Source organism: Miscanthus floridulus, chromosome 17 (genome assembly GCF_019320115.1).
Source record: "Miscanthus floridulus cultivar M001 chromosome 17, ASM1932011v1, whole genome shotgun sequence".
Classification (NCBI taxonomy): Eukaryota; Viridiplantae; Streptophyta; class Magnoliopsida; order Poales; family Poaceae; genus Miscanthus; species Miscanthus floridulus.
The window spans coordinates 25844948-25917036 of NC_089596.1; the positions used below are offsets into that span (position 1 = coordinate 25844948).

The 72089-nt window shown below is 44.0% G+C and overlaps 2 protein-coding genes and 2 pseudogenes across 11 annotated transcripts; 2 read left to right on the forward strand and 2 right to left on the reverse strand.

The window, feature by feature from the left end:
• Window positions 1-12191: 12191 nt before the first annotated feature.
• LOC136515438 (cytochrome P450 78A6-like) lies at window positions 12192-12805 on the reverse strand (annotated as a pseudogene).
• A 233-nt stretch (window positions 12806-13038) lies between these two features.
• Window positions 13039-31668, forward strand: LOC136516528 (uncharacterized). Of its 6 annotated transcripts, XM_066509941.1 has the most exons (11): window positions 13039-13208; window positions 14753-16147; window positions 16244-16298; window positions 16407-17671; window positions 17759-17839; window positions 28775-28927; window positions 29208-29371; window positions 29447-29594; window positions 29699-29821; window positions 30155-30242; window positions 31146-31668. In XM_066509941.1, the coding sequence occupies exons 2-11, from the start codon at window positions 14903-14905 to the stop codon at window positions 31322-31324; spliced, it is 3501 nt and encodes a 1166-aa protein (XP_066366038.1). In that variant the 5' UTR covers window positions 13039-13208; window positions 14753-14902; the 3' UTR covers window positions 31325-31668. The 6 variants fall into 6 exon arrangements, 4 of the variants coding, with proteins under 4 accessions (XP_066366038.1, XP_066366037.1, XP_066366036.1 ...); XR_010774082.1 differs by adding an exon at window positions 30402-30554 and having other exon boundaries at window positions 14753-17671; window positions 31146-31283; XM_066509940.1 differs by having other exon boundaries at window positions 14753-16298.
• A 1649-nt stretch (window positions 31669-33317) lies between these two features.
• On the reverse strand, window positions 33318-37322 carry LOC136516529 (putative E3 ubiquitin-protein ligase SINA-like 6). Of its 5 annotated transcripts, none has more exons than XM_066509944.1 (4): window positions 37151-37322; window positions 36107-36258; window positions 34306-34622; window positions 33318-34191 (listed from the first exon to the last, which is right to left on the reverse strand). In XM_066509944.1, exons 3-4 carry the CDS (start codon window positions 34393-34395, stop codon window positions 33898-33900), a joined length of 384 nt encoding a protein of 127 aa, XP_066366041.1. In that variant the 5' UTR covers window positions 34396-34622; window positions 36107-36258; window positions 37151-37322; the 3' UTR covers window positions 33318-33897. The 5 variants fall into 5 exon arrangements, with proteins under 5 accessions (XP_066366041.1, XP_066366040.1, XP_066366039.1 ...); XM_066509943.1 differs by having other exon boundaries at window positions 36107-36296; XM_066509942.1 differs by having other exon boundaries at window positions 36107-36407.
• Window positions 37323-67815: 30493 nt separating this feature from the next.
• LOC136518926 (E3 ubiquitin-protein ligase SINA-like 10) lies at window positions 67816-71136 on the forward strand (annotated as a pseudogene).
• Window positions 71137-72089: the final 953 nt, after the last annotated feature.

Below are 72089 nucleotides of genomic sequence, written 5' to 3' on the forward strand. Positions count from 1 at the left end.
ATAAGGATTCCTATTCTAACCGACCAAGATCTTGCTTGATCATCCAAATCTATCTTGACTCCTTGCGTGGGACTCCGAACAGGTTGGTCGGGCCGCGCGTCAGTCTTTTGGCAGACCAGACCCACTGATCTAGGCCTGGCCCAATCTTAGCCGTAAGGGTATAGGGGTTAATACCCCCACAGCCTCCTACCTCTCTTTTAAAGTACCCTTGAGTTTATATATTGTATTGTGCATTAAGTATAGGAGTTGAATTGAAACCCATTGTTGCATGTCTTACCTTGTCTACAATATATATACCTATATCCTTACTAGTATGTATAGGTCGCTCTAGGCTTAGCTATGCTTAGACCGGTAGAAGTCGGGTGGTTCCTATCATCCGCGAGATTTAGGTGGCTACTCGGAAACGATTGGCTATATTTGCTATCGTGGAAAAGAACCATGTGATAATGGATAACTGGAGACCGGACGAGATCTAGGTGCTATTATGGTTGTTGTTGATGCCGGCTAGGCATATATTCTTTGATCCCGTCTGTGTCATTTAAGGGCTTGCTTTGTTGTCGGACCTTGGTTGAGATTGAAGGTACCAAACACATAACAGGGCCTGAGTTATAGTTGACCGTGAAGCTGATTAGCTCATTCGGGCTGAGTATATTGGACCGTTAGCATTGCTAGGAGGAGAGCCTAAAGAAAGGGGGCTGGTCCAAGACCATGTTTGCTACGAGCTTCGGGCTTTGGACAATTCATGTGAGGATGCAGGATCATGAGTTTTGCGAAACTGGTCTAGACTCACCGCTGAATGGAGTGAACGGTGACCCACATGAGCTAATTAGACTCGTACGGGTGTGTTTGGGATTGGCCAGCTAGGATGTAATCGATTCGAATCGTCCGTCTCTCTCGGATAGTAAGAAACTCATACCTTGCTCCGGCAGTCGTAGTAACTGATGAAACATGATGGTTCTATTGATCATGATAATTGAATATGGTTACTACTGTGATACTTATTAATCAAATGATTATTACCGGATAGATGCAAACTTAGCTATAATTGGCTTCACTAGGATTTGATGCTAAAATATTAAAAGTAAGAACTTACATAGTAAACTCTTTGGCAAAAGATTAGACTATCCAACTAACTCCACCAAATAAACCATGCATATCCTTAGAATCTTCATTTTTCCTCTGTCGGATAAGTCTTGCTGAGTACAATTGAGTACTCAAGGTTTTATCTCACCCTGTTACAGGTGAAGTGCTATGTCTACTAAAGATGGTGACTAAGTGCCAGTGGGCTCGGCTATTCTGTATTTGCCTTTCCTCTATGCTTTTGTTGGAGGGTGTCATCAAAGCTAGCAATATGATTCAAAATTATGATTTTGTAATCATTACAAAGTTATGTTGTTTTAACCTAATGGATTTGAAACTAAACTTGTATTAATTACTTGTGACCCTATTGTAATATTATTTCCTACTGCAAACTGTGTGTATGTGATATGTATTTACTTAATCAAGTACGATCTTGGTTGTGAAGTTGATTTATCGAGGCCTTCATGGTACTCGACAGACTACCGGGTTTATATAAGTGGCAGTATGCGCGTGTTAACGTCTTTAACGGAGACAGTCATACTTAATCTTGTATAAATTGAGCGGTTCTGTCATAGTAGGGTCGTATATATATATATATATGATTTTTATTTATACAACAATCCATGGAATTTATTTATTTTCCCAAATATACGTGGCCTAATCATATTGCGAGTCAACTTATATCTGTAAGGCCAACTTAATTTTTTTATTTTGCATGATTAACCATAGTCACCACTATGCTAAAAATTCATCATGCACTATCTTTAATGGTAATGCTATGAAGCGGGCGTCCGTCCGTCCCGACAGACCGCTCCTCGCACCCCGCCCGCCCACGTCGTTGCTCGCTCTGGCCTGCACGGATTCACCATGGTCGTTGCGTACCTCGCCTACTGTGGCCGTCTCGCAGAGCCGCATGCACCGCGCCAGTTTGTCGCTCGTGCCCGCCCATGTTGCACTAAAATCGTATGTTGTAAACAAATGTGTCAAGTGTTTCAGATGTTCAAGATGTATATTACAAGTGTTCCATATGGATGTTGTAAAAGAGTAGATGTGGATGTTGCTTATGTTATAATGGCTATACATATATGTTGCAAGTCTCTATTCAAAATGTTTTATATACTTCAGACATATATAGCAAGTGTTTTATCTGAATATTGCATATGTTGTCGTGGCTATACACGTGTGCTGCAAGCGTATGTTATAAATGTTTCATCTAATTTAGATGTATGTTGCAAAAAGTGCTTTCATGTTGCAAGTGTTTCATGAGTAGGCCAAGGCGGTCCTTGTGTGCGCAATACGGATGTTGCAAAGGCATATCTGGATGTCCCATATGTTGCGATGGCTATACACATAAGTATCTATTCAGAATGTTTCATCTACTTCAGACATATGTTGTAAGTGTTTTTATCTAAATGTTGCATACGTTGTAGTGACTATACACGTACGTTGCCAACGCATGTTCTAAATGTTTCATCTGCTTCAGATGTATGTTACAGAAAGTGGTTTCAAGCTGCAAGTATTTCGTGAGCAGGCGCAGGCAACATCCGTATTGCGCACACAAGTTAAAAGTGTTTTGTTTCGATTAAAAAAGATAATTACTTCGTCACAAAATAAGTGTGGTTATGATATTCGTATCAGTTAAACTTTCTTAAGTTCAAATAGGTTTATAGAAAAAACATTAGCAACATCTGTATCTCCAAATAAATTTATTATGAAAATAAATTTAACAATCTATTTAATTTTTTCTTATATATATTTGGTCAAGTTAAAAGCATTTGATTTTTTTATGTATTTGGTTAAAGTTAAAAGCGTTTGATTTCTCGATCGGGAATCACAATTATTTTGGAACAAAGGGAGTACAGTACAAAACTGCATCGATGGCGGCGTTGGCCAAGCCACCTGTCTTCCGAGTACCTTACATTCCCTGAGTGTGTCACTATCGATTGACCCGCTTGCGCATGGCCAGGTTTGCTTGCTGAGAACCCTTTAAACCCTAAACCACATTTTAGATTTTTTGGAGAAGATATTTTTGTAGATCGATCACCAATAATCTCCCTCGACACATAAACCCCGCCTATCATATATCATTTTTATTTTCTCTTTATTTTCTTTGTTTCCCTTTCTCCCCAGCCCTTCTTCTCACGCGCTCCTGTGACACCCTTCTTCGTCATCGCCTCCAAGCATGCTCGGGCCTCGGGCGCCTCCATGCATGGGGAGGGGCGGCGGCCTTGTTCCCCGGTCGCAGCACGTGAGGTGGCCACGAGGACTCGCTCGCGTGAGCGCAGCTCGGCGACATCAATGAGGCGAGGCAAGGCGTGCTAGGAGCCGGGGAAGGATGTGGCCTCGTCCCCATTCAAGCGTCGCCCAACAAAGAGATACACGCAGAACCAAAAACGAGCAGCTATCATAGTCTACATGGCATGAAATTTATGGAAGGAAAGACGTAGGCGCATTGTTGACTACAAAAGCACAAAACGAACAGCAACTGCTAGCAGGGATACAGAAATAACATATGGTCGCTTCGGTTAGCTAGAGGGCCCCATATGAGTGCCCAATTGGTGGGTGTGTGTGTGTGAGATATATATATATATATATATATATATATATATATATATATATATATATATATATATATATATATATAGAACTACTAATCTATAGCTGGCTACAAAATAACTTATTTTGTAGCCACTTTGAGTTACGATAATTACTATGTTAATTTACGAGATTATAGTAACTCCTTACTAAGTGGTTTACTATAACGTTATGGTAAATATCCCCATATGTTATAGTAACCCAACTATCGTAAATATGTATTGACATTATCATAAATTAGTATATAAAATTATCGTAAATGAAGGTGGCTACAGAATAACTTATTTCGTAGCGCAGTAAGCACCCATGTTTTCTTTGGTGCAATCTCAATCTTTATTGACTTGGTTGATGACTACTGCCAAATCGCCGTATACGAGTAATCGCTTGATTCCGAGGGTAATTGCCACTCGTAACCCGTGGATGAGAGCTTCGTACTCTGCTTCATTGTTGGTAGCTTGCCATAATATCTGAAGGACATACTTAAGTTGTTTTCTGTCTGGAGAAATTAGGAGAACGCCCGCACCGGCTCCGCCTAGCTTGAGTGATCCATCAAAGTACATCTTCCAGTGGTCAAGGATTGTATTTGACATAGGTTGTTGAATCTCTGTCCACTCGGCAACAAAATCGGCAAGGGCTTGAGATTTAATTGCTTTCTGTGGGGTAAAATCGATGTTGAGAGCACCGAGTTCAACCGCCCACTTAGATATGCGCCCTGTTGCGTCTTTGTTGTGTAAGATGTCTTCGAGTGGGAAATCTATCACCACGGTAATCTTGTGGCTTTCAAAATAGTGGCGAAGCTTGCGTGAAGTGATCAGTAGGGCGTAGAGTAGTTTTTGCACATGCGGGTACCGGATTTTTGATTCTGACAGTACTTCACTGATGTAGTATACTGGGCGTTGTACTTTATATACGCGTCCTTCTTCTTCTCTTTCTACTACTATCGCCGTGCTGACCACAGTAGAAGTTGCCGCAATGTATAGCATCATGTCTTCATCTTTCTTTGGAGGTATAAGAACTGGTAAGGAGGTGAGGTATGCCTTAAATTTCTTGAAAGCTTCATTGGCTTCTTCCGTCCACTTGAACTTGTCTGTCTTCTTTAGTAGTTTAAAGAAAGGTGACCCATTTTCGCCGAGTCTTGAAATGAAACAATTGAGTGCCGCCATGTAGCCTGTTAGTTTTTGCACATCTTTGATGCTTCGAGGAGGGCCCATCTCTGTTATGGCTCGAATTTGCTTGGCGCTTGCTTCGATTCCGCGATGACTGACCAAGAATCCGAGTAGTTGTCCTGAAGGAACTCCAAATACACATTTGTTTGGATTCAATTTCCACCTCTATCTTTTCAGGTTTTCAAAGGTTTGCTTTAGGTCTTCGATTAGTGTATCCAGGTTCTTTGTCTTTACCACTACGTCATCTACGTATGCTTCTACATTTTTGCCGATCTGATCACCAAGGCATGTTTGAATAGCTCTTTGATAGGTGGCTCCAGCATTCTTGAGTCCAAACGACATGGTTTTGTAGCAGTAGGCACCGAACAGAGTGATGAAAGATGTCTTGCTCTGGTCTTGTTCTTTTAATGCAATCTGGTGATATCCTAAATAGCAATCAAGAAAGGATAATAGGGCAGATCCTGCTATTGAATCAACTATCTGATCAATGCGTGATAGCCCGAACGGATCTTTCGGGTAGTGTTTGTTGAGATCTGTGTAGTCGACACATATGCGCCACTCGTCCATATTCTTTTTCTATACTAGAACTGGGTTTGCTAGCCAATCTGGATAAAGGATCTCTCTGATGAATCCGGCTGCCATTAGCTTTGTGATTTCTTTTTTAATCGCTGCCTTCATGTTAGGTGAGAATCATCGTAGCCGTTGCTTTACAGGCATGGAGCCTTCATTGATATCAATTCTGTGCTCAGCCAACTCTCTTGGGACACCTGGCATGTCGGCCGGCTTCCAAGCGAAGATATCTCTATTGTCCCGAAGAAAGTTGGTGAGCGCGAGCTCCTATTTTGCCGAGAGGTGGGCGCTGATGGTTGCTATTTTGGAGGGATCGCCAGTGCCCAGGTCGATTTGCTTGATGTCAGCTTCTTTTGGTGGTGCGAGGATGCTGGGCTTTTTTGCCGGTATCTCTAGTTCTTCTTGGCTTATTTCTGCGGCAATAGTGGCTATTTCTTTTCTTCCATTGTCGGCTTGTGCTTTGGCTGCAATTTGGATTGCCTGAATGTCACAGTCAAAAGCGCATTTCAAATCACTTCGAAGAGAAAGGACACCGTTAGGTCCTGGCATCTTAAGCAGTAGGTACGGATAATACGGTATTGCCATAAATTTTGCTAGCGCTGGGCGCCCAAGGATTGCATGGTATGATGAATTGAAGTCCGCAACCTCAAACTTGATGAACTCTGTACGGTAGTTCAAGGAAGTTCCAAAAGTAACTGGTAGAGTAATTTGTCCAAGTGGCATGACTGCCTTACCGGATACTATGCCATAAAAAGGTGTACTTATTGGTGTAATCATCCCGGCGAGTTGTAGTCCCATCTTCCTTAGCGTTTCTGAAAAAATGATGTTGAGTCCAGCTCCCTCGTCGATGAGTACCTTGGTGATCGTCATACCAGTAATAGTTGGATCTAGAACCAGTGAGTAATGGCCTGTGTTTCCTACACTAGTCCATTGGTCTTCTCTTAAAAATTGGATCGGATACTGTGACCAATTGAGATATCTTGGAGTAGCCGGTTCTGCTGCCATGATAGTTCGTAGTGCTAATTTTTCTTGATGTTTGCTTCTAGAATCAGGGGCCCTGGTGAAGATCACTGCTATCGTCCCCCTAGATTTTTAGAATCCCTTGTCTTCGTGGTTGTTCTCATCTTTTTTCTGATTGTCTTCTTTAGTGTTCTCCTTACTATCTTTTCTTGTGTATTGATCATTGAAGGTGTAGCAATTTCCGATGGTGTGCTTCCCATTAGGGTGCAATAGGCAACGTATGTTTTTGATGTCGTCATATCTTCTGGGTTTGGAAAACTTCTTTGATTTGTCAGCCATTGCCACGGTGTTGTCTGGTCCATGTTTTCTTTCCTGATGTATGCTATTTCGATGATTTTGCTTTTTCGGGTTGTCTCGGTTGCTTCTATCCAGGAACCTTTCTCGTGTCTTCTCTTCTGCAGTAATCATTTTTTCTACTGTTCGTCTGAATTCTTCATTGTTTCTCAGATTTTCTTTGCAGAAGTCTTGAAATTGCTACCTAGCCATGATTCCGTGAGAGAAAGCTTCAATTACTTCTCGTTCGGTGATGTCATGTACTTGAGCTCGTAGTTTGCCGAATCATCGATAGTAATCCCTGAGACTTTCACCTCCCTTCTGCTTAAGTCCTTTTAACTCTGCGTGGGTGATTAGGTGTGTAATGATACCTGCGAAATTTTCACATAAAGCTCTTTGCAAGTCCTCCCAATTTATGATTGATCCTGGATTCAATTTGTCGAACCATTGGAGAGGCATGGTTTCCAGGGCCATGGGAAAGAACATGGTCTTAATATCATCGTCTCCTCCGGCTAGTTCAATTGATTGCGAGTATATCCTGAGCCACTGCTTTGGTTTAGTTTTGCCATCATATTTAGAGTGGTTGGATGGTTTGAACTTGTGAGGTAGTCATATTGACGCGAGTCTGCTTGCAAAACAGGGGAATCTATCATGCGTTCCAGCTTCTTTGAATTCCGATTCGGCACCTCCTTCTGGCCAACTGTTGTTTTGATGCGAGTAATCCTGCGAGGCTGTCCGGGCAGGCGCCCTGCTTCTGGTCTTTCTTGGTTGTTCAACTCGGTGGCTCTGACTATGGTCCCTTCTACTTTCTCTGTTACGACTCCCACTTGGTTCAAGTCTCTTGAAAGCGGACTTTCTTTGATTTTGATCTTCTTGCCTATGGGTCGTTGATCTAGCGGGTAGTCTTGAGTGGGTCCTTTCTTTGTGCGTCCTTAGGGCTGCTGGCCGGAGAAAATCCCGGAGCTGTTCTTGTTTTTCACTAGGATGTGAGGTCGCTCTGAGTTCTTCTAATGCTTCTCGGATCTTATCATAGGGTGTATTTGCCGTGCGTCTTTCCTCGACTTCTTGTTGTGATTTTCTTCTATCGTACTCGGCCAATTCTGACTCATATCTGATCCAAGCTTCCTTGCGCTGCCTAGCACGGTGTTGGCGTCCTTGTTTCAACTTGTTTTTTCTTTCTTTGGCTTGTTTCTGATTCTCGGTCTCACCATCGTAGCCCTGAGCAAAGGGTGATATGTTGGATTCTGATTCATCTGATGACCTGACAACGGGCGCTTCTGGTGGGACCAATGGTGATCGAGGATGGTGAACAATGAGTACTTCCCGTGCGTGAACTGTTCTATTATTGGCATTAGTTTCCACACTGTCGGAGTTGCTGATAACTTTAGTAGAGGCCTCAAGGTCGCAGATCGAGTCTCCTTCTTGGTAGGGTAGAATTGTCGTTGTCATCGTGTCGACCAGTCGGGTACTGCTATCCTCAGGAACAGAGCCTGCCCAGTGGACGATGCAATCTTGAGATGTTATAGTTAGTACGAGACCTTCCTGAGCTCCCTTCAGTGGCATTCTAAGCATCGGATCGAGGAATCCTTCGGGCCGTGTCTGATAAGGTGTTGCCATGTTGTGGAGTCCGAACAGAAAAGGATCCGGCTTCTTGAAAAGATTCTGCGTGTACTCCGAGTTGTATTCTTGATAGGCCAGGGCCACGTTCTTAAGCCCCATCGGAAAAGAACTTGGTTTCTTGAAAGAACTCGGATAAGACTCTATCTCGGATGCGGAGCCTGAGTTCGAGTCGGATGCGCAAAGCCGCAAAACCTGAGTTGAATCGGACATTATGAGCTACGTGAATCTTTCGGTGATTTGATCTGTCGTAGTCGCCGAAATAGAATAGTCTTCATGGTGATTCGAATCTTCAAGGAGACGGCCTTGGAGCTTGCCATCGTCGCCTGCCTCGTAGATCCATGAACCGAATATGAAGATTGATCCCTTTTGAGAAGATCATGTTGTTGAGGTCCATCGAGCTCTCGGATGCAAATTTGTCGAGAGCCCCTACCTAGCGCGCCAGCTGTCGATGTTTGACCACCGATAGCCTGCCACGGGGTTACCCAAGATAGTATGTTTGGGCTTCAGCGTATGCGGAACTTGACGATGAACGCAAGAGACAGTCGATTTATCCTGGTTCAGGCCCTCGATTGTAGTCGAGTAATAGCCCTACGTCTAGCCGGCGTTAGCCTTTACGTTGGATTGATTGTGTGTTGCTGTGTGTGTTGTGTTGTTACCAAAAATCCCCTCCTCTAGGAACCCTGCCCTTCTTTTATATAGTCAGGAGGTCAGAATCCTAGTCGGTTTACAATGAGAGTTCCTAGTAGAATTACAGAATACTACTACTACTAAGATTACATGGGGAGAAACCTAGTTAGATTAGATCTTCTCTCTTCCTTGCGGGGTATCCTGTGGGTCCCGCATCGACAAGCCCCCGAGCACTTCATGGTTGAGCTCTGGAAGCCTCGTCTTGTTCTTTCAGGTCTTGTCGAGCAGGAACAAGCGTCATCCAAGTGCTTTCTGGAGCGAAACCGTGTAGCGCTCTGTGAGATCTTCGCGTGGTGTGTACCTTTTGAAGAAAAAAGTACTCCTTTGACCACCGATAGCCTGCCACGGGGTTACCCGGGACAGTATGTTCGGGCTTTAGCGTATGCGGAACTCGACGGTGAATGCAAGAGACAGTCGATTTATCCTAGTTCAGGCCCTCGACTGTAGTCGAGTAATAGCCCTACGTCCAACCGGCGTTAGCCTTTGCGTTGGATTGATTGTGTGTTGCTGTGTTGTTGTGTTGTTACAAAAAATCCCCTCCTCTAGGAACCCTGCCCTCCTTTATATAGTCAGGAGGTCAGAATCCTAGTCGGTTTACAATGAGAGTTTCTAGTAGGATTACAGAATAATACTACTACTAAGATTACATGGGGAGAAACCTAGTTAGATTAGATCTTCTCTCTTCCTTGCGGGGTATCCTGTGGGTCCCGCATCGACACACATATAGAGATAAACATTTAAATAGATACATTTTCTACTTACTTCGTACTTGTTCGGACACACAAACTCCAACGTATTCTTAGGGTTTATCACAGCTCGATCTCTGCATTCGCACAGAGAAGGTTCTCGAGTCGTCTAACTACGGCTAGGTGCTTCTCCTTAGCCATTATTGGCGGGGGTTAGGGGGGTGGAACCCACCGCTGGAAGTGCTCATGTGGATGTTTCCCTCTACACCAATCTTCAAAAAGGAGGTACCTAGGGTCAAATTTGTCTACATCGTCGATCCACTGAAAGAAAATGCACCTCTTAAGGGCCTACACAACAAAATTCCAACAAAATATTAGTAGCCTACTTATACAAATGAAGAAAAAAAGAAAGTGAAAACAATTATTTACATTAAAACAACTACATGTGTAGAAGCAACGCGCCGCTGTGTCCGGATATCTCGATTGAAACACGTCGGCTGGGAAACCACAATCACAGTTAAGGACAGGGAGATCAGGAGGGACGGGGGCATCTTTGTTAGACGTGTCAGGGTATAATTCTCGAGGACGACCCTGTTTTCGCCAAAACTCCTCCCGATACATTTCTTGCATCTAACAAAATGGTTGTAATTTAACAAACAAAAATCAAAACATCACAAATTAATGTCAATGAGAACTATTTGCATTACAACAAATAAAATATAACCTACACTTTGGTGTAAACTTTATCTTAGAAGCAAACATAAAAACTATATAAAAACTATACTTTGGTCAGTAAAAAATAAAATTTGGTACATCAACAGTGTGTCCATGTATTTATTCACATATAAAAGTTGAGATGCAAACTCAAACAAGCAAAATTCTTATAAAAATTGACCTTAGAATACATGGTAATCATAATTCTAACTAACCAATTAACTTTAACATTAGCAATCCTAATCCTTCGATCCAACGTTCTAACGAACTCAAATTTTCCTCCATACCCTAACTACTCATTCAAATCCTTTGATCCACCGTTGAGGCTGAGGAGGAGCTTCATTATCTTGACAAGGCCGAGGAGGAGCTTCGGGGAAGGTAGGGAGAGGGCCGGCAAGGGAGGGTGCGACCAGCGGCTGCCGGCGGTGGGCGCGGGCGAAGGGCGTGGGCGTCTGGCGACGGCGGGCGCGTGAAAGGTAAAGAAAGGAATGGAGAGAGAGAGAGAGTCGCGTCGCGGGTCTTTACTGGGGCCTGCTGCGCCGTGCGCGATGGCGTGTCTGTGCCGCGCTGTGATCTGTGGCGCGGCAGGCCCATCGCGCCATGATCTGTGGCGCGACAGAGCTGGCCACGTCACCGGTCGCTGCCACGGTGACAGCCTAGCCGCGCCACCATGCATGACGCGATAGAGTGGTTTGACCACGCCATGTCAGTTGGCACATCCAAAAGTGTTAGTTTTGAAAAAAATAGTGTTAATTTTAAAAATAATTTTAAAAAAATTAAAAATAAAAAAATCACCCTTGCCTGGCTCGCTGGTTGCTGCTGCTCTCTACCGACCCTTGCTTATATGACTGTTCGCTTGGCTAATAAGTCATGGCTGAAAGTATTGTTGACTGATTGGTTGTGAAAGAAAAATACCGTTCGTTGGCCTGAAAAGCATAGGTTATAAGCGCGATGACGGTGACTGGCTGCTGGCTCGCGGCACACCGCTGCCCACTCGCTCGCCCGCCCGCGTCAACACATCACGCTCCTCATTTTCTCCCTGCCCTTCCTGCTTTCCCTTCCCCTCTCCTATTGTCTCCTACGAGAAAATTGCAATTATAGGCCGCAAAACAATACGCTTCGTTATTATAGGACTCCAAACATCAATTTCGCTAAAACGACCTTTGAAACGTTGGCATTTTGTTATACATGACATTTGGTCTTTTTAATCATTTTTCTCAACTAAAATACATATATTTTACCATGATGTGACCGTATTGCCCTCAGGGCTTCAATTGATGTGGGATGGGGCTGCTGGCCGCTCGCCTGGCCTGCCTGATCGACACGGTGGCGATCCTACTGGAGTGGGTGATGGCGCGGATGGTGCTGCACCCGGGGATCCGGTCCAAGACGCTGGCCTCGCTAACTTTCTCCTTATCCATGAATATGCTCTCCTTTCAGAAAAAAATCAAATTCTTTTCTACGTTGACAAAATCGATTTCAAACAAATGGAAAAAGATACATATCAAGTATGCAGTAAGAAACACATTGTAATATTACTGAAACATTCTCTCCACATAGTTCTCATCACATATCCGGTACTCCTAACAGTGGAGCACTGTGAACACTCCTTACCAAACGCAAACAACAAAAACAGTAACATAGACAAAACCACAAATGCAGATTGAACACCATCTCTCCACCAGAAAAACAAATTATGCGGCATAATAAAATGCTAATAATATAATTATGCATGGAACTCGATCGCGCGCCAGCCATGCGTAGTTTGTGCTTTCAGCGATCACCACCTGGGCGTGGGCTTGCACACGAGGGGCTTCTCCATCTCCAGCGACATCTCGAGGCGCTCTGCCAGGTCGACGCCGCCGTCCGCCGGCGCCCACTGGAAGCGGTGCAGCAGCTGCGCGAGCCAGAGGTGGACGGTGGCGAGCGCCAGCGTCTTGCCGGGGCACACGCGCCGTCCGGCCCCGAACGGCGCGGGCCAGAGGTCCCCGCCCAGCACGCTCACGTCCTCCTCCTCAAACCGCTCGGGTCGGAACGCGGAGGGGTCCGCCCACACCGCGGGGCCGTGCGCGATGGCCCACATGTTGACCATGGCCGTGGTGCTCGCGGGGACGAGGTGGCCTCCAACCACCGCGTCGTGCACGGCGAGGCGTGCCCACGAGAGCAGCGGGCCGAGCGGGTGCACGCGGAGCGTCTCCTTCACGACGCGCTGCAGGTAGGGCAGCCGGGCCATGTCGGCGTCGAAGATGGCGTGGCCACGGCCCACGACGGCATCCAGCTCCGCCTGCGTCTTGGACTGGATCCCCGGGTGCAGCACCATCCGCGCATCACCCACTCCAGCAGGATGGCCACCGTGTCGGTCAGGCAGGCCAGGCGAGCGGCCAGCAGCCCCATCCCACGTCAATTGAAACCCCAAGGGCAATACGGTTATATCATAACAAAATACATGTATTTTAGTTGAGAAAAGTAATTAAAAAGATCAAATGTTATGTATAACAAAGTATCAACATTTGAAGAATCGTTTTAGCGAAGTCGATATTCGAAGTCCTATAATAACAAAGCGAGTTATTTCGTGTCCTTTAAATACAATTTTCTCGTCTCCTGCTCCCAATCTAGAACCCCCTCGCCTCTGCTTTCCCCCGCCCCCCGCATTCCCCTTCCGTTCACGGTTGACCCAGCGTGCGTTTCCGTGCCTCTCTCGCTCTCCGACGGCTGGTGAGCCGCCGGCGCCGGCGCCGCCCTACGCCAGGTGCTGAGGCGTTCGTCGGTTTCTTCGCCGGCAACGAGCACCCGCCAGGTATTCCCATCCCTCCTCTCCCCTTCCTGCTGTGGGATTGGGAAGCCGAGCACCCAAACCCTAACCTAAAGCTATTCGGCTGTTTGATTGATGCCTCCTTAAGCTTTCTGGGGAAAAAAAAATATCGGGGACCTTTGCTGGGTCGGCCAAGAGGTAGTAGTGACTAGTGAAGTACTGAGATGGTGCAAAGACAAGTTTTTTTTTTTTGTACCCTGAGCAAAGACGAGTTGCTACTGGACTACTAGAGTACTAGAAATAGAGTATCGACTCCATGATTCGGGAACAGGCACTCAAGAAGATGAAGGAGGAATTGAGGATGTACACTAATCGTTGGAGGAGGACCTCATCTTCGTCAGACGAGGTGGCGCCAGCTGGCGTGGTGGGAAGAGAAGAGGTGGCCCGCGGGGCTGGCGGCGAGAGCTTCAGTGTCCTGCCTGCACGAGCTCCCTGCTCCAGTCGTTCTGGTGGCGCAGTCGGGATGGTGGTGGGGAGGAGGCGATGGCAGGAAGGGAAGGTAAGGGTGCGGAGCGGCGCTGCTTCTCCCCTGCCTGCACGACGAGGATCCTGTCGGTAGCGGCGTGGCTGGTTGGTGGAGAGTGGGGAGTGAGATGCTGGTGGATGGAGAGTAGGGAGTTACTCCCTCCGTCCCAAAATATCTGTCGCTTTCGCTTCCCGAGAAACAACTTTGATAAAATATATATTAAAAAATATTAATATTTATGGTACATAATTAATATCATTGGAAAGATCTTTGAATCTAGTTTTTTAATAAATTTATTTGGAGATACAAATGTTGTACGTATTTTCTACAAATCGAGTCAAACTTGTGGCACGGAAACCAGAAACGACAGATAATATGGGACAGAGGGAGTAAGAGGCTTTCAACTGTAGAGTAGGTTTGCAGTCTCTAAACTGGGTGGAAAAAGAAATGCCCAGGTGGAGTCCCCGGATGCAGCCCACAACCCCAGCTGCTCAGCAGTTGTAAACTTGTAACTTGTTTCAATTTAACCACACCTTAGTCATCCAACTAACCGTGATTAGTTGATGACTAATAGGACAACCACAATTATAGTCGTCCAGGTCAAGTCGTAGCACCTAGTTGAGTCTGGGGAGCCGACTAGTCGCGATTAATTAGACGACTTGATAACACCGCTTAGTAACACAAGTACCTCATGACAAGTATTGTAATTTCTCTGTAGTACTGTTCAACTTAAAATAGTTTTGTCATAGACCCTCAAGCAACCCGAGTAGAAAGCTCCTAGCGATCGGGAATATTTTCACCTGAAGACGTTTGTTCATGCTTTAGTCATTGACTTGGGGAGCTTTATAGCTTGTAAGTTTGTTCTGTTGGTGTAGTTTCTTGCTAGTTCTTCCTCTTATCATCATTAATTTTACTGCAGTTCACTATCTGCGAAGGTTTGTAGCGTCACTCAATCTGCTGTCGCACACAACAAAATGCATGTTTCCTAAATTACGACCTAATTGACCTCTTTTTTTTTTCTCATGCTCCTTGCTAAGCATTATCCTTGTGTCCTTTGCTGTAGGTTGAACTACCTTTTACTCGGTGTTCTGTGCTCTCCAACTGCTTCGCTTGTCACATAAAAATTGTAGAGGAAAATGGACTACTATCAGCTGAATGGATAGCATGATGATGAATTGTATATCCTGCTTTATACTTTAGATAAGACAGCTTGATGGAACCTAGAAAAGATGACGTTCGCTCTGCTGCTCAAAGTTCCATTCGTGGGTCCTCAAGCTCAGCATGTACCAGTTATCCCATTCCAGAGTACCCTGTTGCAGGCACCGTTAAGCCTGTCCTTAATTATTCAATTCAAACTGGGGAGGAGTTCTCTCTTGAATTCATGAGAGCTATACCCAAGAAACATCCTGTTCCTGGTATGCCTCATAATCAGAATGTCACTTCCAGTGCTGGTCACAAAGATTCTAGAGTAAGCCTTGGTGCTCATCGCACAGGAGGTGAAACTAGATTTGATGCATCGATATTTCTGACCTCAGATAACCATCTACCAGATGAGGTTGAAAGAAAACCTTTTTCTGAAAATGAAAACACAAGAAGGCACATGTCAAGTACGTCAGTTCCACGAGTTCCATCTGGTGGTGGAAGTAGTCAGGGACTGTCCCGTGGCTATGCTTCTTCTGAGGCTTCCGAAACTTCCAGAATGATTAAAATTCTCTGTAGCTTTGGGGGGAAAATATTACCCCGACCGAGTGATGGAAAGCTTAGGTATGTTGGTGGTGAGACCCGTATAATTCGGATTAGTAGGAATGTTTCCTGGCAGGAGCTTAAACAGAAGACAACTGCCATATATAATCAACCTCATGCTATCAAGTATCAGTTACCCGGTGAGGATCTTGATGCCTTGATCTCAGTTTCAAATGACGAAGATTTGAGAAATATGATGGAAGAATGTGGTTTGCTTGATGGAGATGGGTCCCAGAAGCTTAGGATATTTCTTGTTTCTTCTATTGAATTTGATGACATGAGTTTCAGCCTGGGTAGTATGGATAGTGATTCTGGGATCCAATATGTTGCTGCCATCAACGGGATGGATGGAATAGCTGTGAATTCATCTAGTGGCCAGGGTTTAGTAAATACATCCATGAATGAACCCGATCAGTTCATTAATCTCAATTTTGATAGCAGAGATGGTTCAAATTTGCATGCAGTGAATGCGTCTACTTTCATGCCTCCAGAGATGCTCTCAAGACCAATGCCATCAGCTCTATACAGTGATAATACTGCAAATTTGCGCTCTTACTATAGCCATGGGGTGCAGAATTTGCAGGGTTCTGATTACTCTAACCCAGCTACCAGTGAAAGATTTCATGATAGTGAGGGCCAGAGGATGCAGAATTTGCAGGGTTCTGATTACTCTAACCCAGCTACCATTGAAAGATTTCATGACATTGAGGGCCAGGTATCTATTCCTCTATCTACACCTTCTGATTATAGATATACGTCCCAGTATGCACCTTTCTCAGGAACTGCTTCACAGCGATCTTTTGATCAACAGTTTTATCAGGATGCTCAGACAGAAGCATCAGTGAAGGAGGAAAAGAGGTTTTCTGGTAACATGCCTAATCAAAATAATGAACTAGATTACTTTCAGTCGCTTGAAAATCTCAGTGGCCATACGAAGCATCATGATTCATCTGCTTCAAACTATATGCATTCAGGAGCCCCCCCTGCTGCTGGTATTCAAGAAGGTGTGACATCTTCTCTTCAACCAAGTGGCAGTGGCAAGAGCCTAGAGACTTGTTCCATGCCAAGAGCTAGGTCGACAACACAGGGTTCAGATATCAGCGAAGATGATCGCCACTTTGGTGGAGCTTTTGCATCTGGCTGTTCTGACATTCAGGCTGACATGATAGATCACAGCTATAAGAATCCGTCCCCTCACCCTGGGCGAGTTTTTCATTCTGAGTGGATTCCTAGGGAGCAAACAGGCTTTCTGAACCGGCTATCTAAATCTGAAGATTCGCTTAATCCTGAACTTTTGATTCGTCAATCGCAGTCTGGAGTTGCAAGTGAACACATTGCAGAAAATATTGACTCTGCAGAGGGGACTGAAAAACCAAATTTAGCTGCCCAGGCTATAAATCTGAATGATCCAGCTGTCGATGATAGTCTCATACAGTTTGAGAAAGGGTTTACCAACACTGTACATCAAGCTTCTCCATTTAGTGAACATCTGCTTGGTGAAAAGAGGTCCTCAGATGACACGAGCAATAGAAATGTGGAGAAAGTTAGCCATGCAGCTGAACAGGTTGCAGCTAAAGGCAAACTTGATGAGGAATCTTCTCAAGATGTAGAAACAACTAATCAGCTGGGTTCTCATGCTGCTGTGCCACATCATATTAGTTGGGATGCTCCTAAGCCAACACTGCCAACTGATTGTGAATACGATCCTGTTGTACCGTGTTCCACCAGCTCTGTGGATGTTTCTCACAAGGAAACTATTATCCCAAGCACACAGAATAGAGACATTGCTGGTAGTACAGAGAGGACCTCCCCTGACATTCTTTCTGATTTCTTTGCAAATGCTAATTCTTCAGCACAGTCATCCAGTCCTTTTATTGATCCTATCCATAGCCTGAATATGCCTAATTATGAACCCCAGCGGTGGTCATTTTTCAGAAATCTTGCACAAAATGAGTTTCCAAAAAAGGATGAGGCCCAAGATCTGGCAAAGATCGAGGAGGGAGTTTATCCCTTAGAGCATGATACAACTAATGTGAAGAATTTGGCTCCTCAGAGTGATGCTCCTGTGGAAGTGCCTCCAGTAGCTTCCCGCACCAATGTTGATCCTAGCATTTCACTTCCTGGTTTTGTCTCATCACAGATTGACAATCCAACGACAACGAAGAATGTTGAAGGGTTCCAAGTTGATAATCCTTTTACAAATATGCATGAAATGATGCCATCCCATCTAGATTTTGAGGTATGCATGTCTGGAAAGGAGGCTGAAGTGTTCTTTATTCTTTGATGTTGAGAGTCCTTCACTTTGAAATTGTTTACTTGGTCCCAGGAGCAGAAGACTGAAGAGGGTAGGGCTGTTGGACCAGTCATGGATGCTTCCTTTAAAGACAATGATTTTGAATACTTGCAGGTATAAGTGGCTTTTGCTTGCAGAGAAGTTTATGCTCTTTCCTGGTTGTGATGTCCTTTTACATATTATGGGCGCTTGGCTGTATTCTAGAAGTACAACCTCCCAGTGCTGATTCATGCTAATGCCTGTACCCTACTATGTATCTGAATGTAGGCAAACCGATATGTTCTTTGGCTTGAATGAATTTTGAAACAAGTTGTAAAATAGCAAGTTAGGCAGCAGAGGTGTAGCCAAAGCAATGGATTTGGTGACCTGCCGCTTTATAATACACAATTTGCTAAATCCAACTATATAAATAGAAAAAATGGATTGTCATGAACTGTTACTGGCTAGGTTCCAACTTGTTTGGCCAATCATCTTTTGTACAATTTATTTTCATGTTTGGTTTTTTACTTATGTGGTTATTTTGGTTATACAAGTGACTCCATAAAACCAAAATGATTATTCACAGATGTTATTGCCTTTTGCAATTCGTGTCCAAAACCAATGTGGTTGGAGCATTCATCCCAGTTATATGATTCTAGTCCCCTGAAGCAGCATGCATTTTAACTATTATACATTTTCCACAAAGAAAAGAAATCATCAAAACACGTAAAGCCTAAGGAGTCTTGGTATGCTTATTATAGGGTTAATATATGTTTTTTTGAACTAATTTGCGGGGTCCAACATATTTGTTTGGTTTAGATTCCCTGTCATTTCATTAGATTAGGAAGCAGTGGAGTAAAGTCTCTTCTTTTGAAGTCTTTGGATGGTTCATCACATTTGTTATGAGATCCAACACCATACTCTGTTACCTAAGTAACCACAGATTTCTTGCTTGATAAGATGAATTTCATCATGAAAAATGTGATGCTTTATTGGAATATAATTGTAGTAGGCGTGAAGTATTTCTGCGTTATCCATGCCACTAATCATGGCAGTGCCGACGAAAGGGCAATGTGAGCCACAGCTTTGACATCCATATTGTGGAGCATGAAGGGTACCATGCCTCAAATCATGACATTTTTGTGCCTAGCACAATGTGCAACATGCCATGTTGGAAGATCTCATCTGCTCCCTTAGGGCAGTTTCTTGCTCTAGCGAGTCAGTGACATCTTCGTCATCTGAAAATACCAAGTAGGCATCTTTCCTTGGCCAAGCACCAAACCCCTGCTAATATCAGCATGTAGGGTATGATATCCCTAATGCATTGTATTTTGTTGCAATCATGCTACCTAGTCTTACCTCCAAGGACTTATCCTGGCTGCATCATGTTCATAGAATGAGCTTTCAATCAATGATAGAGAAGCGACCATGTATAGATATCAACACAAGTGTGGGCCCAAGCTCGTTTCCACATTAGCCATGGCCCATGGCAACACCAGCCATTCCAATTGCTTCGCCTTGAAAGCGATAGATTAAGGGGAGATAAAATTTACTAAGTTAGATATGAGGTGGTTAGGTTTAAATTGATTGGCATTCTTTTGCAAGATTATTTTGTTAAACTTGGTAGGTCAATTAATGGTGTCTAAACCTACAAAAATATCATATTGTGGTCTTAAATGGGGTATAAATAAGAAAGGAACTTCCCATGCCACCATGTTTGTGAAGACCAAACCCCTTTGGCATAGCAGGAGGCCAAGGCAAGCAACGATCGACCTTTTGCTATCATTTTCTTTTGTGATGTAGAACCAAAATTACTCCCAACTTTGCCATTTCTTATGCTCTTATGCCGAATGGGGAATGTCTACATACCTTGAAATCATCACTGTGTGTGCCAAGATGGCAATGAGAGAGGCTAACAAGGCCTCGGTCAATGCGAACAACATGATGTTATGTTGCATGTGCCACATTTATCACTTTCTTTGTGCTATAAGCCGAAGCTCCTCCCAACTTTGCTATCTTTGATGTTCTTATGACAAAATGCTTTGGACCTTGGAATAATCATTGTGCATGCCAACATGGGGATTGGGGCATGAGAGGCCAACAACGCTTGGGCCGAGGTGGATGATGTCATGTTGCACATTAATGAAATATTTATGTCACACAGTCACACAGACCAGACTAGCCGTAAACTCATTGAACCACATGGCACATGGTGTGAAGGCATTGAAAAGAACCTCCAGTCATAGGTGACAGGGGGTTAGGCCTGGCGCAATCCTCGTCCTTGTGACGCCGTCCTGAATTGCCGATTTGCGGACGAGATGTGTCGATGTCCCGATTTTGAATTAATCATGCCTTGCCGTAGGGGTTTTAAGATGGGTGCGTCCTAACTCTGGACTGGCCATTGCCCCATTGCTGCTGGGTTTCCAGACGGGACAAGGTGTAGATGAAGATTATCGTCATACACTTGGGGTTCTTGGTTGCCTAGTGAGGCCTGGTTGTGGCATCGCCGTCTCCTCATTGTCTGTGATGATGCTCCATGACAGTACCCATGGCCGATTGTTCGCGCATTGGACAGCTGCTAGCACCTCATCATAGCAAAGCGTGAAACCATGGACAAAACTTAGAGCGCATCAGGGAAGAGGGATCCATGAGCAATATGTTTTGCTAGTCATGGTGTGTGGCAATGGGTGATTGATTTGTGGCTTTCACAGGAGAACAAAGAGAAAAAAAAAAGAAAGCAAGGCAGCAAACATGGACGAGAGGCGGCGGCTACTTGTTTGTTAGTCATGATTCATGAGAGGGCTCGAGATGATAGGAGGCTTAGGGTTACAATTGTGGGTCGTATGGCCAGCACACACCCAGTCAACCACGCATTTAACCTTTCTTTTATCTTTTTCCCTCTTCTTTTTTTTGTCTTTGTGATCAATCTTACCTTCTAGGAGCAAGTTATACATTGTCCATTGACCTGGTTCATTCGACCCTAACTGCCCCATTCGACCCTCATTTTTAGCTACCTTTGACCCTGACTTGCACCCAGTAGACCTAGATTTTTTGTGACGATGCCTCTATTATCTCTAGAGGCACCTCCACAACCTTCTGCCAACGCAACTAGATCAAAATGGCCTTCTGCAGCCTTGAAATCAAGTTGGTTGTCTGGGAGGGCACCTTCCTTTGTTTTGTAGTGAATATTCAAAATGATGTTTGTTGACATACCCCAAGTAGGCTCACTTCATCGCTTTGGTATACCAGAGGGTCAAGAACTCATGATTCACATGAGCTGCACTAGGCAATTTCTATGTCATTATGTGTACATTACTGTGTGCCTTTGCCGATTGTGCAGAGATCTTCCAAAGCATTGATGTGGTGGCTCCCAAGGGTCAAGGGGTAGAATTGTGGTAGAACTATTCATTCCAAACTATTCTCTTCGCATGATGTCATTCCAGGTTGCATTTACATGATCACTAAAATATACTGTCCTACCAACCCAAGAAAATGAAAGCTGTCATATCAAGGGGACAACTCAGATTTAGGGATGAAATCGGATAGGATACAAAAGGATATGTACAGATACGAATATGGTAGTTGTTTTTTTTTCTTAGATTCGGAGCTGGATACGAATAGTGTCAGATGCATTGAATATTGGTATCCATCCCATATCCATACTAGATATCGGGCGATACGGTACAGATATTGAATGTCCTGATTCAGATACGGATTATCCATTTAGTAACTGAACCCCTTTGGATGGATGGATAGTCGGGAAATATCCATCCTGTTTTCACCCCTACTCAGTTTGATTGGAAAGTATATGTGCAAAAAGTGTCACATTAACCATGGCAGCACCATCTACACCAGTTTGCTTCAGTTTGAAGCAAGCACATCAAGGGGAGTAAGTTTAGTTGATTATCGTCGTTTCCACTTTCCAAATATGTTTTTTAAAGTTTTATTAGTAGGTCAATTAGTTGCACTTAAACCTGTAATGGCTGCCTATTATGCACTTAGAAGTAGCAAATCCGGATTCCGGACAACACCCCCCCCCCCCCCCACCCCCCCCACCCCAATTAATAAATTGGTAAAAGACAAGGGTGTTCTGTCACACATCCAGGAGCAACTAGATGTGGCCAAGGCGGGTGATCAATCACTTCACCCTACAACAGATGTTCCATGTCCAGAACTGATGGACTGCTCCATAGGCATTTACCCTTTAACTCATGCCACATCAGTAGTGCTACTTTGCTTTAACAGTATCACACTGTTAGACACGTTATGCAGGGAGGTAGCCAGCTATGATTTAGTTTCTTAAGCCTTTGTTGTTTAGATCTAACTTAATGTTTAGTGATCCCTTAGTAACTATAGATAGTGTTTCACTGTTTTGTTAGCTTTCTTTTTTATATTTATGTTGGATTTTTTTGGTACACTCTTGCTTAGAGGAGGCTCTGTAAGTCAGATCAAGCAATAGTTGAACTAAAGTCTCCTCTTCTTTCTAAGGTTCATATCAACAGATTCAAAAGTATTTAGACTGGACCTTTGCTGTCGTAGAACTGTTACCTCTTTTATCAACATGGCATTTCCTTTAAAATTGGAAAAAATAGACACCAATCTAAGAGAAGTCAGCATATTGAAAAGAAAATGCTTTTGTTGTGGTTATCATGTTGTCATGACAATCAGCAGTAATATGGAAAATGAGCTTTTGCAGAATCCATGAGAGAAACATGCAATGTACTTGAGATAGTAGGATTGAAGGAGTTGCCTCGTAGCTGTTGAATTTATGGGGTTTAAACCCTAGTTGACATTATCTGCTGCATTTTATACCCTAGCCGATAATAGAAGATTGATACCGAATACTATTAATCGTCCAATTTCTACCTATACGGGAAAAAAAGGAGACACTGGATGCTATTTCAATTAAATGGCATCCAATACCAAGCAACCATTCCGTTAGGGTGTTCAAAATGTTGTAGTTTGTGTTACTAGGGGCATAATAGTTGTAGTTCTGTGAAACTGGTAAGTAAAGCCACTATAAAGTACAGTATCTAGTGATCTCGTCAACGTCGAGTTGAACGGTATTCCAGAGCACGCCTGGGAGCTCGAGACGGCGGAGCACTTGCTGGCTGAATGGTGTTGGGTGCGAGAGCTCCACCCTGATACTATTGACCGGCGGGATTACTCGTCCTTCCGGCTCAAAGCATGGTGTTCCCAGCCTGAGCTTATCCCGGCGGACATGGAGTTGGTCATCGTCGAGCCCCCTGTGCTTGCTGAAGAGGTTCCTCCATTGAAGCGTGCATTGAAGTATGATATCAAGATCACCTCTACGTTGGCTCCGTCATCTGGGGCGGATGACGTCCCGCCTCCACCTCTGCCGCGTGAAGACCCCGACCATGGGCGACGTCGACGACGGCGGCAGGCCCCTGCTACACCGGAGTCCGCTACCCGTGGCTCCGGTGTTCGAGATGGCGCTCCTCGGGTCTTTGTGCACCGTCGACTCGGCTCTGGTCCGGTATCAGGCAGCCACGTGGCGGATGGTGTGGAGCCGTTTGATGGCTCGCAGGCTCCTGTGCCCGATGCGACGCAGCTGCCCTCAATTCCTTCAACCGCCTCGATTCAGTCGGACCCTATTGATGATATGGCGGCTGTGGTTATTGTGCCAAGGCATGGGGAAGAGAATGCGATCCCGGAGATGCCGGGGCTTTCGTTTTGGCTGTCAACGGATGGCCCTGTTTTCACGAAGCTGCTGGCCATCGCTTCTGATAAAACTGGATCTGTGGGCTCATTCTTGGCCCAAATACCGGGCTCTTCTTCTGCTTTTAGCCCAGCTCGTAGAACTGAAGATATTCCCAGCAGACCTAAAGCTGCAGCACCTGATCGGCTGGGCCTGATCTCAAACCCACCAAGGGATGCGGATGGAGGTCTCTAACCTTCTCCGTCGCCGGATGACATCCCAATCCTTGATCCTGTTCTGACGGCGCTCTGCGCTTCTCCGATGGGGACTGCTATTCGGAACGGCGTGGACACGGCTCCGCTCCCAGAACCTCATCTGGCTTGCGTGGTAGCCATGGCCAAGCCGGTTGACGTGGCAGTAGCGGCAGTGACTCTGCACCGGACCCCCATTCGTGGTCCTAGGGGCGTTGATGTCATGGCCGTGACTCCGTCCACTGGTGCACGCTCGTTCCCTGCCGGCAAGGATCTCACTCAGGTCTCCCTTGATGACGGCAACGAGTCGAGCAAGCTCATTATGGGGGGACCGGTGCCGAACCTGCTGCAGTCGGTGCCGCAGCACACATCACCGGAACCGCAAGCGATGACTCAGCCGCTACCGCCTGTGCTGCTGGCGCCGCCACTTCGGGGGAGAACCCCGCCTCCCTTGCAAGTCTATTCACGTCGCCGGTCCAGCAGGAGGGCTGCGACTATGGAGGGGGAGGCTGTTGCTTCTACTTCCCCTTCGCAACCCCTCAGTCCAGCCACAGCTTTCATTCTGAAGATGGCAAAGACTCCTAATGGTCTTTTGCCGATTCCTCACATCAGCAAGAGAAGAAAGAAGCCACCCCCCAGTGAAGCTCCGCGCCGCAGCCGGCGGATTGCTGGGTTGGGTGTGGATCAGCATAAGGCTTGTCCCACACATCTGATGAAGCGTGTGATGCGGGCTCTGGATTTGGATGTAGATGATGAGAAGGAGCAATTGGACCAACAGCTTCTTGAAGACTACGCCCAGCGTTTTCGTTAGCATGTTACACCCTCCCATACAAGGGCGCTGGCTGCTCTCTTTGGATGGGCACCTACAGAGGAGGACTTTGTTGTTGGGCCGGTGGAGTGTGTAGTTTGATTTTACTCTTAGAGTTCCTGGTCGTTCTCTGTTTGTCTCCAAATGAATCCATCACACATCTTATTTTGGAATGTAAGGGGGCTAAATTCTGTAGCAAGAAGAGATGCAGTGCGCGTGCTTGTTGATGCAGCCAGAATTGACATCCTTTGTCTTCAGGAGACAAAGATGAGTGCAATTTCTCGTCAACTTATCTTGTCTATGCTTGGAAGCGATTTTGACAACAATTTCATTTGCCGCCCTTCTATTGGTGCCAGTGGAGGAATTCTGATTGCCTGGAGACGCCGCTTGGGTACTGTTTAGGATAGCCGAGTGGATAATCACAGTGTGTCAGTCCAATTCTGTCCAGCCACTGAATCCCCTTGGTGGCTTACTTGTGTGTATGGCCCCCAAGATAATCAGGAGAAAATTCAGTTCTTGCAAGAGCTCAGGGATATTAGGAGTCAGTGCACTGGGCCCTGGGTGGTAGCAGGAGACTTCAACCTCATATACAAAGATGAAGACAAAAATAACAGCAATCTGAACAGAGCGATGATGGGAAGATTCAGAAGGTGGATTAATGATATGGCAGTAACTGAATTACCTCTCCATGGGCGCAAGTTCACATGGTCCAGCTCCCCCTCTAGTGCCTCTCCCACGTTGGTGAAATTGGATCGGGTGTTCTGCTCCCTTGATTGGGAAGAGATGTTTCCTGATTGCCTTCTCCAGAGCTCGGCTTCAGATGATTCAGACCATTGCCCACTTATTCTTGGGCTGCGGAACAGTATTGCAAGTAAGAGACGGTTTCATTTTGAATCTTTTTGGCCCAGCCTGGCTGGGTTCCTGGAGACGGTTGCGACAGCGTGGAGTTCAGTGCAACCCCTTCCCTGCCCTGTGCAAACGCTGTCCCAGAAATTCAAAGCAACAGCTAGAGCCCTCCAAAGTTGGAGCCAAAAGAAGATTGGCCATATTACATCTCAGCTAGCCCTCGCAAAAGAAATCATCCATCAGTTTGATATTGCACAGGATAGCAGAACCCTCCAGTCTAATGAATTATGGTTGCGTAACAACCTCAAGAAACATGCCTTGGCCTTGACCTCGTTGTTGAGGACAGTGGCAAGGTTGAGATCTCGAATTGGATGGCTGAAAGAAGGGGACGCCAACACAAGGCTTTTTCACAGGCAGGCAAGACATAGAAAGAAGAAGAACTTTATTGCCAAGCTGAAGGATGGGGACAATATCCTCACCAATCATGAAGAGAAGGCTGCTGCAATCTTTGATTTTTACTCAAATTTGATTGGGGAGGACAGTGACAGGGGCAGAACAATTAATCTGGACAGTCTTTACATACCCAGGTATGATCTGGAGGCTCTGGATACCCCTTTTTCTGAAGAGGAGGTTTGGAACACTATTAAAAGTATGCCATCAGATAAAGCTCCGGGTCCTGATGGATTTACTGGAAAGTTTTATAAAACTTGTTGGGTGGTGATCAAGGGCGATCTCATGGCTGCCCTGCAGGCTGTCTGGGGAAAAAATTTCAGGAACCTCTGGATGCTAAATTCAGCATATATTACTTTAATCCCAAAGAAGACAGAGGTTGATCAAGTGAAGGATTTTAGGCCCATCAGTCTGGTTCACAGCTTCGCTAAGTTGGTGACTAAAATGCTTGCGAACAGATTGGCAAGTCACCTCGATCAGATGGTCTCCCCCAATCAAAGTGCTTTTATTAAAAAACGGTTCATACAAGATAACTTTATGTTGGTCCAGCAGACTGCGAGATTCTTGCACTCCCAAAAGCAGCCCAGAATACTACTTAAACTGGACATTACTAAGGCTTTTGATTCTGTATCTTGGTCATTCCTCCTGGAGGTTCTTGATAAAATGGGTTTTGGCTCGAGATGGCGTGATATTCTGTGTGGTCTATTGGTATCTTCTTCCACTCGGGTGCTCCTTAATGGTATCCCTGGAGATTTTATCCAACATAGAAGAGGACTTCGTCAAGGGGATCCCCTCTCTCCGATGCTTTTTATTCTGGTCATGGATGTTTTAAATTGGATGGTTACAAGGGCTTCTGAGGCAGGGCTGCTACAACCCCTATCTAGAAGACCAATTCAGCATAGAATTTCCCTCTATGCGGATGATGTGGCCCTTTTTCTCAGACCGGCTGCAGAGGACATCTCTCTGACTCTAAGCATGCTCCAACTATTTGGGGATGCGTCAGGGCTCAAGACTAACGTTCAGAAGAGTAGTGTGATGCCAATTCAGTGCTCGGAGGATGATATGGCTGTAATACAAAGCTTACTGCCTTGTGAAATTATGAATTTTCCATGCAAGTATTTGGGTTTGCCCTTGTCTCTCAAGAAACTAACAAAGGAGCAATTCCAGCCAATAATTGACAGAATCGCGGATCAATTACCGGGTTGGAAGGCAGATTTGATGACACGGGCTGGTAGGGTAGTGCAAGTGCAATTTGTCTTGACAGCCATGCTGATCTATCTAGCCATGGCTATAGATCTACCTCCCTGGGCAATTAAGGCCATTGATAAAATCAGAAGAGGGTTCGTGTGGAGAGGACGCAAGGAAGCAAAAGGTGGACATTGTCTCATCGCGTGGCCCAAGGTTTGTCGAGCAAAGGAGCTAGGTGGGCTTGGGATTTCTGATCTGAAATCTCTATGTATTGCACTAAGAGTAAGATGGCCATGGCTCAAAAAGTCTGAACCTAATAAACCCTGGGCAAGTTTGCCACTGCAAGTCAGCAAGGATGCTGAATGCCTCCTCTCCCTGGCCATTATTACTGAAATTGGTGATGGTGCCAATACCCTTTTTTGGAAGGATAAATGGTTGGCTGGTAAGAGCATTCAGGATCTTGCACCCAATTTGTATGTTCTAGTACCAAAAGGAAGGGCACGCAAACACACTGTGAAGACTGCTCTTGATGAGATGAAATGGACAGAAGATATCCAAGGGGAAATACCTGTGCAAGCTTTAATGGAATATCTTGAGCTATGGGATATGCTAGAGGATATAAGTGTACAGGAGGGGATCCCTGATAGGCATATTTGGAGGCTGTCCGCCTCAGGTAAATATACAGCTAAATCAGCCTATGGTGCACTTTTTGAGGGAGCCCTCAGTTTCGCCCCATTTGAGCGCATCTGGAAATCTTGGGCGCCCCCTAAGTGTCGTTTCTTCATGTGGCTGGTAGCTCACAATCGCTGCTGGACAGCTGATAGGTTGGCTCGAAGAGGTCTTCCTCATCCGGACCATTGTCTGCTATGTGATCAAGAAGAAGAGAACATCCAGCACCTTCTCATTGGGTGTGTGTTTGCAAGACAATTCTGGTATGACATCCTACATAGCATCGGACTGGCAGCACTAGCCCCGCAGTCAGATGTTTCCTCCTTTGATGATTGGTGGGACAAGGCGGTCTTGACAGTAAGCGAAGATGCGCGAAAGGGACTGAATTCCCTCATTATCCTAGGAGCCTGGACCATCTGGAAACATCGAAACGATTGTGTCTTCAACGGAGCTACCCCTAGATTATCTACAGCTTTGAACCTTGCTAGGGAGGAAGCCCTCCTTTGGTCTTTGGCTGGTGCTAGGGGACTGTCCCCGATACACAGCTCTTGATGTTTAGAGGGTCTCTGGTCATGGTTTTCTTCTCAAGCATAGGTGATTAGTTCCAGTCAGTAAGTGGAGGTGTGTTGGTGTTGTGTTTGTGGGTGTGGGTGTGTTTGGGTCTCTGTATGACTCCTTTCTCTTCTATTAATACAATGATACGCAGCTCTCCTGCGTATTCGAGAAAAAAAAAATAGTTTAACTGTACACATAGATAACCTGGTACAGTGAGGTTATACATGTGGGTGTGGGTACCTTGATTTGATTCTGCTGAGGCGAGTTGTAAACTAACATTTTCCTTAATTTGATTTTATTTTTATAATCTGCTTCAGAGAACATTCTCCTTTTATTTGCATCAAATTGGTAATGTCAATGGACTAGAATGGACATTAGAGCATTTATTAATCTTAATGAGATACTATCCCCTTTTGCTACTGTATTCTAGGATTTAGTTGTGCATGTGTGATACCGCACCTTTATTTGCATCATTTTTTGAATTTTTATTTGTTAAATTAGTCATGATGAATGGTACATCCTGTCCAGAATGTCCAATAGTTGTGCCTGGTAGGCTGGTACACCATTGAGCTGTATACTCATTTGATTAATTTCTTTTTTAAGCTATCATATTGGAGTGCTGAACATAGGAACATTCTCCACAGATTATCAAGAATGAAGACCTTGAAGAGCTTAGGGAACTTGGTTCAGGCACATTTGGAACTGTATACCATGGAAAATGGAGGGGCAGTGATGTAGCCATTAAGAGAATAAAGAAAAGCTGCTTCACAGGACGGTCTTCAGAGCTAGAAAGACTAGTAAGCTCTGAACCACCACTTTTGTTCATCTACGATTCAGATGTTATATCCATTTTTGGAGTAATGTGGCAGTAGGCCATTGGATGAAAGGTTGTAGCACTATTGCAGTATAACAACTCTTGACCTATGTCATGTATTAACAATTGCTACATTCACCAAACCAGACATGGCACCACTTTGGCCTGATGCTGATCAATATGGTTTAAAGTATCTCAATAAGCAAATAACCTTTGGCTGACAGCTGGTTCGTCAAAATTTACTTCCTTGCTTGGTTGTTTAGGCGCACGAATTCTGGCGAGAAGCTGAAATTCTTTCAAAGCTTCATCATCCAAATGTTGTGGCATTTTATGGCGTTGTGAAAGATGGGCCAGGTGGTACTTTGGCAACCGTGACTGAGTTCATGGTTAATGGTTCTCTTCGACATGTTTTGCAGCGCAAGGACAAGTAATTGCTTCCTGTGATTACTTTGGTTTCACTTATTATTTACTGTGAGTAACAAAATGCTTTCTTCCTGGACAGATATCTCGATCGTCGTAAGCGGCTTATCATAGCAATGGATGCTGCATTTGGCCTGGAATATTTGCACTCGAAAAATATTGTGCACTTTGACTTGAAGTGTGATAACTTGCTCGTAAATCTTAAAGATCAATCACGTCCCATATGTAAAGTGAGCATCACTTCCTTCTATAGTGTTATTGTATAACTGTATTGTGCATGATTTTCAATTACTTTGCATTATACTCATGTGGTGAATTTATGATTTATATACAGGTTGGTGACTTTGGCTTGTCCAAAATAAAAAGAAATACCTTGGTTTCAGGAGGTGTGAGAGGGACTCTCCCATGGATGGCTCCAGAATTACTCAATGGAAGCAGCAATAAGGTGTCAGAGAAGGTATAATCATAGTTCTTGGGTCTTTTCAGCTGTGGTTTTAGGGGGTGTTTGGTTTGTGTGTGGGATGAGGTGATCTATTTTGTTCCACTCAGATTTTTGTTTGGTTTGAGGAATGGAATGGGTTGATCCATCACCACCTCATTCCTCACACGCACATGATGCCTCAAACCAAACACGTTTTGTTCCAAACTTGTTCATAAAATTTGCCATCATGTGGTGATCCTTTATCTTACTATATTCATTTACTCCAGAACCAATAATATCCATATCTGCTTCAGTTATGTGTATAAAGAAGTTACATTTAAGGTGCTGAGTTTGCTTCCACTGGTACAGGTTGATGTATTTTCTTTCGGTATTGTTATGTGGGAAATCCTCACTGGCGAAGAACCATATGCCAATATGCACTATGGCGCAATTATAGGTATACAATTCATCACCTACAATTAGTCCATGAATTGTTTGTTTAGACTTGAGAATGTTACTGGTGGTTTCCTATGTTTTTCTATTCAGTTTCAGAGAATGATCTTCCCTCAATACTCAGCCCTGCCTTTGTTTTGTTTTGTTTTGTCTGTTGATGAAGGGCGGGCCTGGTGCAAGCGGTAGAGTCTTACCGCCTGTGACCGGAAGGTCCCGGGTTCGAGTCGCGGTCTCCTCGCATTGCACAGGCGAGGGTAAGGCTTGCCACTAACACCCTTCCCCAGACCCCGCACAGAGCGGGGGCTCTCTGCACTGGGTACGCCCTTTTTTTGTTGTCTGTTGACGTTCAGTTTCTAGGGTTGATGATTATATGATCAAATAAAGGGCGAAAAGGCCAATAGAAGTTATTACTTCAGCCAATAAAATTGGAGGTTTGGGCCTGGGACTGGTGGTTTGGGTAGCTCAAATCCTATGCTGTGTTAAACATTATTACCAAAGTTATTGTCATGGCACTAACCCAGTTTTGGTAATTCACTTTTTTGGAGGGTGGCTACTGAATTGTTGTTAGAAGCTTCTACATTACTGTTACTGATATAAGCAGAAAGAATACAGTTAAGGGTATTCAACCATTAGAATCTTCATCATTTTGCTGTCAATAATGTCTACATTGCCCTTTAGTCGAATTGTTGAAGATGGGACTGTAAAAACGGATTATCGTGCACCTCTTATTCTCACCACTTCCACTCTTTTACCTTTGGTTGCCCTGGTATTCTGATTTATTTTTCAACGCCATCTCTGTCTTCTGATGAAGATTTTGCCCCTCCTGTGAATTTATTCATTTTTCCAAGATCCTATTTTTTTCCCTTTGATCAGTTAGCACATGCGTGACTTAGAACCTCCTTTGCAGGGGGCATTGTAAACAACACACTGAGGCCACCTGTGCCAGCTTCATGTGATCCGGAGTGGAGAAGGCTCATGGAGCAGTGCTGGGCTCCAGATCCGGCACAGCGCCCAGCTTTCACAGAGATTGCTGGACGGCTTCGCTCCATGTCAGTTGCAGCAAATCAGGCGAAGGCAACCAAATAAGATACAGGTGGAGTACTTCCTTTGAACCCCCAATTTGTTGGGGGTTCACTTCACTTCTCTCTTTTCTTTTTCCTTCTCTTTTTGACTGGAGAGTAATACATATACATGTATGTTATGTTATAGAGTGCTGTAAAAATTAGTGCGTCAATTTATTTATACCATGTCATGGGCTGGACGTATCCGGTAATATACTGGACTCGGTTTGATGGTTGTGATGTGTATAAAGTTTTAGTTGGAATTTGTTGAATGGTCGCCGGTGTGCTCCCTGAAACAGAAATGAATGTTGTAATATATTCAAAACTGTGAACAAGAAGCTCCATACCACACCTTTGGACTTCACATCATACGTTTTTCTTTACAAAAGAGTGTATAAAAAGTTTCTTGATTACACTTCTGGTCCTGCTGTGCAGTCTTCCCAAAAGATACATGCTGGATGCTGTTCATGGAAATCAAGACGACCCATAGATGATGAATCTTATCTTGTTCTCTAGTCTCTACCCATTCGGTTGAGTGCAAGTCCCATGTGGTGCATTTTACACCTTCATAGAAAATTGGTACGTTGTGACCGTGCCAAATCATGATATTTCATTTTCATTGAAATACATGGGCCTCAGCATTACTGAATTCTAAGGTGCAGATCTTATGAACAGGTAGTATTGTGCAATGTACATTAGGTACGGAAGAAAATGCGAATGCAACAGGCAACATTTTCAGAGGACTGAATGTACTATCTCAAGTGATCTCAAACATGAAATGTAGCTTGGGAACACTTAGAAAAATAATAGTGTCATTACAAAAACTAGTATATTGCACAAACGATATGTTGGATACAGTAAATCTTCAGACTAAAATGCTAGATCCAAGGACACTAGGCTGTTTGGTTGCTCTTTAAGGTGGTAGATGTCGAAACTCTTTGGGTGTGTTTGGTTTGTGGGTTCAACTGGATATCCCGAGTTCGTCCTAGATGATCTGCTGTTTGGTTCCAGAATTAATGGGTTGGGTTCATCCCGCACAAGGTATATTCTCTCTGGATGCGGGTTCGACCGGTACCACCAAATCGGAGGAATCATCTCGACCCAGATGGACGTTGTTGCATCTCCGTTGGCGAGCGCAGACGTGGGTTGCTCGGATGCTTCTCCATCGCCGGCATGGGCGACCTCCGGCGCCCAGCGATGTCTGGATGCTTCGGCCATGGCGCAGCTCCGTGTGACCTCCAGCCCCTGGCCCCCGACCTCCGACGCGGGACGAGCCCCTGGCCCTTGGCCCTCGGTAGGCACGGCGGCGCAACGCGGGGCGAGCTTCGACCCCGGCCATGGCGGCACGGCGAGCTCCGCCCATGGTGGCGCGGCGCGGGGCAGCTCCTCTGGCCTCCGGATCTGGACAAGCAGCGGGTGACGGGGGCGGCTAGGGCAGGTGAGCGCGGGCTCGGGGAGGTGGCAGCAGGGCGGGCGAGCTCGGAGCTCGAGGAGGTGGCGGCCATGGCGGGGCAGGGCTGTGCGGTGCAGGGCACGCTGGGGCAGAGCGACGCGGTGCAGGCCGCTGGGGCAGGGTGGTGCGACGGGAGGTGGAAGAAAAGGGATGAGTCACTGACAGCTAGGTCCCACGCAGACAGCTACTAACGGAGTTAACAGTACCATCCATCCCAACCCGTTCCATCCCTCGTTCCAAACAGAAAACTGGAACGGCTCGAACCCTCAAACCAAACATGAGATGGGTTCATCCCATCCCAGAAAACTGGGTTCATCCCAACCCAACCCACCTGGTCTACAAACCAAACACACGGTTTAAGTCAAATTTAGAATGACTTACTTTACCTGAAAATACATCACCATCCGTTCCAAATTATAAGACGTTTTGACTTTTCTAGATATATTGTATTTGTCATGCACATAGATATACATTGTGTCTAGATACATAATAAAATCAATGTACCTAGAAAAGTCAAAACGTCTTATAATTTAATTTAGGACAGATTTAGTATTACAGAATCAGGAGTACTTAGAACTAATAAGAATGCATGTAAACAGCAGTAAAAATTAAAAGATGGGAGGTTGCGCAAGTGACAACTAGTAGCATTCTAAAGTTAAGATGTCTAAATTAAACAGAGCCCAGCCTTAGTCCACGATCCATCTGCTTGGTCAGATGAAAATCATAGCAGTGACATGAACAGGAGCCTCATTTACATCAGCATACTTTGGGACGAAGAACTGGAAAGAGGCGTTGGGATCTGGCAGCCCATTCGAGGGACACATGCATTCAACTTGGAGCCGAGATTTCTGGTAATGCCCACTCTGGAGGAGGTGGACATGCTTGAACTGCATGAAGTAGAGCTCGAGCTCACATGTGGTGTTCTTGCTTGTCGCCGGTGACGAGGAGCTGATGGCCATGGCGGCGAGAGAGCCTACCAAGACCGCAGAGATAGCGTGGCCGAACGGTGTACTCGCCATGTTCAGCAGGAGCAGATACTGGGTGCTGCCACGGACGGCTGTGAGGAAGTTGAAGCCATCGCGGAGGTAGACGCCAAAGGACTCGACGGCACGGACGTCAGCAGTGCATGGCCAGACGTGCACCGCCTAGAGGTGCATAACGAGCATCGCTACGGAGCCGATGAAGCAACAGGCGTCGCCTGGACAGCAGCACGGCGCGTGCGGGCACTCCAGGAGGTGCTCCTCCTGGAGGTGGTATGTAGTCCTCGTGTCGCATCCGTACGGCGCGTGCGGACACGGCATGCGGACGGAGTCCACCACGCGCTCCATGGCGTGGCACTGCTGGTAGCCGCCAGGCATCGCGACGCGGCATACGTGGCATTTGACGGCATCCTTGAGCCTGTCGGAGCACAGCGAGCACACCACATGCCCCTTGGCACACTGCAAATACATGGCGACTCTAACAGTAATAAGCAAATAAAGGACAGGAAAACGGATCGACGACGCCGGAACGAACGCATGTATGTCCAGATTAGCAGGACCGGTTGTATGTACCTGGAAGATGGGTGGCTTCAGCGGGCGGTAGCAGATGCCGCACTCTAGGACATCGACGTTCTCGTCGGCCACCGTCACATCATGCACCATTGCCGATCCTGGCAAAGAGGCATTCTTGGTGCCTCCTCCTGCGGTGCCCCAAGGCTCCCATATATCCTCATGCTGGGTGGTAGGATGGCGCCCACCCTCCTGCGTCGACGAGAGCGGATCGCATCCAGTTTGGCTCTCGCCCTCCAGCCAGCATGGTGCTCGAGGACCACCGATCAGACATCTGTGATCGGGTGGACCTGTCAACTCGCTCTCCTCCGCTGGTGCTCCTGGCACACAACGCAAGTTAAAATCCACAAACAGCGTTGAACAGTTAAGAGTGTTGGGACTATCGTTTATTTGCAATCAAGGAAAGCCCCCATCCCAGAAACCCTGTACCGGGACAACATATGCCATGGCCAAAGAGAAAAAAAATGAATTTTTGTTCCACACAACAGAAGCCTATGCACCTTACAATTCACTCCTAGTACTTCTCACTCTCATTGAGCTGACCAGTGAGTCATCAAGTGGGATGCAGGCATGCAGCTGAATGGGAGGATGGCTAATAATTAGGTTGGTTGTATTAAATATGTAAGTATTTAAAGTTGGCATATGCATATGATCTACATCTCTATGGTCATTTCAAGAACAATCATATTAAAAACCATATGGGACATACTAAATAGATTAATACCGTAATATATACTCCATCACGATATACCAAAACGGATTAGCAACATACAGCCTGTTCGTTTGGCTGTGGCTTGTCGTAAACGATCGTAAATTTCCAGCCGGAACAGTATTTTTCTCTCACACAAACCAGCCAGCAGTACTTCTTCACGAACCAGCAATGATACGAACCAGCCAACCGAACAGGCTGATAATATGCCAATACCTATCGAAACAAATTGGCTTAAACTTGTCACGCATATAACTTACTACTTTGAAGCAAATACTGCACGCATAAAACCAATTTCTAAAAGTATATTCACCAACAAGCGATATACCATATGAATTACACAATCAGAATAATCATCTTTATTCTCTCCTCATTTTCTAACATAATATCCATTTTGATACTCTATAGTCTCTATTCGGCTGTGATGAGTGTGTCAAGTACGATATATGTGTTTTCATCCTTTGCATTGAACCTCAATGAATATTTAATATGTATTTAATTTAGTTGAAACCTTAAGTTATATCAGATCTTATCACATCATTCCTTTTTTTTATAGGAAAAAGTCTAGATCAAATGACTATTATTGAGGACAATGATTTAGAGTCTACCAAATTAAAGTTGTCTGGTTTTTTTTTATTGTAAGAATTTTAGCATTTTTCTTAGTACATCTCATGAGGAATAGGGGCAACAAATCAGCATAAGCATCAGCATAAGCGAAATTTCAGCGAAACGAACAGGGCCTATGTATTGTGAAGCTTTCGCTGAAGACGTCAATTAGTGATATTAAGATTCTAGTTCAAACTACAATCCTACTTGTTTTTAACTAAAAGGACCAAAATCAAACCCTAAGGAAACATATTGTCATCACAAATCACTAAATTAGAAAAAAAAAATACTATGGCACCAAACCTTAATTTATGAAGTTTAAACTATAGATAAGTGCATGCATCATTGGGACCAATGATTTTAATCTCCGGTTAAGCCTTTTACCAGCAAGTTTTCCAACAGTAATGAAATGCTATAGCTATATATAGCTATAGTTGCCGCAATTTGACTTGGTGTTTTGGGAAAATATGGCGGAAATTAGGAGCTTACCTCAACTCTTTTCAGGGGAGAGAAGAGGATGAGTCGGGGGTAACTTGGTGGTCCTCCTACTCAGCCAAGAACTGAGGAAGGTGGGATTTGCTTGTCTCCTCCTCGTCCCACGGCGTTACAATTCACTCCTAGTACTTCTCACTCTCATTGAGCTGACCAGTGAGTCATCGAGTGGGATGCAGACATGCAGCTGAATGAGAGGATGGCTAATAATTTAACCAGTTATTGGCTGCATACAATCGCTACATCATCAACAGCTGCTTATATAATGGATTGGCTCGGCGGATTGGGGTTTTATATCCTGTAAATAAAAGCGGCGACTTCAGGAACAGAGCACCAAGAAAACCAGAGCACCTTGGAATCACGAGCTTATGCTAACTCAGCAAAGGTTGCGGTTTTTGTGTGTGTGTGTGTGTGTGTGTGTGTGTGTGAGAGAGAGAGAGAGAGAGAGAGCAAGGTCCAAGAAAACCCCAAAAATGTGTTGATCGTCTGTAAAACCCTCTTGCACCAGCACCAAAAATCGATTCTGAGGAGCGCACGAGCATTCATCCAAGGAAAAGGGAGTCTGGGCCCATGAATCGAAGTATGAACAAGAACTGAGGTACAGAGGAAAAAGAAAAAAATAGATAACAAGATCCAAGAAAACCCCAAAATGTGTGTTTTTTTCTCTTTTGCAGCCGACTCAAGATGCCACATTTCCTTTCTTTCTTTCTTTTTTTATTGGGGATAAAAAAAGGAGAGGAGAAAACCCAAAACAAAACTAGCATTCATCTGTAAAAAGCAGATGGCACGTTTATTTATTTATTGATAACAAGGTCCAAGAAAACCCCAAAAATGTGTTGGTCGCCTGTAAAACCCTCTTCCACCAGCACCAAAAATCGATTTGAGGAGCACACGAGCATTCATCCCAGGAAAAGGCCATGAATCGAAGTATGAACCAGAACGGAGGTAACCCCAAATCGAAGCTAGCATTCGAGGGCTTTGTTAAAGGGGGGCAATGGATTGGGGGAGGAAGAAGAAGGGTTTGCTCCAGCGCATTCTCACCTGGAGCGCAGCCGACGCGGGGGAGAGCGGCTGGGTCTCCTGCGCTCCAGCTTGCTTGGTTTTAGGCAACGATCGCTTGGCTTGGATTTGGGTACCTGTGGTTAGCCGCGGCGAGCGCGAGGTGAGAGACGGGAGAAGAGACGACGGGAAGAAAGGAGAGATCTCAAGAAAGGAAGTGGAGAACTGAAGGAAGCTGACTAGCGCAGGCGTCCGGCGTTAAAAAGTGGAGATGACGAGTGCTTTCTCGTTTGTTCCGTTGAAAATGGAGAAACTCACGAGACGCTAACGTGGCTACAGATTGGGTCAAAAACAAACGGGTGCAATTCGAATTTGTCCCCGAATCCTATAGGAATCGAATGCGAAATTCATGTCAAATTTAAAAAGTTTATAGGTGCATGTGCATATCGGACTTGCTAGCGCCCGGACGGCTGATTCAGGGCGCTAGCGTGGACGGTGCTCCCGCACCCGAGGCTAACAAATGCAGCTCTCTCGCGCCCGCACCTATCCTGCTTCGAAGGCGGTGCGTGCCCATGCATGCGAGGGATCACCCGAGCCCGCTACGTTTCACGGCACGCGGTGACCCACGACGGCGCACTAGCAGCAGCAACATGTACTTTCCCGAGATCTACTTTTAAAACATACAAATAAAACACTTGTCACATACGTCTAAAAGAGATAAAACACTTAAAAGATACGTGTATAGCCAAAGCAACATGTGCAACACCAGATCTAATTTGAAACGTCCAGACATTTGCAACGTACATCTGATATAGATGAAACACTTGAAGCATGTATATAGTCATTACAACAACACCAAAGATTTACTTTTAAAATATCCAGATGAAACATTTACAACATACGTCTGAAACACCTAAAATATTTGCAACATACGCTTCCAACATGCGTATATAGTTATTGCAACATAGACAACATCCAGATGAAACACTTGAAAATGTACTTCTGAAACACCTGAAACACTTGAAAACAAGACATCGCCGGCAACCACGGCCTACCTGGTGGGGAACTGCGGTAGCCCCCTCCTCGACGGAGACCGGGGACTCGACGACAATGGACTTGGACGTGGCGACGAAGGCCTCAGCCTCGACGGCCGCGACTGTGCGCTCGGCATCAGGCTTCGGGGCAGCGTCGTAGAGCTAGGAGAGGACGCTGGGCACCGCGAGCATCTACCTAAGGCGGCGCACCACGGCGTCGCGCATGCACTGCAACGGCTGCTAGATATTGAGGACGGGAGCAGCACCTCCGCGGCATTGGCGCTCGTGGCAGCCATCGGGTGAAAGGACCTACGATGCCGCCTAGAGGAGGGTGAATAGGCGTTTCTGAAAATTAACACCTTTAAATACGGAAACGATTAGTAAAGAGAGTTTTCAAAATGGAAACTCCGAATAAAGAGTAGTACCACCCCTCACAAGTTAGCCACGGAGTATACAAGGTATAAATAATATATCTAGAAGCTACAACCCTGCAACATAAAGTTAGGACAGAGATCAAAATATATTCAGCGCTGTCAGGAAATACCGAACGTGTCCGGTATGAATACTGGACATGTCCGGTATACATGGTTTCTGCAGATCAGCACTGAACTTGCTCCTTTCGATTTCTATCTTCAAGCCAAACTGTAGGTACCTACTAGATATGACAATATACACAGAGAACCTGCACAAGAGCTGGAGCAACACAAATATCAAATGAAATGTGAATTGAGACACGATATTTGTTTTACCGAAGTTCGGACTCGTTTGAGTCCTACTCTCCGTTGAGGGGGCTGTGGGCGACCCAGCGAAGGTCAGCCCTAGAGGGTACCACGAAGGTCACTCTAGCCGGAGTCTTTTCTAACTCATTTTCCTCCTTCCACTAGTTAATTCCGAGGCAGCGGAATTGACCGTTACAACCTTTTCGAGGCACACCACAATCTCTCGGGTGCTCTTCGGCGACGTCTAACCATCTAGGATCGAAGAGTCCAAGAGTAACAAATGCAAATCACGAAATAGACAATATGCACAAGTGCTCAAGTGGTTGTATTGCTCTCTTGTTGAATTTCACTCAACCCATAATTTGATTTGGCAAATTTGATCAATCACTCACTCAGAGAGGGTTGGGAGAGTTGGCAAGGCTCAAAAACGTGTGTGTATCTCAGCAGAATCAGTAGCCTCCAAAGGTGGAGGCTTGAGGGTATTTATAGCCCCCCTTGGAAAAACTAGCCATTTTATAGCCATTGCGATATCGGACACGTTCGGTATGACTTACACTGCTCCAACGGTAACTAAGTTACAGTGACAATGTGAGGCGTCGGAACTCCCAATGAAAGCCAGAACTCCCGACTCATGTCGGAACTCTCGACCCTCAGCATATTTGAAAACCATGGTAACTAAGTTAAAGTATTTGAGGTGTCAGAACTCCCGACTCATGCTGGAACTCCTAACCATTGAAACTCCCGACTCACGGCGGAACTCCCGACCCTCAAGGCTTTTGAAAACTGCCGTTGGCCTCAGGCCGTCTATGAATATCGGGCACGTCCGGTATGACCGCCACAGTGAACTCTCAAGTCAGTTAAATCACGAGACGTCGGAACTCCCGACCATTGCCAGAACTTCCGACCGTTGGAACTCCCGACCTACGTCGAAACTCTCGATGAACCAACCCGAGAACAACAATTTTATAGTTGCTGGGCAAATATCGAACACGTCTGGTATCAATACCGGACAGACCAGCAAAAAAACACATTAGCTCTTTTGTCTCTCAAACACTCAAAACTCATATGGGTTGGCTTGAGCACTTATGAAACATTATCTATCAACATGATGCATCGCTCTTAATAGTACAGCATACCTATTAAACTCAAGATAAAAGGAAAAATAAATTTATACCATTTTAGTTGACCTCTTTTGAAAAAAATGACGTCTCTTTCAATCTTCATCAAGTAAGGGTGCCAACATGTTGACATTGATCTTTTCACTTGAGCATAGCCATCTTGAGCACGTGACTTGATTCCATTCATCAAATATGAATAACTCCAAATACATCAAGTCACTTCAAACACTTTGTCCAATATAGATTTGATCCTCCACATTGATATGACCATCGTAGCTTGATTAGTACCTCAACTAAATGCAAGTACTTCCTTCTTCACCCTAGGTAGGTTCTTCGGCCGCCAAGCCATCGCTTGCCCTTCACCCTTGCTTAGTACTAAAAGGACCTAGGATGCCGCCTAGAGGGGGGTGAATAGATGTTTTTGAAAATTAACACCTTTAAATGCGGAACGATTAGTAAACGGAGTTTCCAAAATAGAAACTCCAAACAAAGAATAGTACCACCCCTCACAAGTTAGCCACAGAGTATATAAGGTATAAAGAATATATCTAGAAGCTATAAACCTGCACCACAAAGTTAGAACTGAGAATAGATAATTTCAGCACAGAGCTCTAATACCGGACGTGTCCGGTATGAATACTGGACGTGTCCGGTATGCACGGTTTCTGTAGAACAGCCCCGAACTTGCTCCTTTCGATTTCTATCTTCAAACCAAACTGCAGGTACCTACTAGAGATATCAGTATACACAGGGAACCTGCACAAGAGCTGGAGCAACACAAATATCAAATGAAATGCGAATTGAGACACGATATTTGTTTTACCGAAGTTCAAACTCGTTCGAGTCCTACTCTCTGTTGAGGGGGCTACGGGCGACCCAGCGAAGGTCAGCCCTAGAGGATACCACGAAGGTCACTCTAGCCAGAGTCTTTTCCAACTCCTTTTCCTCCTTCCACTAGTTGATTCCGAGGCAGCGGAATCGACCGTTACAAACTTTCCGAGTCACACCACAATCTCTCGGGTGCTCTCCGACGACGCCTAACCGTCTAGGACCAAAGAGTCCAAGAGTAACAAATGCGAATCACGAGATTGGCAATATGCACAAGTGCTCAAGTGGTTGGATGGCTCTCTTTTGAATTTCACTCAACCCACAAATTGATTTTGCAAATTTGATCAATCACTCACTAAGAGAGGGTTGGCAAGGCTCAAAAACGTGTGTCTATGTCAGCAGAATCAGCAGCCTCCAAAGGTGGAGGCTTGGGGATATTTATAGCCCCAATGGAAAACTAGTCGTTTTATAGCCGTTGCCATACCGGACACGTCCGATATGACTTACACTGCACCAATGGTAACTAAGTTACAGTGAAATTGTGAGGTGTCGGAACTCCCGACTCATGCCGGAACTTCCGACCGTCGGAACTCCCGACATACGTCGGAACTCCCGACCATCAACACATTTGAAAACATCGTAAATGAGTTAAAGTATTTGAGGTGTCGGAACTCCCGACTTACGTCAGAACTCCCGACCCACAAGACACTTGAAAACTAGCCGTTGGCTTCTGGTCATCCATACCGAACATGTCCAGTATGAATACCGGACACGTCCGGTATGACCATCACAGTGAATTTCACTAAATCAGTTAAAGTGCGAGACGTCGGAACTCCTAACAGTTGCCGGTACTTTCGACAGTCGGAACTCCTGACCTACGTCGGAACTCCCGACGAGTCAACCTAAGAAAAACAAATTTACAGTTGCTGGGCAAATACCGAACACATCCGGTATTGCCAGACCTACAAGAATTCAGTTAGCTCTTTTGTCTCTCAAATACTCAAAACTCACATGGGTTGGCTTAAGCACTTATGAAACATTATCTATCAACATGATGCATCCCTCTTAATAGTACGACATTCCTACCAACTCAAATTTAAAAGTATAACGAAAATAAACCTTTGAGTTGATCTTTCTCAACCGAAGCCGTGTATTTCAATGTTCACCAAGTGAGGGTACCAACATGTCAACTTGATCTTTATCACTTGAGTTTAGCCATCTTGAGCATGTGACTTGATTTGTATCAAGTCACTTCCATCAACTACTCTAATAGTAATTTGATCCTCGACATTAATATGACCATGGTAGCTTGATTAGTACCTCAACTAAATGCAAGTACTTCCTTCTTCACCCTAGCTAGGTTCTTTGGCCACCAAGTCGTCGCTTGCCCTTCACCCTTGCTTAGTACCTCGAAGCCTTTCCTTGCTATCTTCACCATCTCAAGCCATCAAGTCACATCTTGTGTTGAATCATCCATTCATTTATATTGTTACCTTTTTCATTTCAATTTAGCAAGCTTCAAGTATGAGACCATTCCATATGCAATCCCTCATGTCTCATTAATTAATGCTTAAGAGCTTGCTTTCATATAACACATAGAAATCCCACAATAAATAAGCCTTTGCATGAATTCCATTTGCATTGTTGTCTTGTGCTTGAACTAGATTGTTTATACAACAATACATCATTTGGGCTTTCGTTAAGTACCAGTGAGATAACCTATTTCCTGTCCACACTTAGTAAACGGGTTAGACCTTTAATCATGTTGTCATTCAATCAACCAAAACCCACTAAAGGGCTAGATGCACTTTCAAGTACCTCGAAGCCTTTCCTTACTATCTTCACCATCTCAAGCCATCAAGTCACATCTTGTGTTGAATCATCCATTCATTTATATTGTTATCTTTTTTATTTCAATTTAGCAAGCTTCAAATATGAGACCATTCCATATGCAATCCCTCATGTCTCATTAATTAATTCTTACGAGCTTGCTTTCACATAGTATATGGAAATCCCACAATAAATAAGCCTTTGTATGAATTCCATTTGCATTGTTGTCTTATGCTTGAACTAGATTGTTTATACAACAATACACAATGATTTATGAGAGGCTCCCCCTTAATATGTGCTTATGATTTGGATTCACAAAATGACCTCAAATGTCAATTGCACATACTAAAACATATAGGAGACTCCCCCTAAATCATTACATCCATGGGGTGCATGTGTGTGTGACAAAGTAAAACCGTGATGCATATGACAAGATATATCACACAAGAATAATTATAAAAGCATCACATCAAATATTTTCATTCTAGCATGCATAGACCTTATAAAAATAAATACAACACATGTATGTCACACATAGCACTCATTACACATTTCTCAAGTCCACAAACCACTGAAATATATATATATATATAAATCATGTCTCAAGAGATACATAGATAAAGCATAAATGAGTCTCATCTCTCACAAGAAACAATCTATCTCAAATCCAAGATACATCAATGAAGCTCAAAAATTAAAAACTACAGCCTACAGTACATATCCTCAGGTACAAAGATAAACAAATGAAACTATCCTAAAGCTTTAATCAGTCTCTCTCCCCCTTTGTCATCTATCACCACAAAGGTTCCAAAATGACAAACTAAGGACAAAAGGGGCTACAAACTGTCTCTGATCTCTGTCATCACTCATCATCATCATCATCTCTACCAGCATCCTCGTTATCTGAGCGTGTAACACCAGCTAGACGAGAACCACCTGCACCGGACAGGTCATAGCCACCAGACCCATAGAAGTCGTCGCCACTAGTGAGGTCACTCCACCAATTTGAAGCATAGTCATCTGCTGTACTGGGACAGGGCTGAGAGTGAGTAGGCACATGAGCCTGAAGAGGTAGAGTGTCTGGGTGCATAGGTGCCTGCTGCTGCTGCTGTCGCTGAATGAACTCGACATACTCTCTATCATATATGTCCTGCTGCTGCTCCTCAGTCTTAGGCTCACTAGCTGCCTCATCTGATAGTGGAGATCTAGGAGGATCAAGCTCAAGATTAGAAGCAATTTGCTTCAAAGTCCGAGTGTCCTTCCTCCTAGCCTCCCTCTCCTTCTGCTGCCGGGTCTAGATGTCTCTGCACATCCCAAATATGGAGCTAAAAATCCTACAGATAGGTGAGGGAGGACTGCCATGGCATGAAGTAGAATGTGGAGGAGCACGTGGTGAAGGTGAAGCTCCTGCTAGTGCACCACTCCCAGGTGCATCTGCCTCTGGTACTGCTGCTCCTCCTCCTGGTCCTGCTGGAGGTAACCCTGTCTCAGGCAGATCTGCAACAATCTTCAGGGCCTTGTGAGTCTTGTCATACTCGAAGGTGTGCCCTGTCACCTGCTCAATCATATACATGATGTAGGGAGCAAATCCACAGCCCTTGAGGGGCCTCTCTCCCATACTCCTGATCTCTGACCATATGAAGCCAAACACGCTGAAGGGCCGAGCATCAGGTGCCATCCTGTGGAGTAGGTTCCTGGAGTAATCTGCTATATTTCCCTTGTCTCCACCCTTGCAGTCAATAGTCTTCCTAAACATCCTATTTAGGTATCTATAAGTGGGGTGAAGACCCTGAACCTTCCCCACTGCACCCCTCTCACCTCCTAGTGGATACATATATGCGAGCTGCTCAGGGGGTAACACCTGCTTGGTGTGGATCCTATCCTCTATAGGTCATCCTCTGAGAAGCCAAGGTGAACGGGAAACACATTATAGTCTACGCTGTACCACTAGCCCTCAAGCATCCAGTGCATCCACCTGTCATCCTCCTCAACGAATAGGGTAGCATAAAACTGAGCTACTACCTCTGTGTTCCAGTCATGCTGGAACTCCATGATCTCATACACTCCAATCCGCTGGCAAATAGTAATGGCATGATCAACTGAGGACTTTTGCAGCTCTCTAACATACTGCCAGTCTATCCACTGAGACCTGGCAATCACTGGGTTCCTGGTGAGAATGACACTGGAGTAGAAATCCAAGTGAAAAGCCATCTGAAAGCGATGATCAAACAGGACTTTAGGTAACCCTCTCGGATCTACCCTTCGCTCATCTCTAGCTTTCCTGGTCATACCCTTTCCTCTGTAATCAACCCTAGAAACATAGGAGGGTACATTGGGCAGACGTGTCTCAAGGAGACCATAATGCATCCCCTGACCAGGCTGGTGCTGAACTGGAGGAACTGGCTCCTCCTCCTCAATCTCCTGCTCCTCGTCTAAGCTGTCACCTTCTGATCCTCTGTTAGTGCTCTTCCTCTTTTTATCTTCTCTGGGCTCCACTCTAAACTCATCAAAATTAGTGTCAGAAGAAGAGCTCCCTGACCCCTCTGCATACTGAGGCACTGCACCAGAGGCAGCTCTAGAAGGCCCCCTACTGCTCGGCTGGAATCCAGGATGCATCTCCTGTCTTGCCTTCTTATGCTTTTCAAGTGCTGGATCGTGCCTGTGCTTGGACCTAGGCTCCTGTCGTCCACTCATGGTTGTTGTCCTGTATCCAAAGATTTGCAAGAAATTTTAGATATATGCCCAAAATTAATCTCGAATTGCGATTAGACAAAGAATCTTTTATCCATGATTTTACAATCATCTTGACATACAACTGTCAAAAAGTTTGCAAAACGTAGATAAAAAACTAAGCCTAACAAACAATTCTAGATAGGATTAAATCAGAGAACAGCAGGGAGTCTGCTCTACTGGGCCATACCGGACACGTCCGGTAGGGCGACCAGCAACCCTAATCAGGGTTTCTGAATTCAAACCATCACGAATCAATTCCAAACTTTGGGCATTGCTTCTATATCACCAATGTAGCATATTGACCGAAGGAATTTCAAAACAAATCATCAACCATGTAGATCGGACGAGGTCCATGATTAGGGTACCTTGAGAGAAGAGATGAGAAGGCGATGTGAAATCCAAATCCCCGGGCCTTCAATCTTGATGCAAGCCTTCTCCAATGCGATCTCCCTTTTCTTGGTGAAAGTCCCGGTCGCCCTAGGTGAGGAGAATAGCATCGGCAGGGTTGGTTGGAAGGAGATAGACTTGTTTGGGCCGAAAGGGTATGTCTGTTTTTATAGTCCCGCTCATACCGGACATGTCCGGTATACGCGGGCTGGCCCAACTTATTCCAAAAGGTGTTTTCTCTCTTCCAATCGCTTTCTTTGTTGTTTCTCAGTCCAATAAGGTATATAGTCTTGATCCAAACTGAGTTTCGTCACTTTTCTTATCTAATGCCATAAATAACACTTCTCTTTTCCAAATATTTGGCATATACAAGATTTGGATAAATTTGAGAGATCTAATGAGACATAATAGATTGCGGACTTAAGAAGACCATGTCATGTGTGATTAGCCAATCAAACAATCAAGGAGAGCTATAATCATCACATGACAAGGCTAGGTCACAAAGACCAAGATTCGAATAGTTTTTCAAATTCACACATCCTACTCATGCTAGTTAGGGTTTTTGAAAAACATCTCTCCTATGTCACACACAAATACACATTCTAACATATAAAGGGCCTTAGATGCACTTATAATGCATGTATGTAAAAACATACCTTTGCCTTGAGCCCACAAGAATTCCACTAAGAAGATAAATAGCATGATAGTCTTTATGTTGACCTTGATTGTCAAATAATCATGCTAGATTCTAAATCACTTTTCATCCAAAGGACTACAAAGAATGCTAGATAGATTTGTTAGTCCACAATGGTACAAAATAGAAACTTAGCTCCCCCTAAATAAGTGCTTCAAGTAATTTGAACAACTTTCAACAAACACTTTTATTCTATTAAGACATGGGGAGCCAATTTTCATTTTAACCATAAACCGAATAAGATTGCCATATTTAAAGGTGAGTTTAAGAGATGCTCACAAACCACTTAGATTTGATAAATCATAAGATTCTGAGTAAGTTAGGGATATATGAAAATATATGGATGAAAGACTCAGTTGCAATGCAATGAGTGTTCTGGTTCCTGCAATACCGGACACGTCCGGTATGTATACCGGACACGTCCAGAATACACAGAACAGAAACACTTACTTTTTATCCCTGGCCATACCAGACACGTCCGATAGTAATACCGGACACGTCCGATATGTGCAGGACAGAATCAATTAATTTGCTGCTTGTGATTCTTCGTTTTAACTGTAGTATTTATTTATTGTATACTTGCATCTCAAAAAAAATTACTCTACTAGAGAGCTATTAAAAGCATCATATGGCAAATATTATAATCATCAAGTAAAACTAATTAGCCACTTTTAATATTTCACAAATATGCCTATTTGTGACCTTTTGAACACAAAACAAACAAAGTGGCTATCCTATAAAGTTTAGGTACTTGTTACCAATGGTGAGGATGAAGTAGATGATATATTTATTGAATTATCTTTGGGTCAACCATATAAGTGATCATGATAAGAATTGGTTGATAGATTGAGTGAATATTATCAATTTGTTTGCTCAACCACCCCGAAGCTTTCATCTCATCACCAAGTACCTACATCTTTAACCTAAGCACCCTTTGGTACCCAACTCTTGTTGGGTCCTTTTGAGTTAGTCAACAAGTGCTTAGGCACCCAAATGGCTTTAGCACTAGTTTGTGGTGAACACATCACCTTGCTAGTGCTAACTCCATTTGTGGTCTTCCTAAGCATATCATTATAGATAAATGTGTTCGGCTTAGGAGTTTTACCATTTGGGCATTCATAACTTAAATGCCCCTTTCTTCTACAAGCATAGCATATGCGGCCTTTATTTGCTCTATGCTTGTTTTGCTTGTATGGACATCTATCAACCTTGTGGCCCATCTTATTGCACCCATAGCATCTTCTAGTTGCAACTTGGGCTTCCTTTCTTGCCTCTTTGTACATTGGGCATTTCTTGGTAGGATGTCCCAATTTCTTGCTCATGAGACAAGTGCTTTGTCCATCACTTTTCTTTTGGTTGGCCAACTTGTTTGAGGCCTTTTGTTCGGCCACTTCACACTTGTCGGCCCAACTCTTGTGCGGACACATAGCCCACTCATGTCCATACAATCCACAACCATAGCACATTCTTTTTCCATGTTTCTTGCTCTTGGTTGTGTTGGCCTTGCTTGAGATGTGATTCCTTTGTTGGGTCTTGGAGGAAGCAAGGTTTGAACCCTTCTCAAGCTTCTTCACCATGTTATCACGGTTATCTTGAGAAGGTTGTGCTTTCTCCTTACCCTTCAACCGAATCACATCTTTCTTTAATCTTTTCACCTCTTCTTTGAGCTCTATGTTTTCTATGTGATTTAGCTCAATCGAAGATTGGCTTGCTTGAGGAGCACACTCGTTAGTACAAGAAATATTTAATTGAGATGGTGTACTAGTGAGTGGATGTGTAAGAGGTTGAGAGAATTTTACTGATGTGATCACAACCTCATGAGCTACCTCAAGCATGATGCTTGATTCTACTACTTCATCATGAGAGCACTTTAGATGAACATAGTTTGCTTGTAGCATATTATACTTGCTTGATAGTTCATCTAGCCTTGCCTTGAGCTCTAAGTTTTCCTTCTCTAGTTGTGAAACACTAGAAGAGGAGTTAGTAACTAAAGCATGCTCAATTGACAATTTTTCATACCTTTCACTTAGAGCCTTTAGTTCTTCCATTTTGGAGATAAGAAACAATTCTTGCTTTTGAAGTGATTGCTCTTGCTTCTCAATCTCTTCTTCAAGCTCATCATTCTTTTCAACTATCTTCATGATGATGGACTTGTCTTTTCGGTTGAGATGATCAAGGTTGTAGTTGTCTTCAACTTCAACATCACTCTTATCTTGATCATCTACTTGTGCTTTCTCCTTTTCTTGATCTTTCTTGTTGCTCTTCTTCTTGCTTTTCTTGGCCATGAGACACAAGTGATGAGTATCATCAGATACTGAGGTTGACTCATCACTTGGTCGCCACCGGGCTTGAGCATCATCATCACCGACTACCTGCTGTCCTGCTGCCACGGCCATGAATACCGGACACGTCCGGTATGTGCAGGCAGACAGCAGGTCATGCGCCGCTTGCACTTCTTGCTCTGGCTTGATGCTCTTGAGGTCTTGTGAGGCTTCTTCGTTGCATGAAGACACAATGGACATATTTTCCATTGACTCGACCTCAAGTACATCATCGCATTTGGATTTTCCATATAACTCAACGAGTTTGGTCCAAATGAGATGATCACTCTTCGGAGGTGGTTGTCCATTGAATATTGCCTCATCTTGAACCTCTGCACTCAATGTACTCAAAATGATATTAATAGCTTGAGCATTGAGTTGCACGCATATCTCTTTCTCTTTTGACAAATTCTTATAGTTGCTCCAATCAACTATAGGAAGAGGTATGCTTGCAAACACAATATGCTCAACAAGAGAACTAATATGTCTAAAAGCATTGAGTACATGAATTGACCAAGGTAGAAAGTTTGAACCATCATTTTGGAGAAGCACCGGCTCTAACTCAATAGGCGTCGACATCCTTTTCTCATGTCGGTGAAGCTTTAGGTGAGAACCTTGCTCTGATACCAATTGAAAGGACCTAGGATGCCGCCTAGAGGGGGGTGAATAGGCGTTTTTGAAAATTAACACCTTTAAATGTGGAAACGATTAGTAAACGGAGTTTTCAAAATGGAAACTCCAAACAAAGAATAGTACCACCCCTCACAAGTTAGCCACAGAGTATATAAGGTATAAAGAATATATCTAGAAGCTATAAACCTACAACACAAAGTTAGAACTGAGAATAAATAATTTCAGCACAGAGCTCTAATACTGGACGTGTCCGGTATGAATACCGGACGTGTCCGGTATGCACAGTTTCTGCAGAACAGCCCCGAACTTGCTCCTTTCGATTTCTATCTTCAAACCAAACTGCAGGTACCTACTAGAGATATCAGTATACATAGGGAACCTACACAAGAGCTGGAGCAACACAAATATCAAATGAAATGCGAATTGAGACACGATATTTGTTTTACCGAAGTTCGGACTCGTTCGAGTCCTACTCTCCGTTGAGGGGGCTACGGGCGACGCAGCGAAGGTCAGCCCTAGAGGATACCACGAAGGTCACTCTAGATGGAGTCTTTTCCAACTCTTTTTCCTCCTTCCACTAGTTGATTCCGAGGCGGCGGAATCGACCGTTACAAACTTTCCGAGGCACACCACAATCTCTCGGGTGCTCTCCGGTGATGCCTAACCGTCTAGGACCGAAGAGTCCAAGAGTAACAAATGCGAATCACGAGATTGACAATATGCACAAGTGCTCAAGTGGTTGGATGGCTCTCTTTTGAATTTCACTCAACCCACAAATTGATTTTGCAAATTTGATCAATCACTCACTAAGAGAGGGTTGGCAAGGCTCAAAAACTTGTGTCTATGTCAGCAGAATCAGCATCCTCCAAAGGTGGAGGCTTGGGGGTATTTATAGCCCCCAATGGAAAACTAGCCGTTTTATAGCCATTGCCATACCGGACACATCCGGTAATGACTTACACTGCACCAACGGTAACTAAGTTACAGTGAAATTGTGAGGTGTCGGAACTCTCGACTCATGCTGGAACTTCCGACCGTCGGAACTCCCGACCCTCAACACATTTGAAAACATCATAACTGAGTTAAAGTATTTGAGGTGTCGAAACTCCCGACTTATGTCGGAACTCCCGACCCACAAGACATTTGAAAACTAGCCGTTGGCTTCTGGTCATCCATACCGGACACGTCCGGTATGACCATCACAGTGAATTTCACTAAATCAGTTAAAGTGCGAGACGTCGGAACTCCCAACAGTTGCTGGTACTTCCGACAGTCGGAACTCCCGACCTACGTCGGAACTCCCGACGAGTCAACCTGAGAAAAACAAGTTTACAGTTGCTGGGCAAATACCGGACACGTCCGGTATTGCCAGACCAGCAAGAATTCAGTTAGCTCTTTTGTCTCTCAAAAACTCAAAACTCACATGGGTTGGCTTAAGCACTTATGAAACATTATCTATCAACATGATGCATCCCTCTTAATAGTATGGCATTCCTATCAACTCAAATTTAAAAGTATAACGAAAATAAACCTTTGAGTTGATCTTTCTCAACCGAAGCCGTGTATTTCAATGTTCACCAAGTGAGGGTGCCAACATGTCAACTTGATCTTTATCACTTGAGTTTAGCCATCTTGAGCATGTGACTTGATTTGTATCAAGTCACTTCCATCAACTACTCTAATAGTAATTTGATCCTCCACATTAATATGACCATGGTAGCTTGATTAGTACCTCAACTAAATGCAAGTACTTCCTTCTTCACCCTAGCTAGGTTCTTTGGCCACCAAGTCGTCGCTTGCCCTTCACCCTTGCTTAGTACCTCGAAGCCTTTCCTTGCTATCTTCACCATCTCAAGCCATCAAGTCACATCTTGTGTTGAATCATCCATTCATTTATATTGTTACCTTTTTCATTTCAATTTAGCAAGCTTCAAGTATGAGACCATTCCATATGCAATCCCTCATGTCTCATTAATTAATGCTTAAGAGCTTGCTTTCATATAACACATAGAAATCCCACAATAAATAAGCCTTTGCATGAATTTCATTTGCATTGTTGTCTTGTGCTTGAACTAGATTATTTATACAACAATACATTATTTTGGCTTTTGTTAAGTACCTGTGAGATAACCTATTTCCTGTCCACACTTAGTAAACGGGTTAGACCTTTAATCATGTTGTCATTCAATCAACCAAAACCCACTAAAGGGCTAGATGCACTTTCAAGTACCTCAAAGCCTTTCCTTGCTATCTTCACCATCTCAAGCCATCAAGTCACATCTTGTGTTGAATCATCCATTCATTTATATTGTTATCTTTTTTATTTCAATTTAGCAAGCTTCAAATATGAGACCATTCCATATGCAATCCCTCATGTCTCATTAATTAATTCTTACGAGCTTGCTTTCACATAGTATATGGAAATCCCACAATAAATAAGCCTTTATATGAATTCCATGTGCATTGTTGTCTTGTGCTTGAACTAGATTGTTTATACAACAATACATCATTTTAGCTTTCATTAAGTACCTATGAGATAACCTATTACCTGTCCACACTTAGCAAACGGGTTAGACCTTTAATCACGTTGTCATTCAATCATCCAAAATCCACTAAAGGGCTAGATGCACTTTCAATCTCCCCCTTTTTGGTGATTGATGCAACTTGATTAAAGCTTATAAAAGAATATAAATATTTAAGCTTTTGGGTTCAATGATTTATGAGAGGCTCCCCCTTAATATGTGCTTATGATAAGAAATCACAAAATGACCTCAAATGTCAATTGCACATACTAAAACATATAGGAGACTCCCCCTAAATCATTGCATCCGTGGGGTGCATGTGTGTGTGACAAAGTAAAACTATGATGCATATGACAAGATATATCACTCAACAATAAATATAAATGCATCACATCAAATATTTTCATTCTAGCATGCATAGTCCTTATGAAGATAAATACAACACATGTATGTCACACATAGCACTCATTACATATTTTCTCAAGTCCACAAGCCACTAAAATATTAATAAAGATCATGTCTCAAGAGATACATAGATAAAGCATAATTATAAGTCTCATATCCCACATGATACAATCTATCTCAAACTCAAGATACATTAATGAAGCTCAAAAACTACAGCATGCAGTACATGTTTTCAGGTACAAAGATAAGCAAATGTAACAAGTATCCCTGAAGCTTTAATCAGTCTCTCTCCCCCTTTGTCATCTATCACCACAAAGGTCAAACAAAGACATACTAAGGACAAAGGGGCTGCAAGCTATCTTTGAAAGCTGAGATCACTCATCATCATCTTCATCTCCACCGACATCCTCATCATCTGAGCGTGGAGCACCAGGAGGACGAGAACCACCTGCACTAGACGGGTCATAGCCACTAGACCCATACTAGCCGAAACTACCAGTGAGGTCACTCCACTAGTCCAAAGCATACTCGTCTGCAGCACTAGGACGTGGTTGAGAGTGAGTAGGCACCCGAGCCTGTTGTGGTAAAGTGTCAGGGTGCTCTAGTGCTTGCTGCTGCTGTCGCTGAAGGAACTCAACAAACTCTGTGTCGTACCTACCCTGCTACTGCTCCTCAGTCTTAGTCTCACTAGCTGCCTCATCTGATAGTGGAGACCTAGGAGGGTCAAGCTCAAACCTAGAAGCAATCTGCTTTAGAGTTTGAGTGTCCTTCCTCCTAGCCTCCCTCTCCTTCTGCTGATAGGTTTGTATGTCCTTGCACATCCCAAAGATAGCACTGAGCATCTTACGAATAGGAGAAGGAGGACTATGACGACGTGGAGAAGAATGTGAAGGAGCATGTGGTAGAGGGGAAGCTCGTCTTGCTACTGCACCACCTATAGGTGCATCTACCTCTAGTGCTATCGCTGCTCCTCCTGGTCCTGCTGGAGGTACCCCAACCTTAGGCAAATCTGCAACAATCTTCAAGGCCTTATGAACCTTGTCATACTCAAAGGTATGCCCTTTGACCTGCTCAATCATATGCATGATGTAGGGAGCAAAACCACAGCCCTTGAGGGGCCTCTCGCTGACACTCCTGATCTCACACCATATGAAATCAAAGATGCTAAAGGGTCGAGCATCAGGTGCCATCCTGTGAAGCAGGTTCCTAGAGTAATCTACAATGTTTCCCTTATCTCCACCCTTGCAGTCAATGGTCTTCCTGAACATCCTGTCCAGGTATCTATAGGTAGGGTGAAGACCTAGAACCTTCCCCACTGCTCCTCTCTCACCTCCTAGTGGGTACATGTAGGCCAGCTGCTATGGAGGAAGTACCTGCTCTATATGGATCCTGTCCCTCTGAAGATCCTCCTCTGAAAAACCAAGCAGGGCGGCAAAAGCATCATAAGCCACACTGTACCACTGGCCTTCTAGCATCCAGTGCATACGCTTCTCATCCTCTTCAACATACAGGGTGGCATAGAACTGAGCTACCACCTCTGTGTTCCAGTCATGCTAGAACTCCATGACCTCATATACCCCTGTATGCTCACAAATGGCAATAGCGTGATCAATGGAGGCCTTCTGCAAATCTCTGATGTAATGCTAGTCAATCCATTGAGACCTGGGAATCACTGGGTTCCTTGTGAGGATCACACTAGAGTAGAAGTCTATGTGAAAGGCTGTCTGAAATCGATGATCAAACTGAATCCTAGGCAATCCCCTTGGATCAATTCTCCTCTCATCTCTAGCTCTTTTGGTCACGCCTTTCCCTCGATAGTCAACTCTAAAAACATAAGAGGGTACACTAGGTGGATGTGGCTCAAGTAAACCATAGTGCATACCCTAACCTGGCTGGTGCTGAGCTGGAGGTATTGTCTGCTCCTCCTCAATCTCTTGCTCATCATCTGAGCTACCACCATCTGAACCTCTGTCAGTGCTCTTCCTCTTTCTGGTACTGGGCTCCACTCTATACTCCTCTGTATCTATGTCAGAGGAAGAATTGTTGTTTCCCTCTTTGTACTGTGGATCACCCTTAGCAGCCCTAGAGAGCCTCCTGCTGCTGTCCTGCTCCTGTTGACTAAATCTAGGATGCATTTCTTGTCTTGCCTTCTTGTATTTCTCTAGAGCTCGATCATGCCTATGCTTGGACCTAGGCTCCTATCTTCAGCCCATGGCTGCTGTCCTGTATCTAATGATATGCAAGGAATTTTAGATACATGCCCAAATGATAGCTTATTTTAGTTGAAATATAGAAATAAGAATAATTATCTTATGCTTTGCAATCACCTCAACCAAACTAGGTTACAAGGTTCACAAAACACAATAGACAATCAAACTTAGTCCTATGAATCAACCACTAAGAAGATTGAAACAAGGGAGCAAAACCTGCTCTGTTATCCCATACCATACCGGACATGTAATAGAACCGATCAATTATACGAAATTAAGTAAGAAAATCACCTGCCAGAGCAGATGATTTAGCAAACTTAAACCCGTATAACCCGGTAGTCCATGAAATCATGAAGGATTTCAAACCAACTCACATACCAGCCAAGATCGTAATAAGTTTAGCGATCACCATCACATATTATATAAAAGTTCACATCACAGGTACATCAGAGTTTAAACATAGTTATTACAACACGAGTTCAAATAGAAGTAGCGGAAGTCATTTGTTCAAAACCACACAAACTCACACAGAGTTCAAATACAGTGCCAGCTGATGATCATCTCCAACAAAAGCATTAGACGAGACGTAAGGAATGACCATGCCCATGGTCCTAAGCATCACCTATCGTAGGATAAAGGCAGTTGATACAGTAGCCGTAATACATCTGCCCATCTGCAACAATTAGGAACAAAACCCTGAGTATGAGAAGGTACTCAGCTAGACTTACCCGACATAACCAAAAATAAAGTGACACCAAGGATTATGAAGGGCTTTATAGTAGGGTAGCTGACTCATTTGCAAAAAGGCATTTTTAGCATTTCAAGAACCTTTCCAAAAGCATTTTTGTCAAGTTAATTATTATTAACCTGTCGACTACATTTGCACCTATACTAGAGCAAGCATGTGATTAAGCAAATAATGATAACCAATTATCATTAACAACTTCCATAATGTCATATCCATTATAACTGTCCAAGTGTTCCATCAACATTACTACGATGAAGTAACTCAAGTCAAGTGTTCACTATCTAGTGAACGATGGTGATTCGAATCGATTATTAACCAGCTGGTAATTTATTCCTTACACAAACCTCACTCACCCGCTAAAGTGAGGTATCAATCACCGACTCAACTATCCAGGAAAAATCTCAAGTTTGCTAGGAACCACATGTACCCGGGGGCCGATCGACTACCTTTTGGTCTTATCATCGCGCCCCCGTGTCCTACCACGCCTGCTCCAGTACAGTGCTCTACGGGCAATCCACTTGGCCCAAATAATCTCCTAGCTTCGCGGTCGAAAGGTACGTTATTCGGCCAGCTAAATGTAAGGCATGTGTTCAACATGACCCGAGGCCCAACAATGGTCGGTCCTTAATCGACACAGACGGAAAGCACTACAGTACAAAACCCTATAAGTCTCCATCTGGTCTCAACTTCAAATTAACACTTAGTTATACCATGACTACATAGTTATCCGAGCAGATCCAAGTAACCACCTATAGCTCGCAGGAGACAGGAAATCACCTGACTTCTACCGGTCTAAGCCAGCTAAGCATTGACTCGACTGTGGATACCAGGGTAACAAGGATATAGTATAACAAAGGTAAACAAGGTATAATGCAGCATCGGTTGCAAACAACTCCTGAACGTAATGCATCAATTAAAGTAAAGCATTAATTAATAATAGCAAACCGGGGAGAAAAATGCTCCAGGGCTTGCCTCTCTCGAAGGAGCTCGGGCGGTGATCGGGGCACTCCGGAAGTTCCTCAACGTCCTCCTCGTCTGCTTCGGTCACTTCTTGCGACTACACCTCGAGCTGCTCCTCGGGCTCCTCGAGTACGACGATCGGGCTCTCGGTTTGCGATCCTGTATGATGCAGGTGCGTAAGTGCTTATGCAAAAGGTGCATCGGATGAAATGAACACAATGAATATGCTTGCATGCAAGGTAGATGAGCATGATTCGCTTCAATGGGGAGAGTATAATACAAATCTCATACAAGGTAGTCAACATCATCCAAGAACATGTACTACAAGCACATGTCATCTACTGCATTCTCTTCAACTACTAATTTGCTAAGTCAACACATCTCATTAAATGCTTCAAAGATACACCAAAGCTTCACTAATTTCTTAATCATGCATAAAGCAACATTTGATTAAACCCTAATTAATAATAGGTTTGAATAGCAACATCTATTTTTATAGCATAGAAAAATCTTAGAAAATTACCATAGCACAGTACTACCCTAAGTAGTCTACCATCAAATTTCTATGGCATTTGGATAAGTGGAATAGCCTACACAAAAATGACAAGCTTGGACCTAAATATGAGCATGAAAATACTTTGTATTATGAAAAGTGTCAAACAATAGATTTAGTATTTTTCCTATGATCTTCATAGGATACAATCACTATACAAAAATTATCACATGCATGTTTTATACAAATTTTGCTCTCTAGCAAAAATAACAAAAATCAGCCATTAAAGGCACTTGAACTACACCTCATATTTTTTCTACAGGACATGCATGGCATATATTTTTCACAAAAAGTACATCTCAAGAATAGATCAACCAAATTGGAATCATAATTTTCTAATACATATAGGATTTACTAAACCTTTCACAAGATATCAGCAATATCAAGAATTAAATAAAGCCCTACATTAAAGTATCTCAAAAATGACATGCAATATTTTTATCATGTAGATCTGGTGACAAGAAACACAACAAAATTTGTTTCACCATTTTTGGAGCAATATAACTCGAGATATACATTTTACAAGCTTTTTAAATCAATTTTTGAAATCATTTTCTTTAAAACTGAAATTCCACCGACCCAAAACTACTAGGTGCACCCGGTGCAGTGCACCCAGAGGTGCTGCCAGGTGGGACCCATTGTCAATCTAGGCCCATGCATCAGCCGGAGCCGAGCAGGGGCCGTCGCTGACCGGCCGGCTTTCGCCGCTGGTGAGCTCGCTGGCGGTGAGGTCACCACCAGGGGCTCCCCGCAACGAGGCGGACCCGATAAGCCAAGAACGGGAATAGGAGGAGCTCGAAAGGGAGCTCGACGGTGCGCATGGTGGAGCGGTGGCGCGGCTCGTCGGTGGTACGCCGACTCCGGCCACGGCAGGGCACGGGGAGGCGCGCACGAGGTTCGCGGGGGCAAGGCGGTGCTAACGCGCGTGAAAACGGAAGGAAAAAGGGAGCGACAAGGGGAGATCCATGGATCCATGCTACTCCGGCGAGAATGGCCGTGCTCCGGCGAGCAAAAGCGGCCAGCTCGAGCCTTACCACATCGAACAGAGACGAGCACAAGTTGCGCGAGGTGGAGGCGGAGCTGCTGGCGAGATGGAGCGGCCTACGGCGAGCAGTGGTGGCCGGGCGAGCCGATTCCGGCGAGGCAGCGTGACGGTGGCGGAGGCGAGCGTGCGCTGCTTCCGTTGCTGCTACTGACCAAGCGAGAGAGAATGAGATGGAGGAGGGGGAGGCAGACGCGGCGCGGCGGGTGTAGGCGCAACAGGAGGGGCGCGGGGTAGGCCGGCGGTGCCGTGCGGCGTGCGCGCTCTGTCGCGGTCGGGCGAGTGTGTGGCGAACGGGCGCGGCGCGCGAGAGCAGGAGCACGGCGCGGAGGTAGGCCGGGCCACCCTGTGCGGCTGGGCCGAAAACAAGGCGCGAGGCCCATTCAAGGAAAAATGATCTTTTTCAAATTCTTTTCGCTCCCAAATTCATTCAAATGAATTTTTGAACTTTTTCAAAGCAATTTCAAACTTTGGCCCAAAAATAAAAGTTGCTCAAAAATTTATTCTCTACAACTTTGCTTTTAGGGACCAACTAAAAAATTTGCATAGATTTTGAATTGGGAACTAAAAGCTAAATAGGGAGGATTTTTGACCATTTTCAATAATAATTTCAAAAGCATATTTTGTCAAAAGTTTGAATACAAACTTTGCTCCAAAAATTGTTCTAAATAATTCTAGATGATTTACAATTATAGCCAAACATGTTTTATTAGCCTAGCAAGCATAATTAGGGCAAAAATAACTCTAAACAAGTGTATGCAACATTTATGTTTCACGAGCATGTTTCATATGTTTCAAAGCATTGTTTTAGTTATTATTTACATGATTAGGCATGTATGATTATGATGCTTGATGATGCATAATATGCATGATTTGCAGTGCCTAAATGCTTGCATAACACCGGGGTGTTACAGGACACGTCCGGTATAAGCGGACAGCAACCCTAACCAGGGTTCTTCGATCAATCTTTACCCAATCCAATCCAAACTCTGGGCATTTCTTCTAGACAGATAATGTAGCATCTCTACAATCATGCCCTAACCACTTAGATCAGATGAGGTCTGGGATTTGGGTACCTTGAGAGAGTGAATGAAGATGCGATTAGAAATCCAAGTCCCGGAGCCTTCGATCTTGATGCAAATCTCCTCCGATCCAATCTTCCTCTCTTCCTTTTCACGGTGGAATCACACGATCGCCAATATGGTGGAACAGCGGTGGCGGCGTTGGTTTGGAGGAGAGAAAAGAGAGATAGAGGACTAGGGCCGAAGGGGTACCGGTAGTTAAGGGGTACCGGTAGTTTTATAACCCCGCTCATACTGGACACATCCGGTATTTGCGGGCTGGCTGCTTTTGTTCCAAATTTCATTCACTTAATTCCAATCCCCTTCTCTATCATTTCTTGATCCAAAAAACATGTTTGTCCTTGATCTAAATAAGGTGTAATTACTTTTCTTATCCAAATGCCATGAGTATCACTTCTCTTTTCCAAATATTTGGCATATATAGACTTTGATTACTTGAGAGAGAGATATTGTGAGACATAGTAGATTGTGGACTTAAGAAAGCCATGTCATATGTAATTAGCCAATTAAACAATCAAGGAGAGCTATAATTATCACATGACGAGGCTAGGTCACAAGGATCAAGATTCAAATAGTTTTTCAAATTCACACCACCTACACATGCTAGTTATGGGTTTTGAAAAACATCTCTCCTATGTCACACAAATGCACATTCTAACATATTAAAGGGCCTTAGATGCACTTGCAATGCATGTATGTAAACACATACCTTTGCCTTGAGCCCACAAGAATTCCACTAAGAAGATATATAGCATGATAGTCTTTATGTTGACCTTAATTGCCAAATAGTCATGCTAGATACGAAACCAATCTTTCATCCAAAGGACTAGAAAGAATGCTAGATAAATTTGTTAGTCTACAAGGTGCAAAATAGAAACTGAGCTCCCCCCTAAATAAGTGCTTTAAGTAATTTGAATGACTTTTATCTAGCACTTCATTCTATTAAGAATTTGGGAGTCAATTTTCTATTTTTGAACCATAACCAGATAATTTGCCATATTTAAATTTAAGTTCAAGAGATGCTCACAATCCACTTAGATTTGGTAAACCACAAGCTTCTAAGTAAATTGAGGATATATGAAAATATATGGATCAAAGACTCAGTTGTAATCTTATTAGTGCTCTGGTTCCTGCAATACCGGACACGTCCGGTAGGTATACCGGACACATCCAGAATACATAGAACAGAAACACTTTCTTTTTGTTCCTGGCCATAACGGACACGTCCGATAGGTGTAGGACAGAAACAAATAACTCTCTACTTGTGATTCTTCATTTTAGCTATACTATTTATTTATGCCCTGCATCTCAACAAATAAATTGCTCTACAAGAGAGCCATTAAAAGCATCATATGGCAAAATAAAATTCTTTCCAATTGAATCTAATTAGCCACTTTCAATATTTTACAAATATGCCTATTTGTGAACTATTGAACACAAAACGAACAAAGTGGCTATCTTATAAGGTTTAGGTACTTGTTACCAATGGTGAGGATGAAATAGATGATATATTTATTGAATTATTTTTGGGTCAACCATATAAGAGATTATGATAAGAATTGGTTGATAGATTGAGTGAATATTATCAATTTGCTTGCTCAACCACCCCGAAGCCTTCATCTCATCACCAAGTCCTACATCATTAACCTAAGCACACTTTGGTACCCAACTCTTGTTGGGTCCTTTTGAGTTAGTCAACAAGTGCTTAGGCACCCAAATGGCTTTAGCACTAGTTTGTGGTAAACACATCACCTTGCTAAATGCTAATTCCATTTGTGGTCTTTCTAAGCATATCATTATAAACAAATATGTTCGGCTTAGGAGTTTTACCATTTGGGCATTCATAGCTTAGATGCCCCTTTCTTCTACAAGCATAGCATATGCGGCCTTTGTTTGCTCTATGCTTATTTTGCTTGTATGGACATCTATCAATCTTGTGGCCCATCTCATTGCATCCATAGCATCTTTTCGTTGCAACTTGGGCTTCCTTTCTTACCTCTTTGTACATTGGGCATTTCTTGGTAGGATTTCCCAACTTCTTGCTCATGAGACAAGCACTTTGTCCATCATTCTTCATTTGCTTGGCCTCCTTGGTAGAAACCTTTTGATTGGCGGCTTCAACCTTGTCGGCCCAACTCTTGTGTGGACACATAGCCCACTCATGTCCATACAATCCATACCCATAGCACATCCTTTTTCCATGTGTCTTGCTCTTGGTTGTGTTGGCCTTGCTTGAGATGTGATTCTTTTGTTGGGCTTTAGAGAAAGCAAGGTTTGAACCCTTCTCAAGCTTCTTCACCATGTTATCATGGTTATCTTGAGAAGGTTGTGCTTTCTCCTTACCCTTCAACCGAATCACATCTTTCTTTAATTTTTTCACCTCTTCTTTGAGCTCTATGTTTTTTATGAGATTTAGCTCAATCGAAGATTGGCTTGCTTGAGGAGCACACTCATTAGTATAAGAAATATTTAATTGAGATGGTGTACTAGTGAGTGAATGTGTTAGAGGTTGAGAGAATTTTACCGATGTGATCACAACCTCGTAAGCTACCTCAAGCATGATGCTTGATTCTACTACTTCATCATGAGAGCACTATAGATGAACATAGTTTGCTTGTAGCACATTATACTTGCTTGATAGTTCATCTAGCCTTGCCTTGAGCTCCAAGTTTTCCTTCTCTAGTTGTGAAACACTAGAAGAGGAGTTAGTAACTAAAGAATGCTCAATTGACAATTTTTCATACCTTTCACTTAGAGCCTTTAGTTCTTCCATTTTGGAGATGAGAAACAATTCTTGCTTTTGAAGTGATTGCTCTTGCTTCTCAATCTCTTCTTCAAGCTCATCATTCTTTTCAACTATCTTCATGATGATGAACTTGTCTTTGCGGTTGAGATGATCAAGGTTGTAGTTGTCTTCAACTTCAACATCACTCTCATCTTGATCATCTACTTGTGCTTTCTCCTTTTCTTGATCTTTCTTGTTACTCTTCTTCTTGCTTTTCTTGGCCATGAGACACAAGTGATGAGTATCATGAGATACTGAGGTTAACTCATCACTTGGTCGCCACCGGGCTTGAGCATCGTTGCAAATAGCTGCTTGCTGCTCTGCTGCCTCGGCCATACCGGACATAGCCGGTATGTGCAGGTAGACAGCAGGTCATGCGCTGCTTGCACTTCTTGTTCCGGCTCGGCGCTCTTGAGGTCTTGTGAGGTTTCTTCGCTGCATGAAGACACAATGGACATACTTTCCATTGACTTGATCTCAAGTGCATCATCACATCACTCTCCGGAGGTGGTTGTCCATTGAAGATTGCCTCATCTTGAACCTCTGCACTCAATATACTCAACATGACATTAATAGCTTGAGCATTGAGTTGCATGCATATCTCTTCCTCTTTTGACAAATTTTTGTAGTTGCTCCAATCAACTATAGGAAGAGGTATGCTTGCATCTACAATATGCTCATCAAGAGGACTAATATCCCTAAAAACATTGAGTACATGAATTGACCAAGGTAGAAAGTTTGAACCATCATTTTGGAGAAGCACCGGCTCCAACTCGATAGGCGTCGACCTCTTTTTCTCACGACGGTGAAGCTTTAGGTGAGAACCTTACTCTGATACCAATTGAAAGGACCTAGGATGCCGCCTAGAGGGGGGTGAATAGGCGTTTCTGAAAATTAACACCTTTAAATGCGGAAACGATTAGTAAAGAGAGTTTCCAAAATGAAAACTCCGAATAAAGAGTAGTACCACCCCTCACAAGTTAGCCACGGAGTATACAAGGTATAAATAATATATCTAGAAGCTACAACCCTGCAACACAAAGTTAGGACAGAGATCAAAATATATTCAGCGCTGGCAGAAAATACCGAACGTGTCCGGTATGAATACCGGATGTGTTCGGTATACACGGTTTCTGCAGATCAGCCCCGAACTTACTCCTTTCGATTTCTATCTTCAAGCCAAACTGTAGGTACCTACTAGATATGACAATATACACAGAGAACCTGCACAAGAGCTGGAGCAACACAAATATCAAATAAAATACGAATTGAGACATGATATTTGTTTTACCGAAGTTCGGACTCGTTTGAGTCCTACTCTCCATTGAGGGGGCTGTGGGCGACCCAGCGAAGGTCAGCCTTAGAGGGTACCATGAAGGTTACTCTAGCCGGAGTCTTTTTCAACTCCTTTTCCTCCTTCCACTAGTTGATTCTAAGGCGGCGGAATCGACCGTTACAAACTTTCCGAGGCACACCACAATCTCTCGGGTGCTCTCTGGTGATGCCTAACCGTCTAGGACCGAAGAGTCCAAGAGTAACAAATGCAAATCACGAAATAGACAATATGCATAAGTGCTCAAGTGGTTGTATTGCTCTCTTATTGAATTTCACTCAACCCACAATTTGATTTGGCAAATTTGATCAATCACTCACTAAGAGAGGGTTGGGAGAGTTGGAAGGCTCAAAAACATGTGTGTATCTCAGCAGAATCAACACCCTCCAAAGTTGGAGGCTTGGGGGTATTTATAGCCCCCTTGGAAAAACTAGCCGTTTTATAGCCGTTGCGATACCGGACATGGTATGACTTATACTGCGCCAATGGTAACTAAGTTACAGTGACAATGTGAGGTGTTGGAACTCCCGATGAAAGCCAGAACTCCTGACTGTCGGAACTCCTGACTCACGTTGGAACTCCCGACCCTCAGCATATTTGAAAACCATGGTAACTGAGTTAATGTATTTGAGGTGTCGAAACTCCTGACTCATGCCAGAACTCCCGACCATCGGAACTCCTGACTCACGTTGGAACTCCCGACCCTCAAGGCTTTTGAAAACTGCCGTTGGTCTCTAGCTGTCCATACCGGACACATCCGATATGAATACCGGACACGTCCGGTATGACCACCACAGTGAACTCTCCAAGTCAGTTAAATCGCGAGACGTCAGAACTCCCGACCATTGCCGTAACTTCTGACCATTGGAACTCCCAACCTACATCGAAACTCCCGACGAACCAACCCGAGAACAACAATTTTACAGTTGCTGGGCAAATACCGGACACGTCCGGTATCAATACCGGACAGACCAGCAAAAAACACATTAGCTCTTTTGTCTCTCAAACACTCAAAACTCACATGGGTTGGCTTGAGCACTTATGAAACATTATCTATCAACATGATGCATCCCTCTTAATAGTACGACATACCTATTAAACTCAAGATAAAAGGAAAAACGAATTTATACCACTTGAGTTGACCTCTTTTGAATCAATGCCGTCTCTTTCAATCTTCATCAAGTAAGGGTGCCAACATATTGACATTGATCTTTTCACTTGAGCATAGCCATCTTGAGCATGTGACTTGATTCCATTCATCAAATATGAATAACTCCAAATGCATCAAGTCACTTCAAATACTTTGTCCAATATAGATTTGATCCTCCACATTGATATGACCATCGTAGCTTGATTAGTACCTCAACTAAATGCAAGTACTTTCTTCTTCATCCTAGTTAGGTTCTTCAGCCGCCAAGCCGTCGCTTGCCCTTCACCCTTGCTTTGTACCTCGAAGCCTTTCCTTGCTATCTTCACCATCTCAAGCCATCAAGTCACATCTTGTGTTGAATCATCCATTCATTTATATTGTTATCTTTTTCATTTCAATTTAGCAAGCTTCAAATATGAAACCATTCCATATGCAATCCCTCATGTCTCATTAATTAATTCTTACGAGCTTGCTTTCACATAGTATATGGACATCCCACAATAAATAAGCCTTTGTATGAATTCCATTTGCATTGTTATCTTGTGCTTGAACTAGATTGTTTATACAATAATACATCATTTTGGCTTTCATTAAGTACCTGTGAGATAACCTATTACCTGTCCACACTTAGCAAATGGGTTAGACCTTTAATCATGTTGTCATTCAATCATCCAAAACTCACTAAAGGGCTAGATGCACTTTCATCGGGGCGGCGTCAGCGGATCCCTCAAGGGTCACGGGCTGGCTGCCCTCGGCAGCAACCTTGGGGGTGTCCTCCGCCATGGCTGTGACTTACGAGGGAGAGTTCGGAGCGGACCATGTCGGAATCCATGGCAGCGCGGTCTCTACGGCGAGTGGAGGTCATGTGAGTTGAGTGAAGCCAGGCTCCGAACATCATGGATTGGATTTTTTATAGACTTGTGGAGCGAAATGTCGAGGGCAAGACATAGTGGGCCATCGGGCTGTCGCAGTCCATGACAACGGGAGCGTCCGAATGCCCAAATGCCCTAAGCAGATCATTTCTGTATGCATATATATACCCTCTTCGCTTAAATAAGCTTTTGATTAACAATTTTTTTATTGATATATAAATTTCAAGTTATGGTACAAATTTGATGACATTAGATTTATATTGAAATCTATGAGGTTATGATAATTATTTTATTATATTTTCATTTCTTTTTTGCGAATTACACGGTATCCATGGCGCATACACTTAGTGGCGGACCAGGGAAGTATGCATAGCGCCTACAACCATTTTTAGGGCTGTCGAACCATCACTCGTGTGTTTTATTGGCACCGAGCACCCAATATTTTTCTCTGTACCTTCTTTCTGCTCCTGACGCTCCGCCGCCGCCCACTGCCCCGCAGCGGCGTGTTAGGGTCTCGCCAGAGCTCCACCGCCGCAGCCGTGTTGCTCTGATGAGACCCTACCGCGTCTGTGACGGCCTCCTCCTTCCCTCCCCCCCTCCTTCCCTACCGTCGTCATGGCCATGGGCACCCCGCCCCGACTTGGCATGGTCGCCTCCGCCGCCGCCGAAACCCTAACACCACCCTCCCTCCATCCCTGCCGTCTGGCCGGCCTACCTCCCCCGAGCTTCTTCTAAGGTCATCGGATTTGGAGAAGAAGAGAAGGAGTGGTCGGAGACAGAGAAGAGAAAATTCAAGTGTTTGATTACTAAAAAACACTCGGTTGTTCTATAGCATTTTCCAAACTTTAAGTTATATTCACCAATAATTTGTACGCCATATGAATTACAATCAGATATGTACTAGCTCATCAACTTATGCTCAAACATTGTTTAGCATCTTATTCTTTTGGGATAAATTTAGTGTGTATACTAATGAAAATTTATCATCTTTACTCTCTCTTTATTTTCGAACACAATACCCATTTTAATACTCTATAAGGCTGTCTCCAACAGGAGACGCATTGCGAAACACAAACCTAAAATGGGTCTCTAACACAATATCTATAGCCTCGAACAGAGTATCTATATGGAAAACCCATTTTAGGTGTCAGGAGAGACATAACCCAAATCTGAGTATCCTCTCTCCTGAAGACCCATTTATAGAAATAGTTGTCTTTTGTGTCTTATTGTTGGAGAAGATAAAAAATATGTATTAAACCCTTTGTCTGTAGCGATACCCAAAAGACGAATGAGTCTTGTTTTTTGAGTCGTGGTTGTTGGAGACAGTCTAATCTTAGGGGCAATTTCTTATTTGACCCTGGTTTAAAATTGTCTTTCTTCCTTGGCCCTGAAACAAAATTTCTTACCTATTTGGCCTCACTCGAAGTTTCGTTTTCCAATCTGGCCTTACCGTCATCTCCCGCCTCTAACACCGTTAAGTGGCACATGAAATGACCAAACTGCCCCTGAGACATTATGAGAAACCAAAGGTCACCCAGGCAGCATAACAACATAATTTTGAGCACTTTCAATCCAATTTTTATAATTTTGCTCAAAATTATGTTGTTATGCTGCCTGGGTGACCTTTGGTTTCTCATAATGTCTCAGTGGCAGTTTGGTCATTTCATGTGCCACTTAACGGTGTTAGAGGCGGAAGATGACAGTAAAGCCAGATTGAAAAACGAAACTTCGAGTGAGGCCAAATAGGTAAGAAATTTTGTTTCAGGGCCAAAGAAGAAAGACAACTTTAAACCAGGACCAAATAAGAAATTTTCTCCTAATCTTAATTTGGCATAATGAAAAGAGATGGTTTCTGAATATTTAATTTGGCTCATCTGATATTTTTAATATTTTTTAATTAATTTCTGAATCGCAATAAACACGTCCCAGGTAAGGATGAAAACGGAACGGAAATATCCCGAAACCGAACCGCATCGTTTTCTATATTTAATCCGATCGAATCCACATTTTCTTATCCGACTTTACCGTTTTCGCTTTCGCATTTGAGATGTTTCGTATTTCAAATGTAAAAGTAGAAAACGGTTTACATTTTTCGATCGTTTTCTACTTTTCTACTTTTAATTTGAAATATTCCGAATTCAAAATTCGGTTTAAACCGAATTTAGCCAACTGCACAGGTCATACAGCACAATTACAGGCTGCTCACCACGCAGCTGTGTTATTTCTACCGGTGGCTAGCTGCCTTCTCTTATAGACGGCGCCCAGCCTCATCTCTCTTATTATGTATTTGGTCGTGCACTTGTTTAATGCTATGCACTTGAACTAGATCATGCACGTGTTAGTTGTGAACTTGTTATGTATTTGGTCGTGCACTTGTTTAATGCTATGCACTGTGGGTCGGTATTTCGTATTGAATTTTTGCATACCGACCGTGTTCGACATAATTCCGCTCGAATTGGTTCGTTTCTGAAATTCTAGATATTCCGTAAGTTCGTGTTCGTTTTCGTGTCCAGCTTGTCCGCTTTCGCTTTCGCTTTTGTATTTCAAATGTAAAAATAGAAAATGGTTGAGGAGTTTTTCGACCGTTTTCATCCTTAGTCCCAGGCCATGGCGTCCTCGGGTTCTGTGCGCACGCTCGCCTCACCTGTGACTTCTGACCACTTCGCCCCCGCACACGCAATGTCAACCGCGGCGCGGCCAAGGCCAACACTCCCAGGTCCAAACTGGAGAAGAGTGGAGGCTGCGAGAGACACGCGGACTCGCGGAGCGAGCAAGAAAGAGAGGGCCACTCATGGCGGACTCGGCATCAAAAGATCGTGCGGCGAAGCGGTCAGGAAGGGGAGGCCCGGGAGGGGGAGATGAACCGAAGAAAAAGCGAGCAGGATCCCTCGGTGTCGACGCCGGCGGCGGCGGAGGATCCTCTGCTCCTGCAACAGCGCCGGCGTCAGCGTCGCGCGCTCACCAAGGGAGCGCTGCGGCGTCGTTGGTGGACGTCACGGTGGAGGACGCCGACGCCCTCGACTGCGGCGTGTGCTTCCTCCCACTGAAGCCCCCAATCTTCCAGGTATTGCGGCACACACAAATCCCATCTCCTGACGGTTCTTCTGAACCCAAATGTTCATTGTATGTGCACAAAAAATGACTCCCTGTGTGGCTGCGTTATTTCTTCCAAAAATCTGTCATTTCAATTATAACGATAGATTTAAATCCAACATGAAGATGTATAGCTACATGTCTATAAAAAGATGAATGAATTACATAAAAACTTACTTGAGCAGGACTTCACCCCCAGTTTGGAATTGAAGTTAGTACTGGTCCAATCCTCAACCAGTGTCATTTTCTCACCTCGAAAATGTCCCCTTGTACTAATATATATGACAAGTAACATACTTTTTATTTTTATTTTTGGGTGGGTTGGGTTGGGGTAGGGGTAGGGGCGGGGGGGTTTCAAAGTTGATTTCACGGCAGATGAGAGCTCAAAACATCACATTGAAACCTTAAAATCTCGTAGTAGCTACATTTTTTTCTGCATACTTCAACCAGTTACGACTGAATCTGCATCGAATCTTCATTCAAAGCTTCTAGTAAACAGTATGTTTGTTTAGGGCTTGCTAAATTTTATTGGGAATAGCTGGCCTCCATAAAGACAAGTACCTTCCCTCCCACCCTCCATTGTTTGATGATTTGTGTTGAAAGTTGAAACGTAAGCAGTAGTAACAAAGAGTAAAGAACATCTTTTTGTGTTGCAAACCCTTACTGACTTACATGAGGCCTAATCTCCCATTCCTGTATTTTTCATTTAATGGTATGGTCCCCATTCACTTGATTACCAGAAGGGTGTCCTCTTAGAAGGTCTGAAATCTAGTTAACCCACAAAATTGGTAAAGGCTTTCAAGTTTTTTTTCCCAGAAAAAAGGCTCTGCTGAAAGTTATAATTTTTTTTAAAAAAAATCTATTTTGAATAGGATCTCATTATTCCGAAACCACAACACCTTAGGATGTCACCTGTCATTCTATCCCTTATAAGTTCTAATTTCTCCCTGTTTTGCATGAAACCGGTTTGATTCCTAAAAACCGTATGATCGGGTGATCGATTCCAATATTGAGGTGAGAACCCTAGTTATGATTTTCTAACTGCAATTCAGCGGACTAGTGGATCAATAGTTTTATCTAAAAGGGCGTACCCAGTGCAGAGAGCTCCCGCTCTGTGCGGGGTCTGGGGAAGGGTGTCAGTGGCAAGCCTTACCCTCGCCTGTGCAATGCGAGGAGACCGCGACTCGAACCCGGGACCTTCCGGTCACAGGCGGTAAGACTCTACCGCTTGCACCCAGCCCGCCCTTCATCAATAGTTTTATCTATCCCTTAAAAAAGGGTTCTATCCTAGCATCATTTTCACAATTTAGCGGGTGCAAATAATTCCATAGTTCATTCTTGAAACATTCAATTTCTCACTGTCAAAGTCACTACATCCCAGCATATGTGCAATTGATCATGTTTGTGTCTGTAGTGCTACTCACCATCCTTAGTTTCTGCTGAAGTAAATGATCAGACATATCATCCTCCTCAAATCAGATTGCCTATCCAAAACAGAGCACCTCTAACTCTAAGAATCAGCTTATGGTTGTGGGTTAGGAACCATTATGCCCTGTCTGATTCTGTTGACTGACATTCCAGATTCATGAGGAACCAAAGCAACCTTGCTATTCTGATTCTGAAGTGCAATTAAACTACTTTTTTAGGAGGAACACTGCTGGACTGCTCCACATTTTTCTTTGCAGCAGCCAACTTACAATAATATTGTTTTTGTATCTGCTGAAGCATATAATTCTCTTTTCGAGCATGCAGGAGTAGGGCCAACTGTCTTTGTTCAAATAATAGCTCTTGATACTTTTTTTCGACCCTGCTTCAATATGCATCAATACGTAAAAGAAACCAACACCATCCGCATGATCGATGCTATAATATTTCGGGCACTTGCTTTATCTCTGGCCATATGTGTATATATTGGTTCATTCATGGATGACTTACCTTTTGATGTGTGCTGATGACACATGCATGCAGTGCGACGTGGGGCATGTTGTCTGTTCACTGTGCCGTGATAAGCTCCAGGCCACGGGCAAGTGCCATGTGTGTGGGCATCGCCACCGGCAACTACCGCAGGTGCCATGCCATGGAGCAATTGGTGGAATCCATCCGCGTCCCATGTTTGTACGCTGCCCATGGTTGTGCCTTGAGGGCGGCCTACTATGATCAAGAAAGCCACCGCTTGGTGTGCGAGCACGCGCCATGCCACTGTCCTGGTGAGGCTTGCAGCTTTGTGGGCTCCACAGCTGCACTCCTGGACCATGTCAGCACGGCACACAAATGGCCATGCATCACCACAATCAAAACCAACGATAATGGCTGTTTTAACGTCCATCTCCATGATGGCTTCAACCTCATCCTCGCTGATTGCTCCATCGGAAACAAGAACAAAGGTTCCACTTCCAGCGTCCAGTGCCTTCTCCTACTGACTGTGGAGCGGCAACAGCTTGCCCGCTTCATCTCTGTGCACTGGATTGACCCTCACGCTGCCAGCACCAGTGGTAGTCAGGGACCAACCTCAAAGGAAATGGAATGCGAGCTTTGGTACAGTTTCCTCAACAATATCCGCTGCAGTACTTGGTTAATCGACCATTTCCAGGTATGGAAGTTCAGAGTAGCCCGCACAAACCTCTCCAATGGGCTGCCTAAACTTTACGACTGCTTCCGGGTTGTCGTGCCAAATTCAGTTTTTGGAGATGGTACTGGTATCCAGATCAAAGTTCGCATTGACATAAATTGAAGTAGATTGGTGTGGGTCAGTCTTAACTAGTTATGTAAATTAGAACCTGCTGGTTAGCTTTGTCACCGCCCACTACTTGCTTAGTTGTTGGACCTGTTGGAAGTGTCGATCCCAGTTCAAGTGACATGTCAATGATTAAGTGTAGTAGCCTAGCATGTGGTGGTGTTGGTCTCTAATAGTTTGTTTGCATAGTACTTGGAATGACAGCTGCTCTATCTTATATTTGGCAATCTTAGTTTTAATAATGTTATTAGTTGGAGGGTTCCACTGACGAGATGTGTTAGAAAAAAAATCCTAAAGCTCTAAAAAATCATAAAATTGTTGTAAAACAGAGTGCTTAACCACATGATCTCTACTTTAATTAACATAAACACCGTCTTGTTCGCTTGGCTGATAAGTCAGACTGAAAAGTACTGTTCGCTGATTTGTTATGAGAGAAAAATACTGTATCATGGTTGATAAGTTCAAAGTGAGCTCGGTGAAGTAGATTGAGGTCGTCTTCAGGGGAATTCAGCGTCCTTATGATCGGTTGGCTTGAGTCGGATGGTGTTAGTGGATAACACTAGCTCGCCATTGCAATGGAACAAGCATGCAAAAAAGTTTTTTGAGAAAAAACCAGACCTTCGTATCATGCTCGTCGTCTCCGCCGGCGTGGTTAGGCACGACGAACTGGTACCCCCGCCGTGGAAGGGCACACATGGTGCTTGCCACTGGACTTGAGCCTGTCATGGTCATGGCACGGTGAGCAGACAGGGTGCCCCACGTCGGACTGTGTGCATGTGTTATAAAAAAGATATGCAAAATTGAACGACCAATTGTTGTTTGAGTGCTATCATGAATATAATGAAACATACTCCTACACTATAGGAGTAAGACACTACCATACTATCTGCTAAGTTCTTGGGACTTGCTAGTAGTGCTAGTTTCTCCCAGGAAAGAAAAGTAATGGAAACTAAAGAATGGTACTCCTCTGCATCACTTCGTTCTCCAATATTGGTCTGTTCTTCATATCAGTCAGTTTTCTAAGTTAAAACAAATTTCCTAAGATTAAATCATATTAAGTATTTTTAAATGTATATTGGTCTAGAAATATTTGGATATATTTTAAAAGAAATTATACAATTTTTTTTTGATAAAGTTCAATTTCTTTCCCTGAATTATCGCAAAAGTCTAATTTATCTCCCTCGTGGCGCCACGT

Coding starts and splice junctions, on each gene's coding strand:
- LOC136516528 (XM_066509938.1), top strand. CDS start 14,903: ATGGAACCTAGAAAAGATGACGTTCGCTCTGCTGCTCAAAGTTCCATT. Junction 28,928..29,207: donor CTTCAGAGCTAGAAAGACTA/GTAAGCTCTGAA, acceptor TTGGTTGTTTAG/GCGCACGAATTCTGGCGAGA. Junction 29,822..30,154: donor GCAATAAGGTGTCAGAGAAG/GTATAATCATAG, acceptor CCACTGGTACAG/GTTGATGTATTTTCTTTCGG.
- LOC136516529 (XM_066509945.1), bottom strand. CDS start 34,395: ATGGTGCATGATGTGACGGTGGCCGACGAGAACGTCGATGTCCTAGAG. Junction 34,192..34,305: donor TGAAGCCACCCATCTTCCAG/GTACATACAACC, acceptor ATGTATTTGCAG/TGTGCCAAGGGGCATGTGGT.